This window comes from Centroberyx affinis, unplaced genomic scaffold (assembly GCF_046629955.1).
Source record: "Centroberyx affinis isolate AG114_WGS23_722 - 3 ecotype Tasmania unplaced genomic scaffold, CSIRO-AGI_Caff_v1 ptg005169l_1, whole genome shotgun sequence".
NCBI classification, from domain to species: Eukaryota; Metazoa; Chordata; class Actinopteri; order Beryciformes; family Berycidae; genus Centroberyx; species Centroberyx affinis.
In genome coordinates this window covers 1-62,500 of record NW_027282567.1, presented here as the reverse complement: position 1 = coordinate 62,500, position 62,500 = coordinate 1, and the positions used below count along the sequence as shown (strand labels likewise).

General features: G+C 41.4%; 1 protein-coding gene across 1 annotated transcript; it reads right to left on the bottom strand.

Moving 5' to 3' along the window:
* Positions 1–15,376: 15,376 nt before the first annotated feature.
* plppr1 (phospholipid phosphatase related 1) lies at positions 15,377–60,471 on the bottom strand. The gene is given in 7 exon segments (XM_071546198.1): positions 15,377–15,409; positions 19,915–20,046; positions 37,406–37,582; positions 42,309–42,559; positions 48,129–48,261; positions 60,227–60,346; positions 60,349–60,471. Coding segments are annotated over 7 exon segments (930 nt in total). The 5' UTR covers positions 60,433–60,471.
* Positions 60,472–62,500: the final 2,029 nt, after the last annotated feature.

The following is a 62,500-nucleotide window of genomic DNA, read 5'->3' as shown; positions in this document are numbered from 1 at the left end:
AATGTAAACAACATTTAAAAACGTCATTACAAAGTGACAATAATATAATTTCAGTGGAGAGCTTGTGAAATAGTGATGGTCAAGCGTCTCATTAGTGATTACTACAGCAGAATAAAATGGAGATGATATCACCATTCATTTTTCTGACCCACGATATGTGTTGTCACATTTTTGTATTGCGATATGTTGAATTTAGATATATCGTTTGGCATTGCAAATTGTCGCATCTTAGGAGATGAAACATAAAAGCAGACTTGGAGATACATGGTTTTTTTATCGCTGTCAGGACACAATGATATGCAAGATATGCACTCCCCATCTGGAGGCTGAACTGTAATCAGTTGGGAAGCAAAGCCTTGTGTGAAGTGTAGGTTTGTGTGTTTGTGTGATGCTAAAATAAAATAAAAAAAACCCCACATTGGAATAAACAACCAAAGCACACTATGAACCTCAACCATTCCAAAACACTGACTTGTTTAAAATGTTTCATTCTAATTTTCATTTAAAATAATACATCCACCATTTAGAAACAGAATGATGTACAATGAAAGCAAGCAAGCCTCACAGATACTGGCCTGATATCTAGACCTTTGCTTATGACATATTCACATTAGAAAGGCCAGTGGATGTTGCTGGTCTAACAGATGGCCAACTTGCCATTAAGGGACGTGAGTAAATAAATTTCCTTAATTTCCTTACATGATTATGAAAATTGAAACACTGATTAGTACCAAAAGTAGAGGAACATTTAGAAAGCTGAGAGACTTTAGTTCTTAAAGTCAGGAGTCAATTGACAACGACTTCACCTTTTGAGTGTTAAAGGATGTGATGTTGGCCAATGAGCGTCAGGTACGTTTTTTTTTTCTTTATTTTTTTAAATGGATATATATTTAATACAAACCCTTCCCATTTAAAATCAGTACTAGTTTGCCTTCATTCACTTGCAGTACAATAATGGAAGTATGCATATGTGTAAGTCATTTATCAGTACTTCATGACAGAATAAGAATCACACATTTAAAATTTCAGCAAGTTAAATTATTTCTTGTTAAAAAAGTCCCATGCCAGTGGGGGCATCTCTTAACTCATTAGACTTTGCTTTTACTAGCAACAGTTCACTCTGTTTCCAAAGGAGCCAACCAGTCATTTTCTGTTTGGATGGAGAAGGTTGTGGAGAAACCGGTCAGTCTGGTCAGTCCGGTCTCTGTGTCTGACCGGTCTGACACTGTCTTGCTGTCAACGTCTCTGCAGGTAACTCTGTAATGCAGTATCCTTCCAGTTTGGGATGATTTTCACTGCTCTTTTTTATTCCTTGTCCATGGCTGCTTGCTGTTTCTTGCCAGCCCAGCAGTAGTACACTTCCATACTCCAAACATGGTTGTTTCAGTATGTTATATATTTGAAACTGGTCTTCAGTAGGGAGCACATTCCTTACCATCACAAAGTGTGGTCGCTTAGAGGCAACAACAGCAGCAACAGTTATTTTGTATGAATAATAAAGTAGAAATGTGACAGACAGACAGGTAGGTAGGGATAGATAGATAGATAGATAGATAGATAGATAGATAGATAGATAGATAGATAGATAGATAGATAGATAGATAGATAGATAGATCAATCATTTTGTTTAAAGACTTTAACAAAGTTACAAAATGCTGTGGAAAACAAAAAGGAATTAAACAAAATAAAGGCTCACGCTGCTGGCTCCATTAAGGTCCACTCAGCAGAATAGAAGTAGCAAAAGACTATGGTAATAGAAACATAACAAGTAATAGAAACATAGCAACACTATAAGCTTTATTCAACAGTTCAGCGACTGCTCATTACACCATGAAATTCAAGTGAAAAAGAACCACAGATACTACTGACTCACCAAAAAACAGAATCCGTGTTAGCCTGCAAATGAATTTAGAGTACTGCCACAGCATAGTTAGAGCAATGACAAATCATCAGTTAAATACAAATTAATAAAAATCACTTATCGGACATGCCTTAAATCCTTTTTCCCTTTTTGAAAACAAGAAAATTGTTTCCTGAGGCAGGTTCCACAGTTTAGTGGCTTAGTCAAAATGGTCTTCCAACATTTGACTTGTATCTTGCCTTTGTAACATTCAAGAGGTTCATCTGTAGATGTGAGACTACACTTCTGTACATTGCCTGTTAAAAAGTTCAGTAATTTCTACTGTAGGCCAAAGTAAGGTGAGTTTTCTGTGTTCCTCTCTGAGTTCAACTTAGAGTAGCTGTTTACTAAAATAGTTGCAGACAAGATAGAGCTTTATGAGTGCAGCAAAAATATTAAATACATGATAGAACATGAAATAAATGCATGGATAACTTCAGTCAGAAAACAATAAAAAAAAATTTAGAGATATCAACTGAAAAAAATAAATAAATGAAAAGCTTTTGGACTTCTCATAATTTAGAGCAGAATCAAAAATGACTCCCAAATTTGAGGCAGCCTGTTTGATATTAGTTGCAAGAAAGGATTTCCATGAATTTAAATACTTACATTCGCTGAGCTAACAACTTCAGCTTTATCATCATTAAGACGACAGCACCCAAAATTAAATGTCTGCTAGACAATTTTACAGTATCAGTAACAGTATCAAGGCTATCGCTGGGTTTTATGCATAAATACAACAATTTTTCATCAACATAGCAATGAAATTAAGTTTTATGTCTGCAAGTTATGTGACCAATTGGAGCATATAGGTGAGAACTAAATCAGACTACCTAGGATGGAACCATAATGTACTTCACATCTTAATTATGCTGACAAGGATATACAACAACCCAAAGGCATCAGAGAACTGCCTATCTGAGAGATATGATATCAACCAATTAAGTGGAGTGTCTGTAATACCCTGAAACTCTCTAAGGTGGCCAATTAACATCTTGTGATTAACAATGTCAATGAAAGAGCTAAGGTCAAGTAGCACCAGAACAAAACATTCACCGGCATCCACTGCCAATAAAATCAGCTGCAAATCGGTCATTGTACCATTTTTAATAGATGAAGCAGATTAGCAAATATAATTTTTTGCTTGCAAACAAATAATTATTAATGAAGAAGAGCTGGAAGTGCAAAATAGATAGTTTAAATAGGTAGGTAAAACTAGATGAGTTGCTTCATTTAGGGAGTACAATTTTAACTAAAGGCTAAGATATTTGACTTGACGTTGTTGCCCCAAAGAAAAGTAAAAAGAAACATCTGGACAGAGCAGTGTTGATAATACCTGCAGCTTAAAGAGGGACTGTCGTAGAGCAGATTCTATCCATCATGATATCTTTAAAATACACATTAATGTCTACAATAATTCAGAATTCCAGGAGATAGATTTGTAATTCTGTAACGCATCCTTTGAGTTCCTTTCCTGGAAAAGGCAATATTCACATAATTAAAATTCTTACGTGTGAACATTATCCACAAAAACATTCAATCTTGTTTCAAGTCAAGCCACTGAAACAGCACTGGTTAAAGCTGTAAATGATCTGAGACTACTGATGAGAATAGAGTGTGAGCTCTGGTAATTGTGGATACAAGCGCTGCTTTTGGTACTACTGACCATAGCATACTCTTAAAATGGATTGGAATCTGGATTGTTTTTTTCTGGAACAGTACTGACTTGGTTTTACTAATTGGTTTATTTGACAGGAAGACAGTATTTTAGAAGTCTTGGTGACCATGTGTCAAAAAGGCATAATAGACACTATGGTGTTCCACAGGGCTCCATACTTGGTCCACTTTTATTTTTTTTCTGTATATGCTTCCACAGGGGAAAATAATCTGTGAGCATGGTGTCAATTTTCAAAGCTATGCTGACGATACTGAGTTGTATATATCGGTATATCTATATCTGCACCAGACAATACTGATACTCTCTTCTAATTGGTCTAAATGGTAAACAAGAAAATATTTTAAACAAATTAGGTAATCTGGTTCTACAGATAAAACCAGCAGTGCGAAACTTAGGTGTAATTATTGACTCTGAGCTAACTTTTAAAGCACATGTGGATAGCATAACAAAACTGTTTTTTATCATGTAAGTAATATTGCAAGAGTGAGACCTTTTGTATCACAAAAGAGTTCTAAGAAGTTTGTTTTTTCTCGCCTTGATTATTGTAATGCCCTCCTTGGTTTACTTTATGTTTAAAAAGACAATTGACAGACTTCAGCTTGTGCAAAGTTCTGCTGCTGGAGTGCTTACTAGGACTAAAAAGAGTGAACATCTCACACCTGTATCGGTCACTTTCCCTGGCTTCCAGTCTCTTTCAGAATTCATTTTAAATTTCTTTAACTTGTTTTTAAGGCACTAAAAGGTTACGCACCTCCATACATATCAGAATACCTTATTGAATATGCTGTTTGAGATCATCAAATGTTTGCTTATTTAACATTGCTTTGGAAAGGCGGAGAGGCTGCTTTTTGTTTTTATGCTCCAAAGATTTGGAGCACGGTCCTATTTCAGATTTGTCAGATTCCCTCTGTAAATCGTCAAAGCAGTGGAAAATTAACTTTTTTCATTTGGTATTTTCATAGAATTTGTATTATGTAAAACTTCATTTTTCGTTTTTTATCCTGCACTTGCAGTTTAATTGTTTCCTTGTTTTTAAACTTGTTTTCTACTTTTAATTTTATGTATTTTTTTTTAAATATCTTAACTTTTCATATCCTTTAATGTCTAAATTAAGGGAGACAGGACACTCTTCTCTGCTGCAGCCCCACTTTGTGATTAGGCTGATAAAATGTTTTTTTTTTATACATAAAAATCTTGCCTTGTGTAGCTTTAAGACTATTGGAAAAAAAATATAATCACTACAGATACGAGTTATTGTTCAATTATCTAAATTAAGGGGAGCAAACTTGACCTAAATGGCACTGCTGGCACTAATGGTTATAATAATATTGTGATACTTTATTGGTTCCCATTGGGTAATTCTCTTTCCGCTTCCCCCCTTCCACAGGCAGGTCAGAGGTCAGGGTCAGTGGTAGAATAGCGCCTCTGGAGATGGTAGTGATTCAGTGTCTTACTCAAGGATACTTCAGCAGGGGGATATTTGTTGAAGGGCCGCCGCCCTACTCACTGTGCAATATTATGCTACAACCTCTGCACAGTGGTAGGAACATCTGTAGCGACAGATGGTTTGGGAAACACTGGATTTGATTAAATATTGTTGATTTCATTCCAAGCAAAATGAAATGTAGCAGGGAAATGCAGGGACAGCGGGTAAAGTGTGAATAGATAGTTGGAGCTGTCCTCTCTTCATGGGGTGCACTGGTTAACTTGGGATAGAAACCATACAAGGTACCTGGCACTTCTGGAAGCTCTGAATAGTAACGGCACTGGATCCCTAATTGCTCCCAGTTTGGTGGAGAGACCTGACAACTCTGGATCTAGGATGGAAGGACCTGGAAACTCTGGAATTGTTATGAGGAAGGAATTTTATGTTTCTGCAAATCTGGTGGTGGAATCAGACATCTCTGGATATATATTGGAGAGGAACCTGATGACTGTGGAAATTGGGAGGAGGAGGGATCTGATATCTCTGGAAATTAGGTGGAGGAATTTTGGAACTCTGAATGATGAGAGGAGGAGAGCTGGCTTCTTTGAAGAAAAGGAGGAGGGAAGACCTTACATCCTTGGAAGGAGAGTGGAGGGAAACCCCTCATCAGGGGTGAAAAGGACCCTTATCTCTCTGTGAATGATGGGACAAATTCTGCTGACTTGAGGATGTGTGTAGAAGGTCCTGGCCTCTTAAGTCCTAGCATCTCTAGAAAAGGAAGATCTGTTCTTCTTGGAGTTTGAAGTGGAGAAGTCTTCTGATGTTTATGAGAGGAAGAGAGTGATGTATGATCTTCTTGACCTTCACAGCTTCTAATATTATGTTGTTTGTCAGCTTTACTTTTAAGATCTGGGCTTCTTTCTGCATTGGCAAGGAGTTCTGTTCTTATTTCAGATGCACATAATCCTTTATATAATAGAAATGAGAGAGTGACAGACATTAGGGATGTGTGCCTATCTTTTGCAGAAACCCATGATGTTGGCAATGATGATATGAGGAACATCCAAACATGGAAGTGAAGTAGAAATGAGGATTTTGATTTCAGGATACTTTTCATCTTCTTTGAATACAACTGCCAAGACTGCATGGTCCACACTTCCTTTTTTGGCCTTTAAATCCTTGGTCCTTGTGCGTACAACGATATGTTTAATTTCGTACTCAACTCCTCTTCAGATGCTTCAGACTTTCTGAGTCATAGGACACCATATTTTCTTAATCTCCACCTGGCAGAAGATGCTTAGCGTTTACATATATATTCCAGTGAAATCATGCCAAAACCGTCTCAGTCTCTGCAAAATCATCATGCCCATTCATAATATGAGCGTTGGAAGAGCTGTTCTTTGAAATAGGAGTGACACCTGGGCTCCTCAAAGGTAAGGAAAAGAGTGGAGAGGCAGTGGTAGGAGGAAGAGTGGGAGGACAGACGTCATCCCTGGATGGAAAAGGATTGGAGGAGCAAGGTTCAGCAGAAGTGAGATGCTAACCACTTCTACTAATAATAATCCTTATTTATATATCACTTTCAAAACAGTTACAAAGCACTTTATAAAGGAGTAAATAAAAACAAAAAATAAAAGCATTGGTAAAAGCGAAAAACGTATGTATGCAAGGCAAGAAGCTTAAAAAGCAAAGCAAGACACATGGAAGTAAAACATAAAAAGAGAGGTCAAGGGCAATTAATAAAAGATTATTACATAAAAGCAAGTCTATAAAAGTGAGTTTTAGGAAGTGATTTAAAGGACAGATTGTTTCTCAGTCAGTGAGGCCCAGTCACCCATTGTTTTCAGTCAACCATCAGGGACGCACCTGATGACCTTAGGCTGTGATCCGGCTCGTATGGGGTTAAAAGGTCTTTGATATAGTTGGTGCCAGAGCCACTGTGCCATGAAAATGATCAGCAAATTCTTAAAATCAATTCTAAAAAAACTAACAGGTAAACAATGTAAAGATGTAAAAGTTGGGGTGATATTATCTTGCCTTTTGGTTCCAGTAAGAATGCTAGATGCTGCATATTGTTCACGCTGCAGACAACAGAGGGGATTTTAACTGAGACAGGAATACTCTACAGAGTTGCAGAAGTCTAAACAAAAAGAGATAAAAGCACAGATGAGTTTTTCCATATCAGTGAAAGGATAGAAATTATTTAATTTTGGAATGATTCCTCAGTTGGAAGAAAGAAGACTGCACAGCTCTCTTAACCTTCTCGTAAACACTTAAATTTGCATCAAATATTACCCCTTAGTTTCTTGTTAAAGGCTTTACATTGGCAAATAGAGTACTTAACTCATGGTGAATCAGTTTAAAGGAGTCAGGTGGGCTAAAAAGGGCTACTGTACTTGGATTCATTTCATTAAGGTGTTTCATTCATTAAGGAATTTCTGTGAAATCTAGCACTTTACACCTGCAAGGCAATTTATGAGAGTGGCTTAGTATCACAAGATTTTATAGCCATATATAACTGTACCATTAAGATAACAGTAAAAGATTACAGATTAGTTATACTAATATGGAGTATATGAGGGACTTCATTGCAAAAGTCTCCATTGTTCCTCCAAAGTCTCCAAAAAATGTTAGCCAATGTTCAATAACCACATCCTCAAAAATACTTCTATTTTGTGAGCAAGTCTTAAGATCTGATACCGTTAACTACATTCCATAATATGCTTTCTTTCATAGCAGCCATGTTGTAAGCGCAGGTGCCATATTTTTCAAATGGCACATATCTCATTTTGAGATGAAAGTCTTTTTATGTTCTTCTAATATTCTGACATCTCATCTCTCTGCTTAAGCTCTCTCTTGACAGCGGCAAGTATCTCATTAAATTCTTCTTGTCATCTTCCATCCTCAGCAAAAAGACCTTTGAATCGGAGAGTTCTTCAGTTAGGTTGCCATTCATATGATGTGAATCTGTCCTCTCTACTCCTTTAATGAAATCTTAGTTATTCTTCAGCTTGCAGATCCGGTCCAGTAGATGTGAAAACTTTTGCTTGAGAGAGGGGACCGAATTTCTTTCTTTTCCAAGTCTAACTCTGGCAAGTCAGAATTATCCTATAATTGACTGCAGAAAATGTTAGAGTTGACGTGGGGAGAGTATATGTTTTATTGTATTGATGTTTTGTATACTGGGTTAAGTTCTCATTTTCAAGCATAGAAGGTAAAGCCATCTCAGAAGTTCTAAATAATGCTTGAGGTTTATATTAGTCTTCACAAAATGTTTTGAGGCTGATTTTTTTAACATTGGCCCATAACTCCACCATTAAAATTGCATGCTAAAACAGTTACCAATGTACCGTTCCTACAAATATAATTTTGTCTTGCATTACAGCAGGATACTGTACCACAATAGATGTATTAATAATACACAGATATAGGCCCAGAGTCTAAATTGTGTGAAAAAAACAACTGATTCAATATATTAACATATTAACCTTCCATTCATCAGCATGATATCTTTTTTTTTTTTTTATTAGATTATTTTTTATACATTTTTTCCTTTATATCATAGATACAGTAGAGAGAGGTAGGAAGGATTGGGAGAGAGAGAGAGAGAGAGAGAGAGAGAGAGAGAGAGAGAGAGAGATGACATGCAACAAAGGTCCTACGCTGGATTTGAGCCCAGTGCTTTAGCTTTAGCCCATTGAGCCACCAGGATGCCCTGTAATAACTACGCAGTAGTATATTACAAAATTTCCAATACTGTAAAATCAACTTAAATATTGAGAATGATTAAATAAATATTTTTTTTAAGTGTGTGGCGTTTACCATGACAAACACTACCTGTCAGACCAGAGTTGGAGAGGTAATTGGTGGGCGGGTGGGCAGACGTGGGTCTAGCAAAACAGATTCTAATTTCCCTGACTTATTTTAATTATGCTGTTTGCTGTACCTTGCTTCTCTTTCAATTGGCATGGCACCAACTAGAAAAAACAAGGCCAAGTCATTCTTCTGCGGCACATTTCTTTTGTACGCATAAGTTAAAAAAAATGCCTTTATATGCTTTGGCTTTCCTTTTTAAAGTTTCAAGTCCTTTTACCCTTGACTGCAATTAGCCAAACACCTTTTTTTTTTGCAGATTTAAATGGTCTGGTGAAGCATAAAGCAAGGCCACACAGTGGTAAACTCTTTACACCTGAGATGACACCAACTTGAGAAGGCCCTGATGTAACATCCATCCATGTACAGCAAATGCCATTTTCTTTCTGTCTTCTTCTTGTTATATAGCTGTGCAGTCAAGTGAGAAGCTTTGGGCAAAGGTCCAGAGAGACTTGATGTTTCACATGGTAAATACAATCAAAGGAATTGACATGACACCTAGGAGAGCCATGGCTGGCTGTTGTGAGCCCCTCTGTCTAAACTAAGTGTGTGTGGCTCTAGGGGTCAGGGTTAGGGTTAGAGTTGTTGTACTGTGCATTCTTCCATGGATGTTGGCATGAGCTTTTTAACACAAATGTCTCCCGGACCTTTCCCAGACAGGATTTCAAATTACTATCAGCAGGTTAGGACCGTGGTCCTGTCCAAATTGCTATTTGATACAGGCACAGAACCCTTTGTATAAGAGCAGTTCACTGTGTGAGCACTGGGCCTAGATCATCAGTGTATTCGTACAGTAGCCATGGAGGGAATCCATCCGGGTCACTGGTTTTGCTTAAGATTAACTGGAGAGATGTCCAATGCTGAACAATTCTCCCTCACTGACAGGCTTAGGAAGAGGACAGAATGGCAACCTTACTTTTCTCTCTGTATCTGTCTGATCTCCAGGTGCAATGAGGGAAACAACCAATCAGCAACCTGGAATCCCTCAGAGTCCTCCCACTGCAACAGGCGCAGGATCCTTCCACAGGAAGTGCAGCAGAATGACCTGGAGCGCCCACCCTCCCAGGACCTCCCCCCTCCACCACCCCCTTCTCCTCTGTCTCATCCCCATTCCCTTCCCAAGCTGGAGAAACACCTGCCCCTAGTGACCACCCCTAACGGTCGCTCCGACCTGTTGGGGCTGGGGTTGGGCCAGGGACTGGGGCCGGGGCAGGGGGTGTCCGGGCAGGGGGTAACACCAGGACAGCGCCTGGGTCTGGGTCTGGGCGCGGGCGATTGCGGTCCCGGCCTGAGTGTGGGGGTGGGCCGGAACCCACTGGTTCAGGAGCTGTCAGAACTAGAGGGTCAAATCCTCATAATTAAGCAGCAGCTGCAGTCGGCCATGAGGAGGAAGAGGGAGCTGGAACAGTTGCAATCAGCAACCCAACCAGTGAACCAGACTACGCCCAGTCATCCTACTGTGCACCAGTCTAACCAAGTGAGCCAGTTTGCTCAGTATAACCAGTCCCACCAGCAGACTAACCAACACACCAACACCCTCCCTGAGTTCTGAAGCTTCTGTTTCTGCCCAGAGACACCTGGTTAAACACGGGACTAGATTCCAAAACCCTCCTCCGGGTTCCGGGACAGGATCCTTTCCCTGAGTTCCGGAGTTAGAACCTTCCCAGAGTTCCGGTTCTGGAAGCGGAATCTTCCCTGGGCTCAGGTGTTGCAGTGTTTTTCCCCTCTGGAACGCTGGGCTGGGATGTTCTCCAGGGGCTAGATCCCTCTCTGTGATTCCAGTAGAACATTTCCTGACCTCTGGAACTAGAAATTTCCCTGGACTAGAGGCTTTGGATGAGAGCGAGCCAGGGACCGTGAACCAAATCCGTTCTGAGACCCTCACTGAGCTTGTCACTTCCACTGAAGAGCTGTGCACACCTTGTCTCTACTTTCCCTACATCTCTTCCTCTTCTCTTTTCATCTCCCTTTCCCTCTCTTTCTTCACCTCCTTCTCTCCCCTTTCGCTTCCCTTGCTTTTTTCTTTCACTATCATTCCTTCTCCTGTCCGCTACTTCCTTTGTTCTCTCTCCTCCCTTCCCCCTCGACCTTGTCTCTTCAAGGGCACAGATTTGCTTGCCGCGATGATAAGCTTGATCATAGACATGAAGACTCCTTAGTATTTAAGCTTGACGGGCTAATTCACCTGAGTCTGATGTTGAGACTCATTGAGAGTGTAAATGACCTGATGTTGAACCCAGCCACTTAAACCTTTATATCCTTAGTGTCCTGCTGAAACCTTGTATCTTGAAAAAAAAAAGAAAGTAAAAATAGCGTGAAATAAGAAAAACTGGTTGATTTTACCATTGATGACCCAGTGTTTCTCACCTCTGACAGTGGTTTGGCTTGGTCTCAAGATCACTAAATATTTTCTATTGGGTTGTGGAGGGGTGGTCGGGGTGGGATGGCTGTCAATTGTGGTAAAAAAGTAGAAAAAATGAAGAAGATATAATGCTTTGGCGGGACACCTCTATATTCATCAAGAATGGCTGGTTGGCATCTTGTGGTGGATTATAGGACAATACCAAAACCTTATTTTATGGACCTATATATAACTTTCTCCTGCACTTCACCCAGGCACTCTTGGTTTCTCAAAGAAAGCTGCAGTCATCATTTAACTTGTCAGAGTATGAGTTCTGATCTAGAAGAATCCCTTGTGTTTCTTCTTCATAATGATTGAAAGTTAATGGTTTAAATTACTTGGGAACTGAAGTAGTAATAAGGTATACAAGAGATAATGATAAAGCCAAAAGTCTTCAGCTTTTTCAGTCAGGGACCCAAATGAGAAACTTAGTCACTCACCCTACCCAGCCTCTTGAAAACATACTGGTGCTCTTGAAATATGGGACACAACAACAAAAAGGCCACAATTCATTTTGGGTACAAACCCACTATTCAACAAAACAGGAAAATGTAAACATAAACATAGATCTCTAATCGTACTCTGAGATGTTATGTGAAGGACGTTCTCAACCGACCACTCTGAACTGGTCCTGCTGTGATGATGCGAGACCTGTTCTGTTGTTTCTTGCATCTGTTTTGTTTGGGTTTGGATGTGTTCAGTTATTAAAAATCACCTCTCTTGTTTGAACTTGGTGTCATTGAAAAAGTTTTTCTTTTCATCAAAAAGAAGTCATAGGTGTCCTGTGCATAGCTATACCTAATTGCTGGCAAAAGCAGAACGCACCACAGTAATTATACTCGTTGTGCGTAGCTGGACCACAGTTAAGGTTATTTATTTTAATTAGTGTGCCTCCATGAACTTCACACTCTGAGGGATGAAACTGTTCAACTCTGTTATTTTCACAACCTTAATTTGTTTTATTTGTGGCAACAAAGTGGCTGACTAATGGCTCCAATGATTGTGATACCAGCGGTCTTGTGTAAGCAAAAATGCAAATTGCACTCTGACTGTTAGGTGGGGTGAACTTTACATTCAAAAAGCCTGCCAGAAAGGATTTCCTTAGAGAGTGGGGATTAGTCAGTCCAACAGACTATCATACAATTTTTGGACAATCTCAAGGATTTGAGGGATTTGCTTCCACTGATAGGTAACAAGTTTCCAATCCTTTGTGAGAGAGAAAATCTGGAGACGAGTCTATGACACCAGAGGAACAGGCCAGCAATTGTTGGCATGCAGGGCAAAGCAATCAAGCTGTATGTATTACGGCTATACTTTGGTGGAATATTTTCTCAAGGTGGCCGTGGAGCTTCACCTGAAGTCACTCCATTGTAGTTTAAAACCCCCCTGCAGCTGTATACATAACCAACCCACTCAGAGAGCTTTGCTGCCTACCCTAAAATGTTGTTGTTGCACTATTCTTCACTCATATTGCTACGGGACAGCAATTTGGACAGTGCAGGCAGGCACAGAACAGCCAAGGAGGACACTTTATAAACACACAACACAGTCAGATATGCACATACACACAGTATGCACACATGCACGATCACACACACACACACACACACTCACATACCCATACAAACAGCCCCTATCTATTTAGACAGTGTGTCTGCAGGGTAAGCGCAGGCTGTCACAGCTGAAATGAATACCTGACAGAGCAGAAGAGCTAGTACACTGACTGAGCAGTCAGCTTTCTTTGTGTCTGTGTGTGTGTATGTATTGCCAAGTGGGTGACATAAACATCAGTGACGTCCATGTGGTTGTAACAGGATGAATCAACAGAGAAACCAAGTAATAGCCTACTTTTAGCATGTTTATGCTCATTCGAATCACTCGTCTGGCAAACTTGTGCAAGGTTGGACGGAGGTGTGGTGTGAGGAGCAGCGGGCTGGATGTGACACTGGGTACATAAGACCGCAAGAAAGCTATATTCGTCTAGACTTTTCTGGGGCCTGTCCGACTGTGGGCTCCATGAAACATCACAGTTTTCCCCTCACTTGCTCTAGGAGAACACACAAGAGGATAATTTCATCACAGGAGCCAGAAAGGTATGACACATGACACATTCTCTTTCCTATCCAGAAGTTAAACGGCCCACCTAGACATTTTTCTTCTGACCACCTTAATATGGGCCGTATCTCGTGTATTTTGTACCTTTTGCTTGTGTAAGTTCACAGAATGGATTTCAGCTGTGTTTTTCCTTGAGTTCCTTGGGCTCCTGAATGGGTTCAAATCGACATGCGCTGGTTGCTAAAGGGAGCTGTATGCTCTTCACAACACTCCTTACAGCAAAATGCACCTGTATTCATCATTTAAATTGTCACGATGAATATGAATATTTGGATGTATTCTGTTATTAAAAAAAATACCTCTCTTGTTTGAACTTGACTTCAGCGAAACGTCTTTCTTTTCTTCCAAAACAGTCCTAGGTGTCCTAGGTGGTAATAGTGACACCTACGGCTCTAAACAACAGGTATCTCCAACTCCAGTTCTCTTTGATGAAATTCTCCTCTTCTGCTCTTCTCCTGGCGCTAGTATTGCGCTTGATTACATTTTCACATATTTGCATTTAACTTGAGCATTCTGACTGTATGCACTTCTCCCAGTGAGCGCGGCACATAATGAAAACCAGAAGTAAATATGTTTTTGCTACTGACTATTTAATTTGTGGACAAACCAAGAAAAAAATATATGCAGCATTTCAAATGAAACACTTTTTGTTTTGTTTTGTTTTTTTTTGTAAAGAAAAAGACGATCATAGTCACAATGATAATTATAAGAGTATAATACAAATCATGAATATCTATAAAACATCTTGACTTCTCTCTTCATGCTGGGCGTTTCGTCCAATAGGAAATGGAGTCACAACATCGCATCACAATCCACTGGTGGGTTGAGGAGTGGGGGGGAGGAAAGAAGGAGGAAAAGTGAAGCAGGAGTCATTGGCCTGGTTTCTCTTACAGCCAATTATGTCATTCAGTATCCCTCTAAACAGCATTTCTGTGATTTTTATTTTTTTTTCTCCCACATCTTTTTATAAAGAGATATTATTTTCCACTGGGACTGCAGTCAGACGGGTTAAGTCTTCAGATAGACCCGGCACAGGCTAGCCCCAATTGACCTTTCCGCAGAGAAATGCCCATTAACATCACAGGGAATCAGGAAATTGGGGTGAAATACACTCACAGTGACAATTTCCACCCATCACATTTCCATACAACATGGCTGATAAGATGGCACTCTGCTGTCGCCAAACCCCATTTTCTGACTCTGATGATGATGATGTCCCTGACTCTTCCTTATCATTTCCTCCAAAGGGCAAAGGGGTTTGTCCTCCAAAACACCTAAACTGATACCAAAACATATCCAGGTTTACAGCAGGCAAACAGGTCCAAATGGATCGTAATAATCATACAGATTAACAAAAAATCTTTACAAAATACGACCTGACACGGTCAGTTAATGTACAGAAAATGAGAATAAAAAGAAGGATCGAGTCTTTTTCTTCTGTACAAATGACAAACATCACAGAACAACAACATCAATATTTTTCTATAGTAGCTTTTCAGACTGAGGGAACAGATGTGGTGATCAAACAGGCAAGTCACCTGACAGGATGTGATGCAAAACAGTGTGAGTCAGCTGACAGGAAGTGTGCAGATGTAACACCGTCAGGATAGGCTACAGCACTCGCTCATACAAAATGTACAAAACACCGTCCTCTAACTACAAACATCACACCTTGGAGGAAAAAAAGTCCCATGTTTCAAATGGTTTCAAATGTCTGAAAAACAATCTGTGCTTAAGTTTGCCTTGTGTTTCTGTTTTTTTTTTAAGACTGATGCGATCCAGGTGCCTTGGCAGGTTGTATTGAGCATAGCCCAACGAGTTGAAAACCATTACAAACATGGTGTGTTTTGGCCCCCAGGTGAATTAGACAGATACATCAGGAGTGTGTTGGTTAAGCATTCGGAGCCACGCCGCACTGCGTCCTCGTCATTGTGTCTGGAAGTGCTGTGGAGACGCAAACGTGACCCGGTGCTGCCCCCTTAGTCATGTGACCTCCGTCATTGACGCCGAGTGGTTCTGAAAAGAGAGGTGGAGGGAGGGAGGGATGGAGGCGGAGGTGGAAAGATTGAGAGAGAGAGAGAGAAAATTTAAAACAAAAAAAACAGAGAGACAAGAGAGAGAAAAATGGAAGGGGACAGGAGAGTGAAAAAGCATGAAAATGGAAAGAAGAGGTAGAAGAAATCTTTGTCAACCAGTGTCAGGATTGCTCTGTGTAAGGTTGTGTGTGTGTGTGTGTGTGTGTGTGTGTGTGTGTGTGTGTGTGTGTGTGTGTGTGTGCGCGCGTGTGTGTGTCTGTGTGTGTGTGTGTGTGTGTGTGTGTGTACCAGTTAAACTGGAAGGGAAAAAGTACAGTCAAGGTTAAGATTTGAATGCACAGACATTTTCTCTGTGTGCTCTTGATTGAAAGAAGCAATGTGTGTGTGAGAGATAACAAAGACACCAGGAAAGAAAAAGACTTTGGCTCAGGTCTTCTCTCTTTCTCTCTTCTCTTTCTCTGTCTCTCTCTCTCTACCTCCCATGCAGTATTGATTATTGATCCCACAACTCTCATCAAGTGTGAGACAAAGTGCCGAGATGCCGTCTGTAAATTTCTGTTAGTCTAACCTTTTACGTTTCCTCTCTCTGTGATTCGTGAGACTCACTGAGAGAGTGAGAGAGAGAGAGAGAGAGAGAGAGAGAGAGAGAGAGAGAGAGAGAGAGTGAGAGAGAGAGAGCATGCATGTATGTGTGTGTGTGTGTGGGGGGGGGGGGGGGTCCTACATGGCAGCATGGCTGTATGTCCTTTTGCACGTGTGTGCCATTATTTCTGTGTTAAGAAAGAAAGAAAGAAAGAAAGAAAGAAAGAAAGAAAGAAAGAAAGGCAAAGAAAGAAAGAAAAAGAAAGAAAGAAAGAAAGAAAGGCAAAGAAAGAAAGAAAGAAAGAAAGGCAAAGAAAGAAAGAAAGAGGAAGAAAGACAGAGAGAAAGAAAGAAAGAAAGAAAGGCAAAGAAAGACAGAAAGACAGAGAGAAAGAAAGAAAGAAAGAAAGAAAGAAAGAAAGAAAGAAAGAAAGGCAAAGAAAAAATAAAGGCAAAGAAAGACAGAAAGACAGAGAGAAAGAAAGACAGAGAGAAAGAAAGAAAGAAAGAAAGAAAGAAAGAAAGGTACATTGTAAACCAAAGACGGCAACATGTTGCTCTCAGCTCATAAGCAACTTAATTCATGTTTCTTATGCGCATTTAAAGCTGCACTAGGCAACTTCACATGCTGGCGGCTCCAAATGGAAAATGTTTGGAAAATTTGTACTTCAATACCCAGAAATCCTGTGCAGTGAGGTCAGTAAACGTCACACAGCAGCTCATGTTCACCAACCGGGCCAGTAGAGCTGGGTATCGTTAGGATTTTACCCATTCTGCTGCCATTTTCAATTCTTCTTATCAATCTGATTCTTTATCAATTCCCTTATTGATTCCTACTTTTCAGGGGTAAAAGACTACATACAGCTTTAGCGGAGTTAACTTTGTTTTATTACTCAACACAGACATTGCTGTGTAGAGTTACTTTTGTCTGAGAAGTAAACAGCTAAGAGACATCTGGCGTAACGCCTTACTTCAGAGAACACAATACAAGTAATTTGAGGTCAACATCACTGAATAAAAACAAAATATTTACCACTGTATTTATCGCTTTATTGGGTCGTTCAGACGCACTCTGATCTTAAAATACAATATTTCTGACGGCACTTGAAGGCAGCATCTGCTTGCTGTGCGGAAAATCTAGGAAATAATGAGGTAAATATTGGACTTTTGGACCCACAGTGTAATCATTTGGCTTCAGGACACTTACTATGGATTATTCTGCAGAGCTGTTTGGAGGAATATTATGGCTTTTTTATTTGCTGTTTTTGGAACTCTAAAGAAATGGTCTCCAGCAACTTCTGTTGTTTTGAAAAAGGCTGTCATGGAGCTGATAGAAAACTAGCTGTGTGTTATATGGACATACAAAGTTCACTGGTGTTTCCACTGACATGAGGGTGAGTTGTCAAATTAGGTTATTGTTTGCCGCTGACAGCAAACCGAAGGAGTCGAAAAGGTTGTTGCACAGCTATTTGAGAACCATCCAGCTGTTCAACATTCTTAATGAGCAATTAGAGGAATCATTAGTGCTGCTGCTTATTGATTCTGGTGACTTTGGCAATTTGGAACCGGTTCTTGATACCCAGCCATACGGGCCGGTCTGTGATGCTTTATACCAAAGAAACCAAAGAGACGAGAGAGGAGAAGATCTAACGTTGGTGAGTCTCTCTCTGGACGGAGAGCGCTGCTCACTGCTATTTAGGAGACAGTTTGGATTTCACTCTCTTCCTGTGGATTCATCTCTTCCTGTGGAGGAGGAGAGACCAAACCTGACAGCAGAGCTTCATTTGGGCAAATGAGGTGAATCTGCAGCATCTCAATCAGTGAGAATGGGACGCTCTTCTATGCTGCAGCCCCACTTTGTGATTTAGACAGGTGTGTTTTTGTATAAAAATCCTGCCTATTGCAGCTTTAAAGGAATAGTTCACCCAAAAATGAAAATTCTGTCATCATCTCCTCCCCCTCATGCCAGTTGAAACACAGGTGAAGTTTGTCCATATAACACACAGGGAGGCTGCCAGCACAACTCCATAGCAGCCTTCTCCAAAACAACTGAAGTCAGTGGGGACCAGTTCTTCAGAGTTCCAAAAAGACCTACAGTATATTTACACCATCATTTAGTGCAAATCTTAACTACAGCTGATTGATTTGCAACAAATAATGGTGTATAGGTCTTTCTATTCACAGTGTGATTGTTTGGCTGTTTTTGTTTTGGAGCTCTAAAGAACAGGTCCCCATTGACTTCAGTTGTTTTGGAGAAGGCTGCTACCAAGTTGTGCTGGCAGCCTCCCTGTGTGTTATATGGACTAACAAATTTCACCTGTGTTTCATTTGGCATGAGGGGGAGTAGATGATGACAGAATTTTTTTCATTTTTGGGTGAACTATTCCTTTAAGCTACTGATAATATGAACAACTAGAAATACTAGAGCGGATGACAGCAAAAGCTGGATAGATTTCATGCTGATACATAAACATAGTAGCAGCAACACTTCAGACTTTTAAACCTACAGTGCCCCCAGGCAGCTGAACAGCCGTACACACACATCCACACACACACACACACACACACACACACACACACACACACACACCACACACGCACGGCTAAGCCTCAACTTTTTCTTACTCAGTTTTACTCAATCAGGCATTTCCTAGCATTCATCCCGCTGTCAGCTCGGCCATGTCGGGAACAAAACTGCTCCAGAGCGAGGAGGGATCATGGTGGAGCATGATGTTAAAGCTTTAAATCCAGAACGTGGCTCTTGATATGAGACACGAGGCTTAACAGCAGCTCAGAGAGAGATGTTGGAATCTCTTATGGAGGAATAGGAAGCATTAAGATGATGAATAGACGATTATTTAGAAGACAATGACAGCTTTTTGATTGGGGGCTGTGGAAATTGCTTTAAGGCCAACAGATTTCTGATTTCTGGGTCAGTGGGCAAAAAATATGAACCCCGGTCCCTTATGTGGACAACACCTACATACAGTATATTATAGGATATACATTTTTAAAATAATGCCCATGCAGTATTGATTATTGATCCCACAACTCTCATCAAGTGTGAGACAAAGTGCCGAAATTCCTGTTAGTCTAATCCTTTACTTTTCCTCTCTCTGTGATTCGTGAGACTCACCGAGAGAGAGAGAGAGGGAGAGAGAGAGAGAGAGGGAGAGAGAGAGAGAGAGAGAGAGAGAGAGATAGAGAGAGAGAGAGAGAGTGTGTGTGTGTGTGTGTGTGTGTGTGTGTGTGTGTGTGTGTGTGTGTGTGTGTGTGTGTGTGTGTGTGTGTGTGTGTGTGTGTGTGTGTGTGTGTGTGTTTGGGGGGGGTCCTACATGGCAACATGGCTGTATGTCCTTTTGAACGTGTGTGTCATTATTTCTGTGTTTAGATAAAAAGAAAGAAAGAAAGAAAGAAAGAAAGAAAGAAAAAGAAACAAGAAAGAAAGACAAAGAAAGGAAGGAAGGAAGAAAGAAAGACAAAGAAAGAAAGACAAAGAAAGACAGAAAGATAGAAAGACAGAAATAACTTAATTCATGTTTCCTTTGCACATTTAAAGCTCCAAATGGAACAGAGAGGAAAATGTTTGAAAAATCTGATGAATGCATACATTTTTAAATAATGCTCACATAGGTTCATGTGTACTGACCTGATCTATACAAATTAAACTTATTAAATGTATTTTATTAATTTAAGCAATATAAGCATAATATAAACACATAATTTTACACATATTATGACTGTAATATTTGATCTGAACAGTGTAAGAGTGTCTGAGGGAGGATTTTACTTGGAGGGAGCTCTGTCTATAGAGGAGGGAAGATAATGTGCATCTTAAGAGTTTTGGGGTTCAGGGGTTCAGGGGTTCCAGGTCAGGTGTTGGGGTGTGGGGGTTCTGGGTACCTGTGCACTGAGGGTCTCCAGGGGGCTCTCCACACGGGGGAACGTCATCAGAGGCAGACCGCGGTAGTCTTCGGTCTTCTGTTTAGCTGCCGCACTGTGGACGCCTTTGAAGTTGTTTACGACACATATACCCTGGAAAGTAAACAACAACAGGGAGACATTAACATCAGGGTGGCAGGTTGGCCTTGAGAGACACAGGCTGACTACTAACCAAACCGTTACTGTTTTGATCTTTCACTGTGATTGGACGCTGGCTGAACTGCCCATGAATCCCAAATCGGTTTATAGTTGCGCTGCATATAGGAGGATATGTGCAGAGTCGGAAAGTAACTAAGTACATTTACTACAGTACAGTTTTGAGGTTCTGGCACTTTACTTGAGTGTTTCCATTTTGTGACACTTTCTACTTTTCCTCCACTACATTTATCTGCCGGCTAGAGTTACTTTGCAGAATAAGGTTTTACATGCAAAACATACGATAAGCTCATAAAATATGTTGCATGGTTAAGAGTTTAAACTCCCCAACAGTACATGGAGCAGTTAGACCGACAACATTAAAATACTTCTTACAGGTTAATGCTTCAATAATTTAACTCTCGGAAAGAATGAGGACTTTTACTTTTGATACTTACAATTTTTTACTTCTATATTTTTACTTAACTTTTACTTTTAATGAAGTATTTTTCCATTATGGTATGGCTACCTTTACTTAAATTAAGGATTATGAGTACTTTTTCCACCACTGGATATGTGTATGTGTGTGTGTATGTGTGTGTGTGTGTGTGTGTGTGTGTGTGTCCAGGAGAGCTACTGTATGCTTTCAACTGCCTATTACTTGACAGAGTAGTTTCTTCTTCACAATGCCAATGCATTTTCTACAGATACGCATCCATGTAACATGAGTATAATACCATTGTAAAAAGGGAATTCAGCTGAATTTCTGAATTCAAATGTATTTTCTTATGTCTTCACTCACTTTGGATTAATGAAAATTCACTGCTGTCCCTTACAGCTAGAAATAAGAAAGATCAATCTGCCCGGCAAGCTGCAATGTCACTCAGGTATAAAGCTGCACTGAGAATGGCTTCAGGGCACCCAGGGGGATTTTTTGGGGAGATACGGCTATATTTTCTGGTTCTGAACAGTTATCGCCGTAATATAAAGTTTATGTGGATGTAAAAGCTCAATCAAACATTGTGTGAGTCCACAAAAGTCAGTCATCAATTAACAGTCAGTGGAGATGCTCCAGGCTGTACATCTTCATGGCATGGTGCCGCGGCCTGGCAGACACACTGCGCTGCTGCTCTGTTTCTTCATTTACATTTCTGTTAATATTCTTGTTACTTGTGAATTGAGTTTTTTTTCCATTAGTCGGGATTTGTCAGCATTCGAGCATTAGGGACCCCGCCATGCCTGCCTGCTGCCTGCTTTAACCCCGCATTCCTGAACTCTTCCAAGGACTTGCTAATCAGACAAGATGGCCCCGGGGGGGGGGGATTCGTCCCCCAAGCCCGCCGTGCCCCGAGGCAGAAGCAGAGGAGGAAATGTGCTGCAGCCATTCACTGCTGGAGGAGGCCAAAGGTTTCTGTGTGGGTTTTGCTTCTCCAGCGCTCGCTCCCTGACCAAACAACATGAATGAATTACAGCTGCTGAACCAGGAACCTAACAACGACTTCTCCACCATCACAGTTTTTTATGTTTTTGTTTTTTTTTCTTTTCTGGGAAACAACTACCAGCTGATTTGGGCTGCAGACTGCAGTGCAGAACTCAAGGACAAATCACAAAGAGAAAATTTGCAAATTGCTGCTCAAGTCTGATTTTTTTGGATGACTTATGTATTCTGGGATGTACCTACAACTCTCCTGCTTGATTCAAACATATTTCAGTTACAGTATGAGCCTTGAAGCATCTCCCCAAACACCAATCAAGCCAGCTACTTGTCTTTCTTTCCATTGTTGTGTCTCGTTGTCCTCCATGTTGACGGTGGCTCAGCCTAGCTGCCGCGGACGCTAAAATGATCTACTGCCTCGGGCGAATGGCGTAAGATTTCCTTGTTGTCATGGCAACGCCGTCAGAGTCCGATTTGAGCTTTCAACTACGAGTCGCATGTAGGTCGCATGACTTGGGATCTGATCTTGTCGCACACTGTATATCCACGTGGTCCAGTCCAGTGGGAGTTGAGAAAATGTGATTCCATGCAGCTTTTTGTGGTTCACACTAATTAGAAAACGTCAGATCTGTGTCACATGTGAGGGGAAAAAATCTGAATCGGTTTCAGCTGTAGCGTGAATGTAGCCTATAAATGTGTCATTTATACGGTAGGTTTACTTTACTGTAAACCTGGAATTAAGAGATTAAGGGCACATTCTCACCTAATAGTTTTTAGGACACCCCACACACTGATTACTAAGCCTGACTATGGACACGGATTGTGCAATATTGGGAATTTTTAATGGCACTGTGCAATATTTTTCATGATGACTATGTAATATAACCCATGACTTAATGCTACCAGTGACAACTTGCACTCTTTATACATGACTTTGAGTTTAATTCTTTTCTATTCTTATTATTTTGTTTTTGTATTTTATGTCTAAAAACTGTCTTGAAAGTGTGTCTCTTACTATGTCAGCGTCTGCACTATGTTTTTATGTTTTTATGTTGCACCAGAGAGACTGGCGAACAAGACTTTTTGTTATACTGGACTGGTATAATGACAATAAATTGAATTGAATTGAATTGAACATGAACTGCATTACATTATTTACCACCTGGATGTCACAGATGCAGGTGGTAAATAATGTACTGATACATATGTTCCAAATAAGATACGCAGCCATCTGATACTGATATCAGTGAAGAGGGACGCAGTGTTATCATGACCTGTAAACAACTGCTTTACAACGAAGATGAGAGAGGTTCAGGCTACAGCTTGTAATCAGTTTGACAACTGAGGAGATGAAAAACGTCTGTACACTGTTCCTGACAACAACAAATCATATACAGTAAGTCCTCGACGTGCAACGTTTTGTCTGAATGGTTTTCTCACTTAAAGCGATCCGCTCCAGGTTCAGGTGGAAACGTTTTGAGTCCGGCTCTCTCAGGCGGGCCGGGAGGCGGCTGGTTGGTCCGCAGCAGAGTTAGAGTTCGGTTAGGCCGCTCTCAGCTGCCCGAGCGAAAAGAACCAGGAGGGCAAACACTCCAGAGTTTGATTCAGCCGCTCCAAACACAGCAGGTGTGACAGCACCTTTAGTCTGCAAGACGTTTTAGATGCCGAGGGAATTTCCTTCACCCACAGTTGCTCATGTCTACCGGGCGAATCTGACAAAGGACGAGGCGGTCAACACGGACCTACACTTTGCCTTGGATCATGTGATCATCTCTGTCTCTGATGTCAGGATCCTGTTTGTTCACTTCTGCTCCGTGTTCATACCATTATCCTGGATTTGCTCCATGACCGACTGCTTAACATTGCTCACTCAGTGGTGGTGGTCATGGTGGAGCTCAGACCTCTTGAAAGATTGAAGACAGTTACGCCTGAACTACACAGCATCCTTAACGTTTGTGTATCCAACCTTGTTGTGGCCCAGCTGCAGCACTTTAAGCTTAATGCTTACGGCATTTTAAGCTGCTACACCAGGTCCGTTCTTGTTCTGCTGCAGTCTGCTGGTTGTGTTGAGCCTATCTACATCTTAAACACAATGAACACAATTATCTAGTTTGTAAGATGTACAGTGAACATTTATGTACCATATAGGAGTATTTATGTCACTTTTTTGACAAGTGGGTTTAAAAACCCACTTATGTTTTATGGCATTTTAGTTAATTTTACTCTATTTGTGGTTTTATAATGTTAATAGTTTGTATGGCTTTTAGTTTGTTTTATTCTCTTTGCATTTTAAATGTGTCTGTTTTTATTGTAAAGCACTTTGTAACTGTGTTTTGAAAAGTGCTATATAAATAAAGTTATTATTATTATTAGTAGTTTAGGTATACTATTGCCAGCTATCCATGGATAACCTCATCTCCAGCATTTATTTAACAGACATTGGTTCATGTATCCTCTCTAACTGACATGGTGATAAATGACTACAGTAAGCAAAATCTTGGCATTTCTATACATTTATATGGCCAAAATACAGAACAGACAGATGCGTAGTCCGTCAGAAATAGAAGCCTTGCGTATCTCCAGAGTTGCAGGTCTGATCCGGCTCCATTTCAGATGACATTTCCGACACAAACGGACAGAACAGAAATGCATCCGGTGTAGTTAAGCCGGTAGTGTTGGTGGGACCGCTCCCAGCAGACCTCTCTGTGAGCACAGGTGCACCACAGAGGATTTGTGCTCTACCCATTTTCTACTCTCTGTGCACCAGTTAATTGTTTTTTAATTTTATTTTATTTAGCCTTTATTTAACCAGGAGTGGAGTCTCATTGAGATTAAAAATCTCTTTTTCAAGAGTGTCCGGGCCAAGACAGGCAGCAGCACAGTTACACGGTTGCAGATGTTGCACTCATGAACCTCAAGACTGGACTCAGAGTGGCATATTTTGTAAATGGTGTTTATTCTGCAAAATAATTATAAATGCAAAATGAGTCGGCTGGCACGGCTGGTACATACAGTTGTTTCTGCTGATAATCGCCAACTGACAAACAAATACTGTACAAATCATTGTGATTACTAATACAAAATAATGATCAAAATAATCAACATCAATAGAAAATTATAATTAAGCTACATTAGATTAATAATTCTTAATCACACTACTATCTATTCCAAGCATTCTGTAATGTACTAACCTTTCTACAAATCATAAGTAATGTGTTTCTACACTTTCATTCACAAAACTGATTAAACTATATGTACAACTGGCATCTGCCTTGGTGCGCCGTTGCCATGGCGACTGTAAACGCTACTACTACAGCTGATGTTACTGCTAGCCACCGCAAGTCAAAACACACCCACATTCCGGCTCCCCTTCAAGGTAAAACATCTACAATATAACATACACACTCCCAAACAAACAACACATGTATGTGAGTTATCACAACCTAACAGGTAACTGTAAATATTGCAAAATGGTTAAAATGACCGTTATAGTCGCGGTAGCGAACTAACGTTAGTTATCAATGTAGATTACCCCAAAAATACACGGACAACCAAGAACAGAAACAATAGCTCCGCTAGCTCACACACATTATAGTGGACGCATTTAAGTGCTCGGTGGCACTTGACTCACCTGCAAAATAATTATAAATGCAAAATGAGTCGGCTGGCACGGCTGGTACATACAGTTGTTTCTGCTGATAATCGCCAACTGAAGGACCAGCGCGAGCTCACGGCACCTGCCTGCGTTCTAAATTCTAAGACTAACTGCCTTCCCCAAGTAAACTGCTGAAGCAGAGATAAATATAAATCAGAGGATTTCAACATGCCACACTCTCCCCCACATTTCAAAATGTCTCCTGACATTTGACACCTTTAAGATTTTCAACAATATGTCTGTACTTACTTACTACAACTTTAACTTTGGGTTACACAGTTACTTTAAACACACTCGTACTGCAGCTTTAAGTGTGAGGTCCCCTCCTTTAAAGGACTGGTAAATTTGTAACTCACTGTAACCATGCAAAAGTAAACAGGTCTCAATATTTACGGCCAACAATATACAATTCTGTTTACACACACAATACATACGACAGACTCAATTGAACTACTGGTGGAGTTAAGGCAACATGGAAGGCAGATAAAACAAGGTCAACATCTTCAGGGTTCATTAGAAAAAAACAAACAAAAAAAAACACATACACATAGGCACTTAAAACTACAGTGTCTATAACTACCAAGGCCTCCAAGGCGTTAAGGGAGCTTTGGGGCTGAACAGGTGGGGCATAACATTAATGTCCGCCATATTAATGTCCCTATAAGTAGGTACACCCAGAGTGGTGTAGGTCAGTTTCTGAGGCTGGTGTCTGTTCCTTCGTGGGTACAGGTGGGGTGAGGGTGACACGGCACTGTCTTCAACTTCCGTGGAGGACAGGTGTTGTCGGACCTGTGCCTCCCTTGTGTGTCCCTCCAACCCCACACTGTCCGCACCGGTGTAGTGTAGTGTGGGTGTGTTACGTTCAGGGACATGACAGACTGTGGGGATTGGGTGTGGGGTTTCAGGAGCAGGTAAATGGGGAAGGGGTGCAGGAGCAGATGAGTGGTGCAGGTGTGGGATTTCAGGAGCAGGTAAGTGGGGAAGGGGTGCAGGAGCAGATGAGTGGTGCAGGTGTGGGATTTCAGGAGCAGGTAAGTGGGGAAGGGGTGCAGGAGCAGGCGAGTGGGGCAGGGGTCCAGGAGTAGGGGGCTCAGATGAAAGGGGCTCTGGAGCAGTGAAGAGGGGCTGAGAGGGGTGAGGTTCAAAGGGCTCTGCCTCTGGATCCAACAAAAACTCCTCTTCTCTCTGGGTGACTGTTTTACGACTCCGCAAGGGGTATCTGAGTTCATAGTCACATTCTGAGTCACTTTCACTTTGTTCCGCCTGCCTTTTTGTGAGGGGGGGATGTGTTTGTCTCTCTCTGTTTGATTGTCTCTTTGTTTTCTTTTTAGGACACACATCAGGGACTGCAGACTCAACTGGTTCCTCCACAGGTAAGTAGTCACAGGGTAAGAGAAGGTTACGATGCAGCACTCTCTTGCTGCTTTTCCCATTTTCAGCTGTGACCTCGTAGACAGGGCTATCAGGAGTCTTTCTCTGGATGACAATGTGCACCTTGTCCTCCCAGTAGGATCTGAGTTTTCCAGGTCCTCCACGCTCAGACAAGTTTCTGACCAGGACTCTGTCTCCAGGTTGCAACTCATGACCATATGTTTTCTTGTCATAGTGCACCTTTCCTCGAGCCGCCTCCCTGGTTGCTGTGTGACTGGCAATGGAATAGGCCTCTCTCATTCTTCTTTGCCAGTTTGCCACATAGTCCTCATGCCCTTTATGTTTGTCGCTGACACCCAGGTTGAACAAGAGGTCGATGGGGAGCCTGGGTGATCTGCCGAACAGGAGGAAGTAGGGGGAATAGCCAGTCGCCTCTGAGCGGGTGGAGTTATAGGCATGAACAACTTTAGGCACAGAGGTCTTCCAGTCTGCCTTCTCTTCCTCTGTCAGGGTCCTCAACATGCTCAGCAGGGTCCTGTTGAACCTCTCTGCTTGACCATTCCCCTCCGGATGATATGGGCTGGTATGGGACCCTCGTATACCACTCAGTTCTTTCAACCTCCCAAGGAGTCGGTTATTAAACTCCTTTCCCATGTCATGGTGGATTTTACATGGGAAGCCAAATCGGAGGATGAAGTCGTTGAATAGTCTATCTGCAACAGTTTTAGCCTCCTTGTTTTTAGTGGGGTAGGCCTGTGCAAATCGGGTGAAGTGGTCCATTACAACCAGGATGTACTCGAATCCCTGTTTACAGGTCTCCAGGTGGAGGAAGTCGATGGAGACCATCTCAAATGGGTAGGTGGTCTTAATAGATTCGAGTGGGGCTCTCATTTGTCTCTGTGGCTTTTTCTTCTTGAGGCACTCACATTTCTTGGTGACGAAATGTTCGACATCGACGTGCATCCTCGGCCAGAAGAATCTGTCTCTGATGAGGCTCAGTGTTCTCTCCACTCCTAAATGTCCCATTTTCTGATGCAGCTCATGGAAGACGAGGGGATGGAAAACTCTGGGCAGGACAAGTTGGTCCTTCTCCACTGCTCTTCTGTGTAGTACTCCTTCACTATTGAGATATAGCTTCGGCCACTGCCTTAATAGGACGCAAACATCAGAGTCTTCAGCGTTCAGCTCATGTCTCGAGGGCCTCTGGTTACGGCTGAGGTACAAGAGAGCTCTGCCAACAACTGGATCTTTCTCCTGGGCCTCCCTGAGCTCCTCAGGGGTGAGAGGAGAACCTAAGGCATTGGAGGGGGCATCGTGGACTAGACTCAGTGCTTGGACACACACACTCTCCCAGGTAGGTTTCTCTCTCCCCACAGTGACTCCAGTCATGGTGGCGCTGATGGTGTTTGGGCGAATCTCCTCTGTGCACTGACTCATGAAGCTGTTGATATCCAGGGGCATGCGTGATAAACCATCTGCATCTGCGTTGGACTTGCCAGGCCGGTATTTGATGGTGAAGTTAAAGTCGGCCAGCTCTGCTACCCAGCGATGACCAGTAGCGTTCAGCTTTGCAGTAGTGAGGACATAGGTGAGGGGGTTGTTGTCGGTGTACACAACAAAGGATGGGGCATGATACAGGTAGTCTCTGAATCTCTCACAGATGGCCCACTTCATGGCCAGGAACTCCAACTTGCCTGAGTGCATGTGGTAGTTTTTCTCAGGAGGTGTGAGAGTCCTGGAGCCATAGGCGATGACAGCCATCTTCCCGCCTTGTCTCTGATACAGGACAGCTCCAAGTCCATCCTGTGAAGCATCACAGTGTAGGACCAAGGGCTGTGTCATGTCTGGGTAACCCAGAATAGGAGGAGAGGACAGGCAGTCTATCAGCTGATCCAAGATGGACTGGTGGAGCTGTGTCCAGTTGATAGGGGTGCGGGAGGGCTTTTGGCTGGAATTCTTGGCTGATCTCTTCCTTCTTCCCTTGACTACTGTGGCTGGCGGTGGATTGGGTGGGTCTGAGCCTGATGTGTCTGAGGAGAGGAGGGCATACAGGGGCTTTGCGACCTTTGAGAAGTCCTTTATGTATGATCTATAATATGAGACAAAACCCAGGACCCTGTCTCAAAAACCCTGTCTCAGCTCTCCTACAGTGGCTGGTTTCCTCTCCTTGAGTGCCTGGACGGGAGCTAAGTCCTTAGGGTCCATAGTATAACCCTCTCCACTGACCATTTTCCCCAGGAACCTGACATTTCTCTTGAAAAGCTCACACTTGCGGGGGGTGAGCTTAACGCCATGCTGCTTGTACCTCTTTAACACCATTCTCACATGCTCCAGGTGGTCTTCAAAGGTGGAGCTATGTACAAGGTTATCATCAAGGTACGGCTGACATATTGTGTCCCTGAGACCTGACAAGCATTCCTCCATGCTCCTCTGGAACTCAGCAGGGGCGGAGCTAAGGCCAAAGGGAATCCTTGTCCACTGATAGAGGCCCCACGGGGTGATGAAGGCAGTTAGTGGGCGGCTTCCGGGATCCAGGAACCCTTGGTGGTAGGCTTTTCCTTGATCGAGGACGGAGAACCATGAACTGCCACTCAGGGAGTCCAGCATGTCCTGTATACGGGGGATGGGATGACGGTCCGGCACTGATTTACTGTTCAACTCCCTGTAGTCACAACACAAGCGAAGGCTTCCATCCTTCTTTCTCACGCACACCACAGGAGAGGAGTATGGGGACCTAGAGGGGGTGATCCAACCTTTGTTCAGCAGGTCCTGGAGATACTCCTTCACCTCTGCATGGAGCGGCTTAGGGATGGAGATGTATGTCTTCTGGACAGGAGTGGGATCACTGAGTGTGATGTGCATGCTCAGTGTCGGTATACTGCCAATATCATTCTCATCATATGCAAATGCCTCACACTCCTCATGCAAGATCTCTCTCACTGCTTCCCTTTGGTGCTCAGACAGGTGTTCCAGGCCAACAGGAGGGTGCCACTTTGGTCTGTGTGCTTCGCCAGGGCTGATATTTTCTCCCTCTCTCTGTGTTCCTGTGCTCACAGGGTTCATGCTGACTGCAGAACAGGTGGCATGGTGGGTGGAAGTTGAGACTGAGGCTTCAGGCTGGTCGGGAGAGAGTGTGGCAGCATACACAGCTTTTACTGTATCAAGGTGGCCAAGGATGGTGCGCTGGTCCAGTAAAATGGGGTGGTTAGTGGTGTTGGCAATGGGGATGTTGATAGAAGCCCTTTTTCTCCCAATATCGGTCTTTACCAGGCCCTCAGTCACTTCCAGGCCTTCCGGTAGTGGGTGCAGGTCACTGGGGGTGAAGAGGACTTCTTGACCTCTGAACATGGCTCCCAGACGGGCTGGCACAGAGATGGTTGTCACCTCGTTGGCAGACAAGTGGACTCTTCTGCGGCCCGTTGTCACCAGTCCAACACTTTCACGTAGGTCTGGGGTCTGGATGAGTTTCACCACCATCCTGGCTATCCTGGGTCTGATGGAGAAGGTAGCACTGACAGTCTGGATAGTTGTAGGGTCTACTCTGGAATCAGGGCTCTGAGCTTTAACCACCTCCTCGATAACATTGTACCCTATTATAGGTCTCTCTGCCACACAGGGGTCATCCGACACAAGGATGGGGACAGCGAGGGCATCTGTTTCTCTCTCCTTATTGCACAGCTTAAACTCCACTTCAACCCAGCCACTGAAAGGAATTTCAGTCTGGTTAGCTGCTAACCCGGACAATGTCTCTGGTCCCAGGAGTTCTTTAATGGGCCTGAGGACGGTGTGCGGGAGATGTTCAGCCCTCCAGGCCTCATTGATGACAGTGGCCTGTGCTCCACTGTCCCACAGAGCTTCCACTGCAACGCCATCTATCCTGCAGTTCACCAGACACTGTTTCCCGATGAGGCTCACTAACTTGGTCTTTCGGTGCGGCTTGATATAGTTGACATGCAGGGGTTTCGGTGCAGATGTGGAGGGGTAAATGCTTGTGAGCTGTGGTTTTCTCTCGCGTGGGTTAATGTCTCTTGGCGCTATCTCTCTGTCTCTTGCAGGGTTATGGTGGGACCTGGGGTCTGGAGCTACTGATGGTCCCCTCTCAGCAGCCCATTCACGTTTCCCATCTGCCTTAGCCTCCTACACCCGCGGGAGACATGGCCAGACTCCCCACAGCGGAAACAGTGGTCACAGTGATCTCCTCTATGTGCCTGCTGACATGCTGTGCAACCCCTGGGTCTCTGCCTGGTCTCTGGCCTCACTCTCGCTGCCGGCTGGCAGGTGGTTGGCTGGTAGGTGTTTTGGTGAGAGGTGGGTGGTCTCTGTGAGTGCTGGGTGGTGGCTCCCATGGCTGCCAGGAACACTTGCCTCATCTCATAGACATCAGCCTTGAGCTGCTCCAACATTAGATGGGTGGCAGAGTCCTGAGCTTGAGCTTCCTTTGGCTGAGGCTGTGACACCTTTGCTGTCACTGGGGCGGGGCTTTTCACTGCTGGTGGAGCTGTACTGGGAGCCTCTGCCTGTATCTCACACATACGGGCTTCCCTACCATTGGTAGATTTTCTCAACTTCTTCTGCCTCTCTCCCTCCAGACTGGCAGCCTCACTCACCTTATCGATTAGTGTCTCATCTCTCACTGTGACGTCAGTCAGGAAGGGCCTCACCTGGAATTTTATTGAGTCACTCAGAAGACCTGTCTCGATCGCCCGGAGAAACTTTCTCTGCACTAATTCTGGGTCATAGTAGTCATCTGCCTCTCCATCATTTGACTTCCACAGTAGCCTTTCTTTCAGCTCGATGGCACGGAACAGAAAGGTCTGAGCAGACTCCTTGGGCTCCTGTGAGATGTTAATTAGCTTGTGGTAGATGTCGGAGGTGCTCTCTTCCTTGTAGTGCCCCTTCAGGATGGTTTTAAGGGTGGAGAGAGTTAAATTGCTCTTGATTTCAAGCATGTCTCTGAGGTGGAGACCTGGGCTGACTGCTCGTATTACTGCCTCTATCACTTCTGCCTCTGAATGTCCTTTCCGGAGGCCTGCTTCAATCTGGTGGACTAGACTGGTGTAGGACAGCTTGTCTTTTTGTCCTCCTTCCCCTATCTGTCCCATGATCTTAAATTCCCTCCGGAGCATGACTTCAGGCACATGTGTATGATGAGGGGTGCTGTTTCTTACCTCCTCGGTTGGATGGTGGCTGGGGGATGAAAACCGATCATTCAGGTGATGCTCATATGCTGACGGGGCATCCTGGTGCTTGGGGCTGAAAAGGTGGCTTTGATTAGGTTCAGTGTTGCATGGCCCTCTACTCTCCTCTCTCATCTCTTCCATGTATGTGAGTAGGCCTTTCAGGTACATACACACACGTTCCTCATCACCTTCCTTTTCTCCCATCTCCTCCAGTTTGCTTTCAATGATCTTTATGAGCCCCCTCTTTGTTTTGCTGGAGAACCCCCCCTCAGCAGGCATAGCACATTTTGTGTACTCACATACTTTAATGATGAGGGAGTGGTCCAACTGGTATAGGATGGCAGTGACTTCAGTCAGTAAAGACTCCATAACTCTGTTCTTGTTATACCGTATGTGATGTTACTGTTGGTGGTGAAGATGATGGTGGTCAGAAGGTTCTGGGTCGTCTCACTGGAGTGCTACCGCTGCTGGACTGGAGCACTCCTGGCTGGCTCGCCAAAAATATGTTGCACTCATGAACCTCAAGACTGGACTCAGAGTGGCATATTTTGTAAATGGTGTTTATTCTGCAAAATAATTATAAATGCAAAATGAGTCGGCTGGCACGGCTGGTACATACAGTTGTTTCTGCTGATAATCGCCAACTGACAAACAAATACTGTACAAATCATTGTGATTACTAATACAAAATAATGATCAAAATAATCAACATCAATAGAAAATTATAATTAAGCTACATTAGATTAATAATTCTTAATCACACTACTATCTATTCCAAGCATTCTGTAATGTACTAACCTTTCTACAAATCATAAGTAATGTGTTTCTACACTTTCATTCACAAAACTGATTAAACTATATGTACAACTGGCATCTGCCTTGGTGCGCCGTTGCCATGGCGACTGTAAACGCTACTACTACAGCTGATGTTACTGCTAGCCACCGCAAGTCAAAACACACCCACATTCCGGCTCCCCTTCAAGGTAAAACATCTACAATATAACATACACACTCCCAAACAAACAACACATGTATGTGAGTTATCACAACCTAACAGGTAACTGTAAATATTGCAAAATGGTTAAAATGACCGTTATAGTCGCGGTAGCGAACTAACGTTAGTTATCAATGTAGATTACCCCAAAAATACACGGACAACCAAGAACAGAAACAATAGCTCCGCTAGCTCACACACATTATAGTGGACGCATTTAAGTGCTCGGTGGCACTTGACTCACCTGCAAAATAATTATAAATGCAAAATGAGTCGGCTGGCACGGCTGGTACATACAGTTGTTTCTGCTGATAATCGCCAACTGAAGGACCAGCGCGAGCTCACGGCACCTGCCTGCGTTCTAAATTCTAAGACTAACTGCCTTCCCCAAGTAAACTGCTGAAGCAGAGATAAATATAAATCAGAGGATTTCAACATGCCACACAGACATAAAACAAACATATAACAATTTAAAACGAAAACAAAAAACAAATTACAGAATCATAAGATATCACATTCAAAACATCTACAGCCAGATGTGCTTGCTTCCAGGTCATTTAGAAACACTTTAAATGCATCCAGTGAGTCCAGCTCCCGAAGATTCAGGTAATTCTGCAACTGATTCCAAGCAGAGGGAGCAGCAAACCTAAACGCCCTTTTTCCCAATTCAGTACGGACTTTAGGGACAATTTAGTAGGAATAAGTCCTGGGAGCGAAGACAATAACTTCCCATACTTAATGCACCGCCAGGTAGCCGCCCATGCCTGCCTAAGTTTGCAGATGACATGACCTTGGCGGGTCTGTGGGGGCGAGGCAGCCCACCCCACTTCATGGTTTGCTGATAATAACCCGGAGCTGAGCACCTTCAAAACTGCTGAGATGAGGATCGACTTTTGAAGGAACCCGCTTGTTCATATTTCCCTGGAGATCATTGACTCAATTGTATGTCAATTTTTATAGACCAATCATTGAAAGCTTATATCCTTTATTACAGAGAGGGGTACGGCCGCCGCTCCTCCTCCTCCTCCTCCTCCTCCTCCTCCTCCTCCAAGGACACGCTCCTGCATGTTGTCCACACTACGGATCGTTGGCTTTTAGCTGTCCTCCGTCAGTGAAGCGCAGGACACCAAGGTGAAGAGAAGGGCAGGAACAAGGGCCGCTAACTCTGCCAGGCAAACATCTGTCCCGACAACTTTCCTCTGAGAGGCAGCAAACATCCATTAACACTTAAAACCACCGGTCACCTCAACAGCTTCTGCAGACCTAGCGGACTTGCTCACCCTTTGCATCCCCCCGCTCTATCTGGACCCCTCCTCACCATCCAATAGAACCGCCTGTAAATCTCACTGCTGTCACTATTTATTGCCATACAATTTGTTAATATGCAGGCGGGTTTTGCCCCAGTCATGGTGCACCACTCCACTATCAGTACAAGCAGTGTTATTCAGTCCAGGCCTATGACCATGTTTAACACACAGGGATTATTTCATGCATATCAATATGTTCAGCATAACTTTGTCTTGGTACACTACTGTACCATTTATCAATAATGTACTCAGTATACCATACTATATGTCATACAGCTATAAAAATAATAATAATAATACTATAGTGCAGAATAAGGTGCTAGTAAGGGGTTTGTAATGTCTAATAATGAACAAATACACTACTAATAAGCATGTTAATAAGCAACTGGAAAACCTGCAATTTGACATTTTATTTTCTTTGCACATTTTATTTTATTTATTTATTTATTTTGTTTATTTGATAGGGACAGAGCACGCTAATAAACATCAGTATAAAAATACAAGATGTAAACATGCCGGAGTTAGTAAAAATGCTAATTTACATCCGTAGTCCCTAATTTCTTTTTTATATTTTAATTCAGTGGTTCAATAATGTTTGTTTGGTTTCTTTTTCTGCAAATTAATTCTTAAAGGCAGTAATTGAGTCTCTCCTACTAGTGAACAGTGGGGCGGGTCACCCTGCCTTCAGCATCTGCTAACTCCAAATAAATTGATTTGTACTAGTTTCAGTGGAGAGTTTTATGGTCTAAATGCTGTTTCAGAGGCTTTTTCCACCCTGCCGAGAATAAAATTCTGGGTGGAAACACTGAATAATTGTAATTCTGTGGCATGAAAATGGACAAATTGAAATACTTTGAATGTTGGCACAAAATATCTACAAATATATGTAGCGCTATTGGCCTTCAAAAACCCATATCAGTCAAATCCTGGTCCAGTTGTCCTGTGGCAGGTGTGTTAGCATGTAGTGTGAATCTCTGTATGTTCATCAATGTCTCTGCCACAGTGTCACCAAGACAAATCCCCATGCATTTACTGTGGAAAGAGTTACTGATGTTCACAAACTGGACTGTGCTTCATCACAGTAATAACATATAACCTGAGGAGTTTCCCTGTGAACACATATAAACACCTTTCATTTAAAGATTCAAACAAAAGACTAAAAAAAAAACATCTCTGCCTTCCTCTTTTCCTCAGTCTTCCCTCCCTGTCTCCTCTCCTCTCTTTTATACTCAATGCTTCGGGGCCCAGCAGCAATTACATGTAAAAAAGCCTCTGAGACCGTTAAATAAATCTTTTTTGATTTGTGGAAGATCCCCCGCACCTTCCTTCCTTCTCAGCGGGCTTTCCGCTGCAGCCCAGCAACAAGTGAAGGTTTCAGCTGTAATCTCAACCCCCACGTTTAAAAACCTCAGCATCAAATCGGCTGTTTTTCAAAGCCATTTTAATTTTCAGTGGAAGCCAGCCCCTCAGGGTTAAAGCTGTTTGAAAACAAATCACATGAGGCTGGGGAGAGTCCTGTTCATGATTTTACATTAAAGTCTGCAGGACAGGGATGTTTCTGCCTTGCTTTGATGAAGAAGTCCAGGCTGCCCAGTTTATCTCCTTGTTATACCGTTGATTCTAGCAGATAGATAACAAGATTCCTCTCCTTCCTCTCCTTCCTCTCCTCAGGACCACAGCTGAGCAGGACCAGAATTAATCAGATCGCTGGTTCACTCACCTTTCTAATTTGCATCCTCTCCTCTCCCCAAAAAACAAAATTAAATCAAACCACTAATTAAAACCAGTGTTCCTATCTCCTTTTCTCTTTTTCGCTCCCTCCTCTTTTCACCCTACCGATAAATCCAGACGCCACCTCAGCATTTTCTACTCCTTTCTTCTCTTTCCCCTCATTCCTCCGATACTTCCCCAACCTTATCCCGCTATCCTGCCTAGGGTTGCAAAGGGGTGGAAAATTTCCGGTAAATTTCCGGAAAGTTTCCGGTAAATTTCCATGGGAAGTTAAGCTGGGGAATTTTGGAAATATTCCAAATTGGAAACTTTCCATGGGAATTATGGGAATTTATGGGAATTTATGGGAATTAATGGGAATTTATGGGAATTAACTGGGAATTGAGGGTAATTTAATGGAAAGGTATCATATCCAAGCATAAATATTTGTTTTTTTATAAGCAGACATCCATCCAAAATAATACAATTAAAACAGATTTATTTGTAAGTAGAACTTTATCAAGTGTTAAATATTTTATTGAACAATCAATTCTTTCATTGAAGAACAAAAACATGAATGTTGAGTTAAATATTACTCATCCCCTGACCCAACCCATTCAAAAATTAACAAAAATGCACAGGAATGCACAGTGCATGTAGGGGGCGTGGCCTCTGTAGCCCTGCAGTAAGCAGTGTGCTGTGTGTGCATGTGATTGAGGAATAGCATAGATATTCAACTGTACTTGCATGATATCTGGTTGTTGTTAGTTGTTTTAATATATTTTCCCCAACTATATTTAAGTTCCCTATTAAGAGCATACCTTCAATTTAGTAAATTCCTGGTTTATTCCCGTTTATTCCCATAAATTCCCGTTAATTCCCATAAATTCCCGTTAATTCCCATGGAAAGTTTCCAACTTTGAAAATTCCCGGAATTTTGCAACCCTAATCCTGCCTCACCTGTGTCTGAACCTCCTGTGAGCCCGGTATAAACCTTGCCACATCCTCTCTCTCATCCCCTCCTCTATCACCTCTTCATCCTCTACTCTTTTGTTTTTACCTCCTTTCCCAAATTAGAGCTTAACATTCATGTGCAAACCCAGTGGGAACCGATACACCCGACTGAACCTGGTACGCAGCAAAAAAAACAATCATAAAAAAATCAACACTATGCCAGTGTCTAGAGTTAATTTAACACTTTTAGATAATTATAAACAGCTGCCTGAGAGCCATATCAGCTCTGTAAGTGGACAAACAACTCTCCAATCAACACTTGTCAACTCAAAATAATTGTCACCGGATAATTAACGCATAAGAACACTGGAAAATCTGTTGTGTACATGACTTTGAGGCTGATTAGAGAAAACAAATTGGCGTCATGACTGACTTTCAAGATTGGACCGAATCCACGCTACAGGCTCTGGCTGAATTCCTCACTTAAATGCTTGTGTTTGGGTCACTTAAAAAATAATGTTGAAAAATACAGTTATTAGTACTTATTAGGAATAAAATAATGAGTCATTTTGAAGTTTTAGGGGTTCAGGATGGGCCGAGTGCAAAATATTCAGACAAGAATCAACCAATCACTTTCTCTCTTCTCTCCTCTCCTTCATCCCTCCCTCCCACTCCTCCCCCAAACCTCCTCTCCTCCCTCCTCCTCCTCACCAGAAACAGAGCAACGGCCGATCCCAGTATAAATCCAGCCACCACGTCCGAACAGTGGTTCCGGTATTCGGAGACCCGGTTGAGGCCGGTGAGGAAGGCCGAACAGAGCGTGCCCAGACAGAGCACGGGCTTGGCCAGGCGGCTGGACTTGGTCTTGATGGTGCTGGTGATGTACATCTGGAAAAAGATAGACAGACAGAGGGGAGATTAGATTAGATCAGAGACTTTGAAAAAGGCAAGATGACTCTGTACGCTTTCCTGTGTCCCACGGGTGTTCCTCATTCCTGTGTCCCTCATTCATATCAACTGGAGGTGTAGAGTTTTTGTTATAATACACAGTAGCTGGTCCCACCACACCTCGCTCCCCATATACATTCCCTGACAGCGGAAAGGGGTTCTGTCCATTTTATAACTAAACTACAGGGTTGAGAAAAGATTTCGGAAACTTACATCATATAAATCACAGGTGTGTTTCACAAAGAGCATGGGAGATTACAAAGAGGATCTAATGAGGGAACCTGCTACTGTGAAGAGAGAGTTTGAGCAGACCATCAGCTTTTTCTTATGTCTGATCTCACTTCTGCTGATCCTCTCTCTCCTTCCACACTCACTGAAGAGCTGAACTCCTCCAATCCTCCCTCACTAGAGATGTTCCGATACCATTTTTTCCTTCCCAATACTGATTCCGGTACCTGAACTTGCGTATCGGCCGATACCGAGTACCGATCCGATACCAGTGCGTCCAAAATAGTATATATATTATTATTATTTTTTAACAGCTGTATACTACTAACCCTGTATGGATGTGATATGATTGCTGTCATTGTTGCATGGCCTGGCTCAGGTTAAACCCTTTGTAAAACATGAACAAATACTTACAGAGAATGAATGCCATGGAACTTTATTATCTAGTTTGACAGCCAGTCATAAGTGAAAAAGAACATAAATAAATAAATCTAGGAATAAATAGCAATTCCTTTAAAAAACTGTTAAAGTGCAGCCACAATTTAGTAAAATAAAAGACATTTAAAATTTTAAATAGTACAGTAACAGTATAAATTTAGTATATATAAGTATAGATTTCTGGGAAAACGGCTGTTTTATCCGGGTGATAATACTTTAAAGTTGATTTTTTTCAGGGCTAATAAATTACGTGAAATCAGATTGGTGCATAGACTCGCGTACTCGCCAATACCCGATCCAGCATTTTACGCTGTATCAGAGACATTTCCGATACTGGTGTCGTATCAGAACAACTCTATCCCTCACTACAATGTCTGTCCATCTACTCCTCTAGGTCCTACTGTTCACTGTCCCTCTGCTCCTTGTCTCACCTTTAAAGGATAAATTTGGACCTCTCATAATTTGTCTCTTACCTGTAGTACTTGGACCCACAGACAATATTGACTTCAGAGTTAGCTATTGGAGATATTTTGACAAACGCCATTTGGACTCATTGTTAGCAGCAAGAGCCAACAGAGCTTGCTGTTTCAACAGACAGCTGACTCTGGAGCCAATATTGTCTGCAGGTCCAAGTGCTACAGTTATGTAAAAGACACATTATATACAGGTCCAAAATCACCAAACTCATCCTTTAAGCAGCTGAGCTCCCTCACTCCTATTTCAAAACAGCAGCTCTTCAAATTCTCATCTTATTAATGGCCGTGTAGACTGAGCCAAGATTAACAGAAATTTGCAGATTCCAGTGGTAATAATATAGGCTGGTATAAGCTAAGAGTCTTTTGCCAAGTCTTCATATTAACAAAATATGGCATACCAAAACTCAGAGTGTCTATACATCTCTACAGATAAACTGAGAAGAGCCAAACATATCATCATGACAGGACTAATGTTTAGCCTCTTCCACCTCGCTGGTGGGTCCATCATTACAAACGCATGTTGCGAGGCCAAGCTTTGTTAAAACCTACAGAACTTTATTTTAAATTCAAGTCAAGATCCTGAGGTTTCTAAAGGTACCAAATATGTAATGTTGAATTATTGTAATGTTGATTTTTTTTTTTCCATTTGTTGTAATGGTGCAGCAATAAAAAAAAAATGGTATCTTGGGTTTGAATATTTCACTCAATATAAGCAGCTATAGCTTCAATGAAGCTTTGAAGTGAGCAGATACAGAACATGTATGTGACATTGTCATACAGTATGGAAAAAATGTTTTTTATAACTTTTAAACTAGTTCAGGGGAAATTTAAGGGGAAAGTCAGGGTGCAAGGGGTTAAAGCATAGGAAAGGACTTGTGGCCCCTGCAGTGTTTGCAGCTGTGCTGTCCTGAACCAAGAATCACCATTTCTACTTTGCTTCCATGTCTTTATGTTCCTCTTCTCATCATCATGGGGAACAACACTGATTTGAGCAAACAATGTGGAGTCTGTAGTCCAAAGAATATAGCTCAACTGAATGGAGACACATTGAACTTATCAAGCCTCTGAGAAACCCAGACCTTAAGAGTGAGGTTGGAAAGCAATATAACATTTGGAAGGTCACCACTGACTTCTCATAGAGAGCAGAAAGCTTCTCCACTTCCATCTCCAAGAAGATGGAGATCCTCCGCTTCTACAGATACCAGTACTGGCAAGCCAGGACCCACATGCTTCTCCAAGAGAAATCAGTGGCAATCTTCACATCCCTCAAAGAGAAATGAAGGCCCCTTTGTGTTCCCCATTTAGAAACGCCTAGATTCCCCCCCATCCTCCTTCCAGAGACATCAGCAATCCTCTCCTCCTCTCCTGAAGGAAGCCAGTCAGAGCTCCTTCATTCCTCCACCAAATTTCCAGAGATGCCAGGACCCTCCCCTGACTTACATGTAATATTCCGCCACACTTTAGTCCAGAAATAGCAAGTTCCTCCCTGACACCAGTTCCAGAGTTTCCAGGTTCCTCCGTCCAAGATCCAGAGGCGCCAGGTCCCTCCCCCAAAATTTTTCAGAGCAATCAGGCATTCCTTCCTATTTAGAGCCTCCAAAAATCCAGATCCAGTGTACCACTCCTTTGCTTTGAGTATGGGAATGATTCAGTTCAGAAACGACAGCTCTCTACCTAACCCAAGTATATCGCATTTCCTCCTTGTGTCACTGCATTTCACTGCATTGCATCCCATACATTAAAATCAATTAATTTAATGCCCAAATTGTATCTACAGATGTTCCCCACATCTCCTAACAGATATTTACAGAAGTTGCAGCAGTGTTGCATATTAGACATGCAAGCAGGCTGTCTAACATCCATAGCTTTGGAGAAATAAAGGATTTGCATCAGCTGCTCCTCTTCTGGCGCATGACGAGACCATCTAGCTCGTACCACAGTAGATTTAGGATCAAATGCAATTTCCTCAAAATTGTATTAAGTCCAATGTGGCCTCCGAACTGCTGAGTGGGCCGGAACAGAGCCAGCAGTGTCAACTGTCCATTTGGCTTCAACAGAACTGTAATTAAGTGCTTAAACACAAACCTGATTGTTTAATGTTATTATATAATTGTTGTTGAAACACACTTTCATTTCTGGTGATTTGATTTCTATGTATAGCTTTACTTTCCTGTGATATCAGAGATACGGTTGAAATAAATGAATTTAATCATTCATTTAAATGAGTTTCACTGCCTTAATGAACCCACTCTGTGCAATATCTCTTGCTGTCATAAATCCACTGGCCATGGGGTTGGTGTCACTATAATTCATAGGAATAACTTTAGGTGTATATTGTAAAATGTTTTCTAAATCTTCTTCTAAACCTCAAAATGAAATCATACAGGACAGATCTATTAGCTCAGTCGTTCACTTGAGCTTGTGATAACTTTCGGCTTAACTTTGAACAGTCTAGAAACAAAAGATCTATTTGTCTTTGATTATTCTGGTATTGTTTTTTCCTTGTTTTGTTCCCACCAAGATGTAAACCAATTGCATACAGTCCCATAGGGTTAATTCTACCACTACAAGTACATTTGATAATGTTTTTAATTAACTGTGTTCAGATTCTATTACAGAAAATCTATTACAGAATCTGGAGGAGAATTTCAACGACATTTGTTTGGCTACACTCGATTAAGTTGCTCTGATTAAAACTAAAAGAAACAAATTCTGCAAAACTAAAAGAACAAATCAAAGTTTTGTTTGGATGAAGAAGGGCCTGTGTTATTATTATTAGAAAAAGCAGGAAAGCTGAACGGAAATGGAACAGCAAAATTAATTAAGGAATTAATGTCTGAATTCAATACTGCAGATAAGAATATAACAGAAAAGTATTTGTACACTATATATTCATATAAAAATAACACAGAACACCACTGAGAGATATTAGAAGTTTTGATTCGCTTTACCAAGAAAATTGTAAATATAGGTTATTATATGAATATTATATCACACTAATTATATTTGAACATTATTCACCAATAAGACTTCTTTAGGTTTACGACACCATCATTGGTTGTCGGAAATCATCTCAATCTTAGAGCTTTTGACGGACTAAATTGGTTTATGTTGTGTCTTTAGAAAACACATTTGGGCTAAATTCTCCACATTTTAGCTGCGGAGTACCTCAAGGTTCCATCCTGGGCCCGATATTATATCAACGTGCTTCCTCTTGGTCATAAAAATCATCAACATGGAATTTCTTTTCATCGCTAGATAACAGACTTCAGTATCTTAAAAAAAGGAATTTGTCTTATAGTGCAAGTTAAACAGCACAGTCAAAATGCACAAAATGTGAATCATTTATATGTATTTTTTTTCTTTACAATTTTGTTTTCTTTTTGGATGTAAAATGTCACATAATACTTGTTTACCTTTATGAAATATTGCATGATGATAAAATATTAATTACATTCAAGTGTGGGGTGTGTGTGTGTGTGTATGTGTGTGTGTGTGTGTGTGTGTGTGTACATTCTTCTCACCGTCAGATAAACAGCGGAGTACACACTCAGCGAAGCGTCCTTGGATGGGAAGGAGCGGCGGGCGTTCTCCACGGCGACGGGGTTTCCGGTGCAGATGTTGCCGTTGACGATGAACTGGTGGTTGAAGCGGCACTCGGTGCCGGTGTAGTTTGGCTTGCAGACGGACAGGAAGTAGGGCGAGAGGCCTCCGGTGACCACCTGACCCGCGTTGACAAAGATGTCCGTCGCAAACAGACCAAACGCAAACACACCTGGGACACACACACACACACACACACACACACACACACACAGAGCACAATGAGAAATTAACATACAAAATAATTGAAAATGCACATCCACTCACATGCAAATATACACACAAACACAGCAAATAAACACACAGTGTTGTGCATGAACGTGCTCATGTTTTTGATGAACGGTGAACTGAACGTATCCATTTGCAACTAATGAACGTGAACGTGAGCATCGTTAACTCCCGCGAGAGTTAACGACGCTCACGCACTGTGTTTTACGGCACCCGAGGATTTACGGCACCCGGCATGGCTAGTGCAGCTACCGGTACTGCTGAAGCCAGTTCATATGAATATTTGAAGGAGTTTTATGAACAAATCAGTACAGATTCCAAGGGAAAAAATGTCACATTTTTATGCAAATTGTGCCCGCCGGAAGCATATGAATCTATTTTATGTTTTTGAACTGCTGCATAATTTGGTTCATGCAGGCTAAATAAAATTTCCATTGCATCTACAGTATACCTTTACTGCACCTCTTTTTTTCACTTTCTGCATAATATGACACATTGTTTAAGTAGTAAAACATATACTCACATTGTTTTTTCTTGGCTTTTATAAGTAATCTCTGTCTGTGATTCTATAGTAGTATACAGTAATTTATTTAGTTTGGGAAGTGGGCAGTGGCAATGATTGGGGGCTGGGGATGGATGGGTAGGAGGAGGTTCTATTGAAAAAGAATAGCTTGGAGCAGCTCATTTAAAAAAAAAAAAATGGAAGAAATTAACATGAACTAGTTCATTTTAATCTGTGTGAACTGAACTTTGAGCTAGCTCTTGTGAAATGTGAACTTGCACAACACTGTAAACACACACATGCCTCACACACATTTACACTTTATACCATGTTCTGATCCATTTTTATGCCCAATAAAAGGTGCAGTCCACTTTTAAGTTATTTTGCAGCATGTACGCATCTGTCATTCAAACTGTAGTTTAGAGGGAGAGTAGAGCATAGGAGAGTAGATTAGAGTAGAGCAGAGTAGAATAGATTAGAGTAGAGCACAGCAGGGTAGAGCAATTTGGAGTAGTATTTCGAATTTAGAGTAGAGAAGACAAGAGGAGTGGAGTAGAGCAGTTCAGAGCAGAGTAAAGTAAGTAGAAGAGAGCACAGCAGAGCAGAAAAAAACTAGAGCAGAGTAAAGTAGAGCAAAGCAGAGCAGAGTTGAGTACAGTAGAAAAACGTACAGCAGAGCAGGGTAGAAGAAAGCAGAGTAGAGAAAAGAGGAAGCGTAAAGGGGCATAGTTTACATGTTATGTTTCACTAAACGTAACATGTAACATCTTTAATATTGTAGGGGCCACAATAGTAGGGCAGCGCAGAGTAGAAAAGAGTAGAGTAGAATAGAGTAGACCAGAAGAGAGTAGAGCAGAGCAGAGCAGAAGAGAGTAGGGTAGAGTAGAGCAGAAGAGAGTAGAGTAGACCAGAAGAGAGTAGAGCAGAGCAGAGCAGAAGAGAGTAGACTAGAGTAGACCAGAAGAGAGTACAGCAGAGAAGAAGAGAGTAGAGTAGAGCAGAAGAGAGTAGAGTAGAGCAGAACAGAAGAGAGTAGCGTAGAGTAGAGTAGAGTAGAGTAGAGTAGAAGAGAGTAGAGTAGAGCAGAGCAGAAGAGAGTAGAGTAGAGTAGAAGAGAGTAGACTAGAATAGAGCAGAGCAGAAGAGAGTAGCGTAGAGTAGAGTAGAGTAGAGTAGAGTAGAAGAGAGTAGAGTAGAGCAGAGCAGAAGAGAGTAGAGTAGAGTAGAAGAGAGTAGACTAGAATAGAGCAGAGCAGAAGAGAGTAGAGTGGAGTAGAGCAGAAGAGATTAAAGTAGAGAAGAGCAGAAGAGAGTAGTGTAGACTAGAGTAGACCAGAAGAGAGAGTAGACTAGAGTAGAGTAGAGCAGAGCAGAGTAAAGTAAGTAGAAGAGAGCACAGCAGAGCAGAAAAAAACTAGAGCAGAGTAAAGTAGAGCAAAGCAGAGCAGAGTTGAGTACAGTAGAAAAACGTACAGCAGAGCAGGGTAGAAGAAAGCAGAGTAGAGAAAAGAGGAAGCGTAAAGGGGCATAGTTTACATGTTACGTTTCACTAAGTAGTAGAGTAGAAAAGAGTAGAGTAGAATAGAGTAGACCAGAAGAGAGTAGAGCAGAACAGAAGAGAGTAGAGTAGAGCAGAAGAGAGTAGAGTAGAAGAGAGTAGACTAGAGTAGACCAGAAGAGAGTAGAGCAGAGAAGAAGAGAGTAGAGTAGAGCAGAAGAGAGTAGAGTAGAGCAGAACAGAAGAGAGTAGAGTACAGTAGAGTAGAAGAGAGTAGAGTAGAGCAGAACAGAAGAGAGTAGAGTAGAGCAGAACAGAAGAGAGTAGAGTAGAGCAGAGCAGAAGGGAGTAGAGCAGAACAGAAGAGAGTAGAGTAGAAGAGAGTAGAGTAGAGCAGAGCAGAAGAGAGTAGAGTAGAAGAGAGTAGACTAGAGTAGACCAGAAGAGAGAGTAGACTAGAGTAGACCAGAAGAGAGAGTAGACTAGAGTAGAGTAGAGCAGAGCAGAGCAGAGCAGAGTAGAGCACAGCGTAGAGAGTAGAGCAGAGTAGAGAACAGAGGAAGTGTAAAGGGGCTTTAGCATAGTTTAGCAATAATAATCAGGGTCACTTAACATGTTTCTACCATCTTTAACATGAAAAGGTCAGTTCACAGCAGACACACCGGTCTTAGAACAAAGCAGCCAGAAAACTCAGAGCTCCTGCTGCTGAAGAATCACACAAAAGAAAGGCGATCGATTGGTCTGATAGCATTAACTGCAGGAATAGAGGGGAGGGAGAGGAGAGGAGAGGAGTCTTGAAAAGCGAGGAGGAAAAAAAATTGAAAGAAAAAGGGAAGGGAAGCGAACGGCGGGCAGAGGAAGGAAAAGAGGACAGCGGCTAATATGAGTGATTGCGGCCGAACTCTCAGCTCTGCAGCCCAGACCGGGGCCAGGGGGGGCCGGGGGGGCCAGTGGGGGGCCAGGAGGGGCCAGGGGGGCCGGGATGGTCCAGCTCAGGCCGTGAAATATGACTGCTGATTATCTGGCCTGCTTAGCCATGAAATTACTCTGCTTTGTATTCTCATTCACTGGGTCTGCGGAGCGTTTGGGGGAGGGGGGAGTGGGGGAGAAATGGGTCGGGAGGGGGGGATAGGGACAGGATTGTGTGAAGGGCAATGAGGGAAAGAGAGGGGGAATTAGGGTGAGAAGAGAGAGGAGATGATGGAGGGAAAATAGAAAGGCGGGAGAGAGCGAGAGAGCCGGAAACTACAAGCCTCCATGATCCTGCAAATTTAGAAGACGGTACAGGAAGAGACGGGAATATAAATCATATGAATTACCTAATGTGTTCCTGATGAGTGTGTTATGAAGTGAAGTGGTTTTATTTATCAGTGAGCCATACAGTCCTGGTTAAGAGCGGCCAGGCCTCAAACTCTCTTACAGAAAGGAAGCATCACTGCGCCCAATTCAAAGGACCAGGTTTGTGGAAAAGTAGCTCGAAAATAATTTGATTATTATTCAATTATTTGATTGTTATTGTTTTTATTACACTGGATAGTTTTTATTACACTGGATAACACCACTTAGACACTTTGGACATCAAGACACTTTTTAAATCGCTTTATATTGTTTATGTATATTACCTTTATCCTTTCTGCACTATTTTTATTTTTATTATTTTTATTACCTTCCCTGCACTTTGTTCTGCTACTGCACTGTGCATTGCTGCTGTGACACCCGTATTTCCCCTAGGGGATCAATAAAGTGCATCTTAATCTTAATCTTAATCTTATTATTATTAATTTGGCTCTAATCTCATTGGGGAGAGTGACACAGGTGAGTGATTTCACTAAAAGACCTGTAATTGGTGTGATTTAGGTACAACTCTGGGCACTTGTCATCTGCAGAAATTCTCTGATGGCACTGCGATAGTGGGGAGGGAATATTAGGGGAGGGCAGGAAGAGGAACACAGGGGTGTGATGGGGGACTTTGTTGAGTGGTGCAAACACAACCATCTGCTGCCGGCTCCGAAAAGACTCCAAATCCCACTCAACTCCATGCAAGTCAATGGGACCACAAAAACAACTTCTCACTCAAAATAAAAAGTCTATCAACTTTTTCGACAAGAATGGTCTCTAAGATAATTTCACTTCTTCTAATGTGTGTCCATATGGCGATTTTCAAAATAATTGTGTCATTAACGGGATACAATGGTTATAAAACTGGGTTGTTTTCCTAGTGATTGACAGGTCGCCGATTACGAGCCAATATTGACATTTTACAGGCGGAGGAGCTGCGGCTGCAGAACTCGTAAACCCAAACTTTTGGCTTCAAAACGGCCCTTCAGAAACCTGTGGGTGACATCACACTCACTACTCCATCTGTTTTTACAGTCTGTCAGACACTGTGTGAGATACGGTCACTATCAGGCAATGTTTCCATCCACTACATGTCACTGTGACTAAACAGAAAGCACCTTCATTAACAGGCTGATTCAGGTGCGCTACGCCAAGTCATTCCTGCCTGCTGCCATTAAACTTTTTAATGAGTCACGCATTCGCACACACACACAACTGTGTAACATATATAACACACACATACACACACACACACACGTGACATATGTAACAATTTGCACATATACTGTCCAACAAGCTGCTTTGCACATATAGGCTGCATTTGCACATATACAGTATGTTGTACATACATAGTTTATTCTTGCATTGTTATTTATTCTTTTTAATTTTTATTTTTTATTCTCCTAATTATGTACCTGATTTGGTGCTTTGTTTTGTCTATGTGTGGTGTCTTAAGTGTCTGCTGCTGTAACAATTTGAGTTCAATTCAAGCCTGCTTAATTCAGTTCAATTAATAAAGTTCTTATCTATCTATCTATCTATCTATCTATCTATCTATCTATCTATCTATCTATCTAACTAAAGCGGCCCTATTATACGTTTCCCTCCATTTATATACTGTACATATATGACCAAAGATGTTTAATGAAGACATTGCTAAAATTTGATTTTATTTGAGTGGTTAAATTCAAAGGTGTATTTTCAAGGCAGTTTCGGACCAACTCCAGTCAACGCATCACAACTGGACTCGGTCCTGATTGGCTCCCCTCACCATAGAATTCCTGAAATCCGTCCAATCAGGACAGTTTCCAGCATCTGAACTCTTTATCAGCAGGTTTACTTCATTTGAATTAGAGGAGCTGCTGCTTTCGGCCAATCAGAGTCCAGTATTGTGACTGTATCTTCAAATTCATTCAATAAATACACTTTCAACTAAACTACATTTATTTTTTTAGAAAATTATGAAGCAGATTATTCTTATTTGGAGCCATAGCATATTTGAGAGGAACAGAAATCATCGTCTTTTGGTGTGTGTAGGTGTGTGTGTGTGTGTGTGTGTGTGTGTGTGTGTGTGTGAAGGAGTGTGTGTTTCCGAGTCGCCAGCCTCTTGTGGGCACCATTAACATGAAGGACGTGAAAGTAGTTGTGAGTACTTTGCATCGTTAACTGTCTCACCTATGAAGCGTATGATGCGGCGGATGAGAGGGTTGAGATAACAACAGTCTCCAGTGACGATGGTTTTCTCCTGCGCCAACAGAGCTTCCCTCGTCGACTTCATCACGTACATGGACACCTCTCCGATGAAAATCTACACACACACACACACACACACACACACACACACGCAAACACACACACACACAAAACACACGCAAAACACAAAGGGAGTGCAAGAGAGACAGAGATGGACGTAAGATAGACAGAAATATGAAGATACAGAGAGAGAAATAAAGAGGAAGAGAGAAAGAGAAACACACACACACACTCACACACACACACACACACACACACACACAATGGGAAGAAAAACAGAACGTTAGGCACCACATTACAGGCCACAGGAACATTTTGCCCCCGTCTGGGCCGTGTACATAAGCCGTTGTGTTTTATAGGCGGCCTTTCTTCAGGTCCATTACTGTGGACATTACATTAGGCCTAATGGAAAAACTGCTGCTGGACACACAAAATAAAGTTCTTTGCCAGCTGCCTGGGGTGAAGCAGGCCGCTACAAAAAGGTGTGTGTGTGTGAGGCTGAGTGAGAGTGTGTGCATGTGTGTGTGTGTGTGTGTGTGTGTGTGTGTGCGCATGAAAAAGTTTGTTTTGAGCCCCAGGACAGGTAAGAAAACTCTGTGTTTTCCGGAGCATCCCCCCCTCATGAATGCTGTTTTATCATCAACAACATGTTCTTGTGAATGTGAATCTAATCTATTTCTTTCTATGTGGCTGGGAGCAGCAGGAGTGACTGATGTTGTGATGTTGTGAAACTCAAAAAAAAGAAAAAGAAAAGAAAGGAGAGACAGCACTCATAAAACAGTAATAAATGTTTTTAAGCTCTGCTGGGTTCACTCTTCTGCCTGACTTTATCAGCATGAAATAAGCTGAACACTGACAGCTTCAAACTATTTTCAAGTGGATTATGACTGACACAAAGCATGCAAATACTGAATGAGACTATCATCAAATGCATCATGACAGACAGAAAGATCCATTTCAGATGTATAATAACCGAGAAACATCTGTCTTCAAAGGCGATATGAACCAAAAGAAAGGCATGTATCTTCAAATAAGACTAAGACTGAAAAGAGCAAAAAAACGGAAAGTGAAGACAGCTTGTCCTGTACCATAGTTTGATATCTAAGTAATGACTGGAACAACTAATAATGTATTTGTGCAGCAGGACAAGGTGTATAAAGGATAATATATGCAGATATGTCACGAAATGCTGTGAAGCCAGGCTTATTTAACTTTACAGGAAACTCAACATGGAAGATTTGATCAAAATGCACAAGTAATAATTCAAAGAAAATTATTCATTGACCCCAATTATGTAAAGCATGCATAAATGCAAAGATCAACGATCCATGACAACCAAACAAAAACACTATCCTCCACAACAGTGGTGGAAAACGTAATCAAATCCTTTACTTAAGTAAAAGTAGCAATACCATAATGGAAAAATACAGTCCTGCATTCAAAAGAATTAGCAGTAAAATGTACTTAACTATCAAACGTAAAAGTCCTCATTCTTCCAGAGTGTTAAATTATTGATGCATTAACCTGTAAGAAGTATTTTAATGTTGTCGGTCTAACTGCTCCATGCACTGTTGGGGAGTTTAAACTCTAACAATGCAACATATTTTATGAGCTTATTGTATGTTTTGCATGTAAAACCTTATTCTGCAAAGTAACTAGTAACTCCAGCCGGCAGATCAATGTAGTGGAGGACAAGTAGAAAGTCTCACAACATGGAAATACTCAAGTAAAGTGCCAGTACCTCAAAATTGTACTTAAAGGATAAGGCCGGTGTTTTTTAATGCATTGCTTACTGTCAACAAATCCTATGAAAATAACAAAATCAACAATGCGTTTGCTCTACTCCCGTTACTTTCTGACTTCCCATGTTCTCTTTTTAGCCTTCAACCCGGAAGTCACTGGCTCCAATTGTAAGCTAAAAACCTTTAAATACAGCTCACAAAGACATAGTTTACATTTAAAAAATCGCTAACTGTTACCATGAAAAGTCAGGCTGTTGTACAAATTCTTCTTCTTCTTCTTCTGTTTTTAACCGTTTTTTTTAATACAATGGAGTTCTATGGCTGCTGGGACATGGCTGCATTGGGCACCGGCTACATGGACGAGACTTCGAGACAAATCATTGCTGATTTTGTTATTTTCATAGGATTTGTTGACGGTGATTAAAAAACACCAGCCTTATCCTTTAAATACAGTACTTGAGTAAATGTACTTAGTTACTTTCCACCTATGCTCCACAATAAGCCTGTTTTTCATGTTGGGTCACAAATTCCAGTTACTGTACTTTGTGAAAATTGGCAAATAAAGTAATCTAATGTGTTATGATCCTATACACTTATGATACTCTTATCAGTCACTTTTGGCATGAAGTGAACTCAGGTGTTCCTTCACCTCCAGTGACTGTCTGGCTGTCATTGGCAAACAAAGGTATTAAATTAAAATTAAAATCTCATCAGTCTGTGATCACATTTCCCTCCTCAAACTTAACGCTCCTCATCAGCGGCTCTTCATATTTCCCATTTCATCCTCTACGATCACGTTAAGAGTTTATCTGACATTTCCCAGCAATTAGTAATTAGGTGTGCCTCGGAATATTTGTCTCACTAGAGTCTGCTTCGGCGTTAAAAAGGTTAGCTATCATTGATCCATCATCCTTCGATCCGTTCATTTATCCCCCCCAGTCTCAACACGGGTACAAATGTCATAATAACTGACTGGAAACAACTTTCTTCAAATGCATCATGTCTGAAAACTGAGCAACAACTTGACATTCGCGCGGACCGTGTGATGCGGTGAGATGTCTGAGAAGAAAATGAAAAGGTTAAACAAAGGACTCGAGAAAAAAAAAAGAGAACAGTTACACAAATGTTTCACTGAGGGTGTAATCCTCAGAAATAATTCACCAGGCTTGGAAAGAGAAAACAGGCTTATGATTTGATATTTTGATGACACACACTCGCCTATCCAGCAGGTCGGAAATGAACAGCGGAAAAAACAGCCTTAAAAGTTCATAAAACGTCTTCTTTTCTTTACTTTGTTCGCTAAAGAAGCAAAACAAAACTCAAAAACAAGACTCATTAATTACTTTGAATTGATCTCAGTCAAGGACGCAAAGTCTTCCTTTGTAAACTTTGTGTGGCAGCAAAACTCTTTCTACAGAGAAAAACACAACATCCAGTTTATCAAAGCATCTGATACAGAAACACAGAGATGAGAAACTCAGGGAGAAACAAGGAGCCGCTGCTGCCAACGAGACACAAAGCAATGGAACGAGGAATGGAACTGATTACTGCTGCTGCTGAGGAATTAGGAAAGTAATGAGTAATACGTTTCATATAACAAAAATGTTTAAATGAGTAATGAGTAAAGAGTAATTGATTGATGTGGGGGAGTTCATGATGACCAAAATACTTTAAAATACTCCAAATAAACAGTTATCATTGGCTTCATTTATTTCCTTCCTCAAACATCACTATTTGTTGGAAAGGCTAATGATGAGAGGGAAAGGTAAGGGGCTTTTACTGGTAAATGGGAAAAACTATCAGTTATAAAGGCATGGGATTTTGAGCTTTGATATGTCCTGTTTTTGTATTCTTCTGTTCCTGTTTTTCAAATTTTTTTAGTTTTTTTTGCCTTTTGAATTGGTTTTATTTATAAAAACTGTAAATGGAGTGTATAATACTTTATTATGTTCTGTTCTTTTATGTAACTTTATACGTTTTATTTATGAATAAGCTTATACTATACCTGCATTTGTTTATATCAGTTAGATTTTCTCTACCTTTTTTCTTCATAACTGGGCCGTGATCTCCATTCTGTCTAGTTAATATACTTTGTTTTTCATTTGTTATATTTACAGTATTTTTCTTATCTTTTCTGATGTCTCTACATGATTATGTTTTTTTCTCATTTCATTTCTGTGTGTTTTTGTGTTGTATTGTTATTTTTGTTAAGTAAATAAATTTAAAAAAAGAGTAATTGATTACATTTTTCTGGGAAACTTGCAAGTTCAATGAAACTGCCCCGAAAAAGTACCAAAATGTCCCTGAAAATCAGATCAATGGGGCCTTCTGGAAAAAACGAAATTTCTTAGCCTGCTATCCACGCTTCAGTTCATTCACTCATTCATCTATTCATCACCTAGTAGTATTTTTCTTATGAGTCGGGACCCAAAATTAATCATCAGCCTTTTTCTGTCGGGTCAGCGCATAACGAGAGCCACAACATGCTTTCATTATCTCGGTTCTCAGGGTTAAAGACTCAATTTCTGACCAGGTTTACACACCCAGGCGGTCACGTGACCCGTCTAAACCCCCTGCAGCCTCCCATTGGTCCGGCCATGTGGAACATCCTGCATAAATTACTGCCTCCTTGCTAATTGGCCACCATCCCAGCGTTGTCATCATTAATTCTCATTGGCCGCTTCTCTGGTTTATGACGCATGTGGAGACACAGCGATCTACAGTGTCGGGCACAACTTAACTACCTGACACAGCACTCTCAAAGGGCACAATTAAAAAGTTTGGGATGGCTTACAGATGGATAAAGAGACCGTGGAACAGAGAAACCACAGATGCAAAATAGAGAGAGAGAGAGAGAGAGAGAGATATGGAAATATGAGAAACAACCGGCGGTGTTAAACATAACTTAAAAACAGCTGACACAGCACTCTCCGGGGAGCGATGTGATCAGGGGCGAGCAGCCGTTCATCTCATTACACATGGATGAGTTTTATGTCAAAAAAGCTGAAATCCTGACAAAAAAAAAAAAAAACGCCTGAAAAATCACATCACTGAAAGACAAAAGAGAAACTCAAAACAAGATTTAAAAAAAAAACACCCTTTTTCTGATTGTGAAAAAAACAAATCAAGATTTCTATTTATTTATCTATTGAGGACCAAGACTTGGTTATGCACCGTGGTTTTACTGCCCAGTCGGTATACAGTAGGTGTCCTTTTTTCTTTTCTTTTTTCTTTTCTTCCTAAAATCAAATCATGAGCGCAGAAGAGCCTGTCAAACCTGCACAGAGATGCACTCTCACCATGTCAACTGGAAATAATATTTTCTGTCATATTTCCCGGCCAATTTAAGCACTCTTTCTGGGTCTTAAACCAATTTATTGTATTGTGTGTGTGTGTGTGTGTGTGTGTGTGTGTGTATGTGTGGAATCGCTGATGTGTCTGCACACCAATTAGCAACACCAAGAAAAACATTCTGCACATGTATTGTGTTTTGCTGAATAAAAGTGATTCTGATTCGGTGATTCTGGTTTTATTCCAGCTTCATTTAACAGCGTGGGAGCAAAGAGAGACGAGGCACATGAAAGCAACACAACAACAAGGCGACACACGGAAAACAGCAGGAAAACAGTAATATCTCATTAAAAGTAGAGCGGTAATTTGTGTCCAAAAACCTGAAATCTTTAACAATCACATCCCTGATTATGTTTCTATTGCAATCTTAATAGACAGTGAGGGTTTCTGTATGGAGAGGAGCTGAAACTTGAGATATGAAAAGTCACTTATGGTGCCAAGTAGCGACAGCCTGCCATAACGCTCCTCAGTTTAGGCATTTCTGCCAAACTTCTGATTTTCTGTATAGCTTTCCATAGGAAATGACAAATAGAATAGGAGCAGTAAAGAAGCTGACATGTGACAAAGCGCTTGCAGGCAATTTAAAACACCAAATTCCTCCAGTAAGACGAAGAAAAGGCTTTATACCTAACTTCCAACTTGGTAAACCTTCTTTGTTTTAGCTAACAAATATCTAATAGAGTGCCACTGTAGACCATGCTTGCATATTTGAATAGAAACATCAAGTCAAGAGTGTAAGTTTTGGGAGACCTGGTTTCATTTTTGGTGTGCCATACGATACTTAATACTGTTCCTACACACACACCACTTCTGAAGCTTTTGATAGGCTAATCTACAGCTGTTACATTTTAAATTGGGTTGAGCTATGGTGGTTGTGATAGGGCTGGGCGATATGGTTAAAATCAATATCAGGATAATCATATGGATTTTTTTCGATATCGATATATATCACGATATGGCTCGCGTGTGCAAAATCACGTTAAATAATCAAATGAATGTTCATCCCATTGAGCCGAATAGTAAAGTTAGGGTGTGATGTCAAACAAAACTGAAATTTTCAAATAAATGTTCCTTAAAGAAAAAGTATTTTTGCACACCTAAAAGTCTTTGAGTGACAGATGCATAGGGCAAAAACCAAAAAGGTAGATACTGAGAGAGAAATATAATCCCGCACTGTCCACACTTACATAATACCTTCATCAGGCAAACATGTGTGTGTGATGTTTACCTGATGAAGGTCCTATGACTGAAACATTGCAATAAAGTATAATGCAAGTGTAGACAGTGTGCGGTTTTTAAGTAAAATTAGCTTGTTATCATCAGTTTAGACAGCAGAATTGTATGTCACGATATCCAAAAATCACCATGTCATGACAATATGATTCCACTGAAAGACGATAAACGATAATATTGAATTATCGCCCAGCTCTAGGTTCTGATGTAACTTATGAATGAAAATAAAGCAACAAAAGCCGACGTTCATCAAGTCTCCTGCTCACAATCATCCTTCACACGGATTTGGACACTTCATGGTTGACGCTTTGTGTCTTCGTATCGCTGTTGACAGGTGAAATCCTCGTGTCTCCAAAATGTCAACTTTTCAGGAATAAAGAAAAGCATTCTTGCTTTTATCTTGAGCACCTTGCATTTTTCAGTTTATTCACTTGGTTTTAAACGGCTTTCATAAAACCAACGGATGCAGAATTTCCTCATCCTGTAAAGGACTTCATGATGATTATCAGTTGAAGTTAAAACATGAAATTAACAAGAATTTGAGATTTTCACCTGACAGCAACGATATGATGCAGCCTATCAGCTCCTTGGTAACAGTGTAGGTATCCACCAATAGGAATAAGTGATCAATCCACTTGGTGCTAATAGATGTGAATAGATGCTAATAGATGCGAATACACTGATGCTGAGTTATTGTAATGACGATAGTAGATGTGAATCTTTCACTTTAACACTGTGCTGGGCTGCCACAGAGAGAGAGAGAGAGAGAGAGAGAGAGAGAGAGAGAGAGTGTGTGTGTGGGTGTGTGTGTGTGTGTGTGCGTGCATGTGCGTGCATGTACGTGCGTGTGTGTGTGTGTGTGTGTGTGTGTGTGTGTGTGTGTGTGCATGTGTGTGCATGTGTGTGTGATTTTGTGGGGGGAGCAAAAGTCCCGCTGACCATCCAAATGACTCATTGATTGATTCATTGATTCTGATAAAGTCGACTTATTTCTACTGCGGTCCTTAAACAAGAACCTTAAAACAAGATTATGTTTAGCTTCTGACATTCAGTAATGCTATGCATGTGAACCACACTGTTACTGTTACACTGTTGACCCTCTGTTTCCTTTTTGGAGACCTGACTCCCTGCAGGACAGACAGTAAAGACAAAGCCAGTGGTAAAGCACTGAATTAAATATTCAAAGAAACCTCTATCAGTTGCACATTATGCCTGAAGTGATCTGGTGCAGCATGTCAGTGCTTCCCTAACATGTGTGCTGTATGATGCTAAAACATAGTAAAGGCCTGTCAAAGCAACAGCTACTTAAAACAGACTGAACACATTTTCTGGGATTGACTGGTCTTGTCCTTCACATTTGGATCCAATGTGAAAGGAAAAAAAAACATAAATAAATTGCAATATTTTACACTCGAAGCAGGCAAAAGCAAATAGTCTTCAAAATGTGTGTTTGACAGGGTTTGAATAATGAACTGGCCCAGATGCCCAGCAGCATATGGTGTCTGGTTTGTTATGCTGGTCCTGGATCAACAGGCATGGAGGGAAGCTGACCCCTGGTGGCTGAGACTCGCTACTACAGCCTGGGGACAGGAAGGGGAAACAGCCACAGACCTTTTCACAAACATGGCCGACGTACTTCCACTTCTTAGCAGGTTATATTGTCAGGGGCCGTGTCCACAAACATTCAGAGATGTTTGATGCATTATGCCTTTATCTGGGTGAACGCAGTAATGTTATTATACTTTACTAATTTGATGAAGGTGAAAATGGCTCAAGACTCAGTAGTATTAGTATAATTTATAGACTATATTGGCAAGCCTATATGAATAGGATTTTTGAACAAGAGTATATTGCCGATGATGCGGATGTGTGTCCCATCAGTGACCAGACATTACAGAGAAAACTCACTGTGTCCATAGCTGCTGTTTTGTCGGTGCACAGTGCAAACATCCAGTGGGAATTAAACAGGCTGCGTCACAATATGAGTCTGTGAAGGAGCTGTGATTGTTTGTGTGATTGTTCTACTATGTGGTTGAATAAACCTAAATTATCACTGCTGCATTGTTTGCCTGTTGCTAAATATCTTAACATTGTGATGACTATATAACAATCGCATTTATGTGTCTTTTCTGCGTCTTTCAGCCATTTCCTCCTCTCCTTAAGAAACTCCTAAGCTCCTAAAAGTCCTCCTCTCTACTCTTAACACTTTTCCACCTTAGGAGCTCTCTTAAGGGCTAAGATGCTTTGTGAATAGCTTTACTAGGATTTAGTCTTACTTTTAAGGGGAAATTCATAGAAAACGTCATCACTCTAAGAGTTTTCTTAGAATTTCCCCACTAGGACCAACTCTTAGTACTAGGAAGCTTTGTGGATACGGCCCCAGATCACTTATTCTGTGTTTCAGTATAGATTATAACACAATACAGTTGTTGTCACTGACATATCTTTCTGTTTCTGTTCTGTCAGACGACTGCAACACTATAAAACAGTGATTTGATTGAGAGTCACAAAATGGTAAAAGGCACAGAAATTACCGTTAGCCAGTTAGCATTTTGTGAATTAGAGTCGTCTGACAACAGAAACAGAAAGATATGTCAGTGACAACACCTGTATTGTGTTAGAATCTATGTTGAAACAGAATAAGTGATGACAGACATTCAGAGGAGACAGAAAGTTCACTTCTTAACACTGCTGGCAATGGTGAGAACTGATCTAGAACCTGTGGAAGTACGTCAGCCATGTTTGTGACAAAGGGTCTATCGCACTATATGCAACAGCCAATTACTGTAAGACTATAACTCCACTCTAAAAAATAATTGCTTAGAAAATGTAAATGTTGTGATAAGATGATCTGTCATTGAACATTTGAGAAAGGATAGGCGGAGAGGCCTCAGCCACAATACATGCTGTTCTCTATTTCTCTCTTTGTATGGCAGAGGTGTGACCAAGTCAAATTTGCTCGAGTCCCAAGTCAGTCTCAAGTAGATTACCAAGTCAAGTCCATGTCATTAATGTCAAGTCCCAAGTCTAAATGTAACACCAAGTCAAGTCAGAACAAATCAAGAGTCTAGTATCAATTTAATATCTTAAAGAAAACTAAATATCTAGGACTTTTCAATGCAATATGGTTTTAATAGGATAAAAACTTGGTAAGAGCATCATGAGTTTGATTTCTATAATCAGTTTCAACTTCAATAAATTCAATCATTCCATACAAATTCAGAAAACAGAATTTAAATTCAGTCGTCTGCTGGAACAAATCTCATCACTTTCAATCTAAGTCATTTACACAAACACAAGATCTCAAGTCAAGACTTTAGAAACCTTTTCAAGTCATCAGAGTACAAGTCAGAGTCAAGTCCCAAGTCACCAGAACCCAAGTCAAGTCAAGTCTCAAGTCTTCTCTTCATGCATAAAGTCAAGTCTCAGGCAATTAAAACTGGGACTCGAGTCTAAGTCATGTGACTCTCGGCCCCACCTCACAAATCATATACAAACTTAGGTCATGACATCATATTCCCTGCCAGAACTTAAACTGCACCTTGAAAAACGTAATATGAAATCTTTTACATATCGTTACAGTCCGCTGGTAAATGTGGCTCACAGCAAAGTACAGGACAGAGCAAGAAAATTGAAATCCGTGCCGCTTGCTGTAAAATATGTGTGCCAAATTTATCAGTTGACCCTAAAGGTTCGGGAACGGTCCTCGGTCATGTTCTGCCCGGTCTACAGTTTGTATTTATACTGATAAGCCAGGCAACATACTGCCAGAATTCACAGTGGAGTCTGAGTTCACATTTTTTTTTCTTCCATGCAAAGGCAGAGAGAGAGAAATGCAGCAGGGCTGGACACAGTCAGTACTGCTGCATATGGGATGGACTGTGACGATGAAAATATACATGTCTGTGTTTCTATTTCCCCCCCTCCCTCCCTTCCTCTCTCTCTTCCTCATAATAATACCAGAAGTTTCAAATGTGAAAATCTGAAAACAGTGAAAAAATTAGTGTTTTTTCAGAGACAGAGAGGGTGAGAGACTAAGTAAATGCATGAATGCCATATCTAATTAATGTTGTATACTTTCCAGCATGCAGCAGAATTATAGCATAATTATTTTAAGTAGCGCTAATCTAACAGCCAACTTTTTTTTTTAGTTTAGTTCAGTTTATTGTATGTACACTGCAAAAAAAGACAAGTTGTCCAGTGATTTTATCTTGTCTCCAGACCTATCAGCTTATTTCATGATATTTTTAGTCAAATTATCTCACTGAACTGACAGATAATCTTGCTGGTTTCAATAAATCTTGATTCACTTGATTCATGCCAATATGACTTCTTTCAAGAAATCATCATAAAACAATGAAGAAAATCTGTAAACAAGAAACTTTCTCCAAGACTATTTCACTTTTACCAAGTAAATGTCCTGAAATAAGTTACATTCTCCTCGAAAAAAAAACCGTCAAATTTGTTGAAACCAGAACAATTATCTGCCAGTGCAGTGAAATGATTTCACTAAATAAAATCCTAAAATAAGCTTGATGAGTCTGGATACAAGATACAGATAATTTGTCAGTTTTTGCAGTGTATTAAGAAGAAAAAAAACCATTATGTAACATAATAAAAAAAAAACATTATGCAACATAATAGTGAATGGAGATGGCGTATAAAACATAGAGATTTGGAGTTGAAAACAACAACTAAAACATAAACAGGAGGAGCCAAAAAAAACCCATAGGGGCTTGACAAGTGGCCCGCCTGTTGTGACGCAACCAAAATAAAGATAATCAGAACCAATAACATAGTGCAGATCAATACATAAAGGGACAAAAGAAAAAAAAAGTTACTGAAAAAACATACACAAAACAGAAAACACAGGTGCTAAAGTGGTGAATATGTAAAGAAAGCTGAGTATTTATTTAGACACACTACCAGTCAAAAGTTTGGACACATGCATTTTTCTTTATTTTTACTAATTTCCACATTTTATAATAATAGTAAAGACATCAAAACTATGAAATAACACAAATGGAATTATGCAGTGACCAAAAAAGTGTTAAACAAATCAGATTTAGATTTAGATTTAGATTCTTTAAAGCAGCCGCCCTTTGCCTTGATGGAAAGGCAAAGGCTTTGGAAAGAAATTCATACATAGGATCAACTTCACTATTTATATTTGTCCAAGAAACACATTTCAAGCATTTAAGTAGAAGCCTTTAGATCAGACAGTGGTTCTAAACGTGGGGTCCGGGCACCACCAGGGGTCCTTGAGGGCATCCCAGGGGGTCCCCAGCAAATTGATGAATCGTTAAACTTCATTATTTCATTTACAAGAACAATTATACAATGTAGAAGACTGACTATTTTGATCATAGTTTCTCTGTTACCTCTCTTCCTACAATACAGATAGTCATGGAGTTCTGGACAAAATCATATCTAACAATAAAAAATATTCTCAGATTTGGGTCCGAGGGACAAAATCGCATCAAAGTGGGGGTCCGTGGCCCTAATGTGGACTAAATTAGGGGTCCTTGATATGAAAAAGGTTGAGAACCACTGCTTTTAAGAGAATGAAAAACAGGTGGGTCCAGACTGTGGACTGGTAGTGAACAGCGGGGGGGGGGGGGGGGGGGAGGAGACCTTCCAAACTGTTTTTCCACAACACAAATTAGAAGTTTTTTTTTTTTTTTTTTTACTCACTATAGCGGTGGGGGCGGCGGCGACCACGCAGTACAGGATGAGCGGAGGGATGAAGCCGGACTCCTCCGTCCCCGGGTACGGCTTCATCAGCTCGGCGTCGTTGCAGAAGAAGCCCTGCACGCGTGCACGCCGAACAGGTCCGTGCACTCCATGTAGTAGGCCAACAACACCGTGCCGGACATGATGACGAGCTGGAAGAACAGCATGGCGGAGAGAGAGAGAGAGAGAGAGTTGGAGGAGGAGGAGGAGGAGAAGGAGGAGGTTAGTTGTGCGTCAAAATTCGCAGAAGGCTGTCTCCTTGATTCAGTTTCTCAGCTTGTTTACACGCTCGGTTCCCTGGACGGGGTTTTTGTAAAAATCCCTAAAAAAATACTCAGAGACTCAAACTCTCTTCTTCTCCTCTCCCAGCTGAGACTTCTGTCACACAGGTTTTAATACAAAACCTCTATAACCACATCTCTCTCTCTCTCTCTCTCTCTCTCTCTCCTCGTCCTTCTCTCTCTCTCTCTCCTTCTTTCTCTCTCTCTCTCCTCCTCTCTCTTTCTCTCTCTCCCTCTCAGTTTCCGGTTTCTCTCTCTCTCTCTCCTCCTTCTCTTTCTCTCTCTCCTCTTTTTCTCTCTCTCCTCCTTCTCTCTCTCTCTCTCCTCTCTCTGTTTCCGGTTTCTCTCTCTCTCTCCTCCTTCTCTTTCTCTCTCTCTCTCTCTTCTCTTTCTGTCTCACTCTCTCTCCCTCTTTCTCTCTCTCCCTCACTCTCTCTCCCCTTCTCTCCCTCTTTCTCTCTCTGTCTGTCTCTCTCCCTCTTTCTCTCTCTGTCTTTTTCTTTCTCCCTCTTTTGCTCTCTCTCTTCTCTCTCTCTCTCTCTCTCTCTCTCTCTCTTCCGTCTCACGCTAACTTACTCTGGTTTTCTGGTCCCCCCCCTCCTCACGCTCCCCCCACCACTCTCCACCTCCTCTCCTCTCCTCCCTCACCCCCTCATCCTTTTATCCCTCTCACATCATCTTTTGTCTCTGGCCTCCTTTCGCTCTCTTTACAGAATTGGCTGCAGGCAATATGTTTTTTTTATTTTTTTTATATGGTATCTTTAGTCGCTGATAACAAACCAACACGAATAGAGGAATAGAGACTATGAGACGGCACACAGCGATGCTTTGAATGTGTTTTTTGAAAACAGAGGGAAAACCATTTGTGTTATTTAGCCACTTAGATATATTGACAGCCAGCCAGGCCACCTGTTGGTTGTTATATCAAAGCAATGAGCAATATGTTTTCATATTTCAAAGCTAGAGAGGCTGTCCCATAATAAAAAGGTCACCACTTTGATGTAATGTGTCCTTTAGTAAGTAACTAAAATTGTATTTATATAGCACATTTCCTACACAGCAAAACGTAAACAAGGAAAACAGTACAAATTGATTAACATACATATATTAACATACATTCACATACATATATACTGTATACATTCACACATTGACACTGAATCTACTAATACTCAGCTGGGATTACAGCATCAGCTGAATGCCTTAAACCAGTGGTTCTCAACGTGGGGTCCGGGGACCACCAGGGGTCCATGAGCAGGTTCCAGGGGGTCCCCAGCAAATTGATGAATTGTTAAACTTCAGAAATATTTCATTTACAAGAAGTTACAAGTTACAAGAAGTCCCATAAGTATCTACAATAGAGATACTTATGGGATTCTGGACAAAATCATATCTAACAATAAAAATATTCTCAGATTTGGGTCCAAGAGACAAAATCTCATCAAATGGGGGTCTGTGGCTCTAATGTGGACTAAATTAGAGGTCCTTGATATGAATAAGGTTGAGAATCACTGCCTTAAACATTCAAAAATGTTGAAGTCATAACATATGTCAGGAGGGAAGAGAAGAGAGGAGGGAGGGGGAAAGGAGGGAAGTTAAGAAGGAAGGAAGGCAGGACAGAAGGTATGGAGGAGGGGAAGACGAAAGAAATGAGGAAGGATGAAAGGAAGGAAAGATGGAATTAATAAAGGAAGGAAAGGAGGAAGATGTAAAGAAGGAAGGAAGTAAAAAAGTAAATAAAAACAGAAGGAAGGAAGGAAGGAAGGAAGGAAGGAAGGAAGGGTTTCATGGAGTCTCACTACAGAGATCATCTCACAGTCTGAAAGCACAATGCAAAGTTTCCCAGTTGCTGAAGGATTTTCAAGGATTATTATCACAAAAGCGATGATTTCACAGCAGTTTTTTTTCTGGCAAAAACGGTGGATTAGCAAATTAGCCAATTACAGATCAAATT